Source organism: Olea europaea, unplaced genomic scaffold (assembly GCF_002742605.1).
Source record: "Olea europaea var. sylvestris unplaced genomic scaffold, O_europaea_v1 scaffold599, whole genome shotgun sequence".
NCBI lineage: Eukaryota > Viridiplantae > Streptophyta > Magnoliopsida > Lamiales > Oleaceae > Olea > Olea europaea.
Window position 1 is genome coordinate 273,322 of NW_019264334.1, and position 65,671 is coordinate 338,992.

The window sequence follows — 65,671 nt, forward strand, 5'->3', positions numbered from 1 at the left end:
AAACGTGCCAAAAGAGTTTTGATATGAAACTTTTTTGGACTAAACATTGTCTTCTAACTCCGAAAACCCACCTTGAATATGGTGTCACTGCTGGAAATATGGGTAACTGCCTTGGTAATAAGTTTTCCATTCCTCCCTGCAAACAACAAACTGGATAAAATGAGTACAATATTTTTCTTACTTCTTTCACAACAAAACCAGGCCTCCATAAGATCTTGACATGTTAGTTTTATCCACGGTCGAAAGCAATGACTGTATCCTTTGTAATTAAATTACCTGAACAATGCCTGATTTTGCAATGAAAAACCTCTCCAACACCACCATTAATTCTTCTTTCTGGAACACTTTCCTGTTGAATTGGACAAAAAGTTCGTTCAGATTAGACTTCACAAGAAGTACATAGAATTTCCTCATTTGGAAGTACTAAAATATACACCAAAAACAGCCTCTCTCTTTTGTCTACTTACAGGAATATCATTATTATTTCTAGCCGATACAGATTCTTTTGTCAAACGTAAGCCTTCATCAGAATAGGAAGATAATCAGTACATAGAAATTATACTGCTATAAATGAACAGGTTAAAGAGTTGTATTTGGTAATTTTGACAGACACCATTACTAATACATACTTTCAGCTCCATGAAGCATTAATATAAGCAGCAGCCAGGACCTCATTTGGAGAATTAAAGGATTTTGACAGAAGGGATAGAGTTTGAAAAGAGAGGAAAAATGGACAGATTTTGAATACTTAAGAGAATGGATTGTGGAAATGTTTCTTGAGTTTAATTATCCTTCCCTCTTGAACTTCTTATATACTATTATTTCTTGTGTTGGTAAATGCTATGCAACTTGTATATCCATATTAAGGGATAATATTATCTACTCTATCTTTTTAATAGAATATTTTGCATTTTAGAGAGTATTTTTAAAGTTAGAAAATAAAAATTAAGTACTCTAACATGTTCTTTATATTTAATAATTAATTTTATTACTTCCAAAAAATATTTATTATTTTTTCCTATTTTTTATTTTCACTAGTTTTCATCCAAATTATTGGATTATTTTTTCTCTATTAAAAATTGAAATACTTTAAATGCATTTAATTGTGAAGAGTGAGTTTGGCTCTCTATAATCGAAGAATCAAACTCATTCTCTATTTTAAAAATATTAATTTGAAAAATGATTTGAAATATAATTTTAAGAATTGACTCTTTAAAATGAAGAGTGTCTCATGTTCAAAGAGTTTTTTGAAGATACTTTAAATGAATTATTTTAAAGATTAAAACCACGAGAAGTCAACAAAGTACATAAGACTAGACGTATGGTGACACTCAAAATTAAGATGGCACACGGGATTTCTTACTTTCTGAATTACTCACTCTGTTTAATTTTTCACATTATACTTTCATAAGTTGAAGCTGAAGATCATGCTGTAAGCTCCGTGTGATTTTCAGAAATAAATAAAGTTGGAGTGATTTAAAAGGGGGGGAGACTTTAGTTCTTGAACATGAGATGATATTTGTTGCTATTTGAATATGCAACTTTTGAATTTTCTTTGTTTACCTTTTGATTTCTTCTTTTGAAAGAGAGAACACTGACAAGTTAAGGTGGTGAGATACAGAAGAAAAATATGCAGAATTATCAATAGGACGAATAATCAATTTTGTCAAAGTATGTTGTCAATTGCTTATGACTGATTATAGAGAGGTTCAAGTCTTTCTGAAACTGTAAAACACAAAAATAAAATCCCAACAAGACATGTTTTTGGAAATGACAAGAAAATGTGGAGAGGTGATCTGAATTTTCTATATTTCCAGCACCGTCCAACCCCACATGGGTAGTTTGTCTCCCTTAAATACAATGTTCCAAAAAATCAGTAGATCTCACTCGCTGTAAATAATTCCCGTCACATTTATATAGGTTTATTTTGTTTTTTCACATGGATTAAGAAATCTTATTTAATCTTGTTGACAACCGAAATCTGATCTAATAAAAACAATTCGCTAACTCTACCTTAGGCAGGTGTGAGTTCGGTCACTGCTCCCAGCTCGGACTCGCCCGCCGTTATTTCAAAAAAACATCATGATTACTTCCTATCACATCATCCTATCAATCATATACACTTGCCACAAGTGACGTCATCACCGCCCATAACCACCAATTTGAAGTCCTGATCCTCAAGCCTCTTGCAGGTCATCATTACTTGAGAAAAACATTGACACGTGACCACCGACCTCGTCGACCAATCACAGGAGAATTCGATGACCCAAGTTTCGAGCTCGATTTTGTAGCTGATTTGACTGATTTGATATAATTTCGGCTGAAACTATGTATAAATAATTGAGTAGAACTCTTGTGAAAGGCAAGCGAATTCATGTAAAAGCTTATAGTATCATTACACTTTTTAAACGTATTTTGTGGTCTTTTTCAACAATAAATTTCTCTTTTTCTTGAAGTTGGCTTAAGATTAGCCTTGTTAATTTTGACGTCAACAAATATTATTGATAAAAACAATTTTTGTCAATAACTTTCTTTGTTTAACTAGGCAAATTAAATAAGGATATATTAATAAACGTACAAAACAAAACAAGTACAATAAAGGAACAAGACTATATAAATTGGACGAGAAAATAAAGAAAGTAAGTTTATATAAATGGGACAGAGGGGGTAATAACTATGAAGTTTTACCATTACATGTAGCTTGTCTTCCACCTTTTTCTGTATAAAATAGTTTTTTTGTGTGTTTGTATATAATTTGTAATAACAATAAATACATTTATAGATCAATTTTCACAATATACAACTACAGAAACGGAGCTAGGATTCAAAACCAATGGAAGTAGGGCTGGACAAAACTCCCAAACGTAACCGACCGAACCGAATTGAGCTATTCTTTTTAAATTAAATACCCGAATAGATATCTAGATCGAAAACCAATAGGTTCAGTTCGGTTCGGTTCTCGGTTCTAAATCAAGAACCGAATAAGAATCGAATCTTCCTAAATTTTTAATTAATTTATTTTAAATAAATCAAATTATTTTATTTTTTAGAATAAATTTGCTAACTAGTTAATTTAGCTCAAACAAAAAAAATATTATTTTTCATGTTTCTAATTTTCAGTACAAAGTCAACTTAATCAAATTGATCTAAGTTTTATATAAATATGTTACTCTACCGTATTTTCGTTTCTACCGTTATGGAGAAATCGAAATAAAGCTCGACGACGCCTCTCCTAATTATTGTGAGCTCACTATCTTTTTCTTCCTGTGATTTTAACAATCAAATCAATGAAACTCAACAAAGAGTGACTCAAAAGACACATAAGATTGGACTATGTTATTTTGTAAGAGTTAAGATTGAACAGATCATTAGTTGAATTAATGTAATTTTGTAAACATTAAAAAATTTAATTATAATACGGAACCCGACGGTTGCACTCGTTAAATACCGAAAAATTTCGGGTCCGATTCGATTATCATTAGAGCCAAATAGAACCGGACCACATCCAACCCTAAATGGAAGCCTAATTTAACTATCAATTTCTTTCGTCAAACACAAAATATAATAATAGTAAAAATAATAAACAATAAATAAAAAATGGACAATGCTAAATGTACATAATTTTTTTTTATCTAATCCTTTACTACTAATCACAATAGGGGGATGGAAATCACATTTGAGGATTTTTATATTCATGTGGAGTCCGTATGCATTGTGAGAGGGGAGGCAACTTTCGATACAAATGGAATTATTGTAAAAAAATTCTCGAACTTCAATGAGATCCAAGGACCTACTAGCCCACCTCCCCCCACCATTGGACATATAAAAATTATCATTTGAAAAATAGTTGTTGTATATCATTATTTACAAATTATTTTACAGACTGGTGAGATGGCAAAAAGAAAGTGAGAGAATTTTATTTTTTGAATAATGTTACATTGCTAGAAAATATGAAAAAAAAAGCCTCAGGTACAGACTTTTGATAAGATGTTGTCGTGTCAACACCTGCACGCCTTTTTTTCTTTTATCTTCGCATGAAAACCCTCGAAATGGTATTTCTGTAAAATTGCTATTGATTTTTTTTTTCTACTTATAGCATTATTGAGAAAATTTTGTCTACTTTTTTTACACAGTGTAACATAGCATTCTATCATTGAATTATTTAAAAAAATAGTCAACTTTTACACCTAATCATCTACTGACAACACTGCATATGTCAAGCAGGTTGACAAGATTTTCCATTAAAATGGCTTAATCCTTATTTTTCAGTTGATTGGTAAAATTTCTCAATCATATCATTCTACATCATTTATTGTTAAATAAATCTATAAATTGTCACGAGCATGTAATGCAAATTTAATGGAAAACTTCAAATAAAGAACTTAAAAATTGCCAAAAAAATAAAAATTGAGAAACTGTTGAGGCAGTTGAATAGTAAATGCCGTGCGGTTGATAGGATGAATAAATTGAGAGCAAAGAAATTAAAGTGACTATGACAAACGGGCCCCATGGGTCACCTTCTCGCCCATACATGATGCGGTATTTCTAGAATCCACGTGGACGTCAACATCTAGGCCCCATGAAAAACTGACGTGGCAATGAGCCACGTGGACACCGACTGCTCTTTCTTTGTAATTTCAATTTCAAGGACAGGAAAACATCCGATATAGGTGACCGAGTCTGGCAGGCAGGGGCAACGGGCAGTGGCTCCTGAATCGTTTACCGTTTGCCTGATATATTTTTGAGAAATATATTTATTCCTCCTTAAAAATAGTCATGTAACAACTTGTCCACACAAATTTTGTAAATATTCATCCATCACTACCTAACATGCTATTAAAGCAAAGTATTAGTTGTTCAAGGCGAGCAGTTCAGAGATAGCGGGTTCAATTCATGAGATTCTTGGAAGACAGACTTTCTCCTGGAAGGCAGGAGTTCTCCTGGAAGGTAAAGCGCATACATGGATTTGACTAGCTCGACACTTTAACAGTTCAATTGGGAGGGCTCTTGGACTCTAGTCAGTTTCGGACACAACCCGTGGTTTACCTGGTCTGCATGAAGAGGGGTTAGATTGTAGGTCTCAGGATTAGTCGCTGTAAGGCGGACACCTGGGTATCAAAAAAAAAAGCGAAGTATTAGTTGTACTGAACAGTATGATTTTGATTAAACATTTATTTTAATTTTATTCATCATATTTTTCGATTTATCATATCTTCTTGTCCCTAGTTTTAAATATTGTTACACAAGTGTGTTGAAATTGATGAACAATATGGTTCATGTAGTGGTTAGATTGATTCGGTAATACGTCTTAAATCTATGTACATGGGTATCCTTTCAAACTCTTCGCAAATTTCATTGAAGGACTTTGTAAGATTCATCCTCTAAGTTTTTATCGAACTTTTTTCTATAAACACTCAAATAATGTTGCTTTTGGTGAAGAATGTTGGGTGATGATCTTTTACAAGAATCTATTAACGAACTAAGATTTTTTCGATATATTGGATAATTACATGAATTCGGAGCACGTTTGAGACCCATTTTTTTTATTCTTTTCTCAAAAATACATTTTTGGACAGTGATTTGATGGAGAATATATGGTTAAAAAATAATTTTTTTTTAATTTACGTATAATATTATTTTATTAAAAAATATAAGGTTGAAAATAAGACAGGGAGAAAAATGGAAACCAAACAAGGGCTCGGTTTCATTATTGCGCTTGATTCGTCGTTAAATTTATTGAAAAATCTATAATAAATGAATCTTCAATAACTATCACACGTCAACTTAATTTTGGTCCCTTCTAAGTTGCTCGACTAAATCGTGAATGGAAAATTAGGAAGTTGATAATAATTAATAACACATAGAATATTCCCTTCTTTCAATTGCCATTAGTTAGTGCAGATAAATGCTTCCAACCTCAAACTCATACCCAAAAATGCTTTTGTGGCTATGTATTTTCTCTGCATGTGTTTCGGTTTTATGAATGGCCACAAACTGAAAGACAGGATCAAGAAAATGGGGCGCCAAAACTTCAATATTTATTGAGTTTGTAACATGAAAAGTTATTGCATCAGACAGGCCAAAGACATCATGCACTAATAAATGCTGAGTCAGGCAGAAATTTAATTCAGTGGGCCTCCAGATGGATGGGCATTTATTAATAACAAGGTTTCAAAATTGAGGATGTTATATATCTAGATTGTAATTAAGTTGCAGTAATTAGTATGTCATCTTAAATTTAAGAATATGGTACTTTGATACTTTTCCAAATTGACAGAGTTTATTTTTTATTTTTTTTGCTACATGTACATAAGAAATTAAATAATGACACATGATAGTTTAAAATACAGTCAACTTTTTCAACCAATCTTTTTCCTCCACATCATGTTACAATTTTGATGTACAAGTGGCCTTTATTAAAAATCATTTCCTCATTCTATTATGAAACATCAATTTTATTTTTATTTTTATTTATTTATTTATTTATTTATTTGTTGAAATGTATATACATATAGTAAGTACAGGCTAATTCAATAAAGGAGACTTGAATTTTATTTTAAAATATTAATCTTGTTTAAATGAGTATTTCAAGCATTTATGTGTTATGTGATTGTTATTTTAATGTTTATATGATTATAAATTTTACCCTAACATGCTTTCTCTTCAAAGATGATGGCTCATTTAATACCACTAATATTAGAATTTAATAATTTATTTGAACTTTAAACGGATATAATTGATCATTTGAGCTTTCTCCCCTTCGATAACATAATACATTTTAGAGTTCTGTCTTAAACATCTATTCTTATTTAGAGGATTAGCCCAAACTTCAATAGTGTTTATTGTTGTCAGGTTTAATTAATGTTGGTTTTTACCCCTAAAAGTTGTGTGCATTTCATGCATAGATCCCCATGTAATTAACTCTGTAAATATTCAACTATAGTAATATATCAAAATTTAAGATGATGAGTTGTTTTATAGAACTATCATTATATTAGAAGTCCCAATATTATGACGAAATATTCTTGACATCAACGCTAACCTTGAAAATGCATAGTAAAAAAGTGACAAATCAAAGTAAATAATTTTATATCTCTAATTGATCGTCCAACGTGCGATGTTTCACGTATCTCGATTCACATAATAAAGCAGCTTACAAGGTCGGTCCATGAACCCGGCAAATGTAAGATATTTGAATATTTCTTCCATCTCATAAAGATAATTCTATTTCTTTTTTTTTTTACACAGATTAAGAAAATTTAGTTAATATAGTTGAAATAATAAATTTTACTGTCATTTTTCCTAATATACCCATACATTGATGCAATCAATATTCAATGTAATTAAATTATGCATGCAATATTCAAGATAATTAAATATTTTGAGATAATAAAGCACATCAAATTAGAAAATTAATTTATTAACTACACTCTCAAATAAAAAGCAAAATTATAATTTAGGACAGACAAAAGACGAAAGGAGTGCAGTATCTTTTCAATCACTAAAGAATATCAATTAATATTGGTTGCTTTATTATCATCGTAGATCTTCATACTGTGATCGAGAATGAATAATCATCAACTTCACAATTTAGAACAAAATTATGGACAAAAGTCGAACTTCCTTTTGACTTTTGTAGCGTTTGTATTAAACATAGTCCAACACAAGAAAATCGCTAATAAATAACATTGGCCTACATAAAAAATTTTCTCAATTTTTGCTCATTCCCATCTCTTTCTTTCTGTACCCTATTGTGGAAGTTTTGAAAGACATCACATGTTACTAATGCATTGTCACATGGGAACAAGTGATGTAATAACCCAGTCGAAGCACGTGGGGTCCATTTGTAAAGAACATGTCTTCTAGATTAAATTCTCGAGTCGACTTCTTACCGATTTACATTTACGCGTTCCTAAGAGCCACGAACATGTTGCTCGTCTGGTTATGATTATAGTGTCAAATGTGTTAGGAATGTGTTTTTGTAACTTGTCACTTAAAAAACCAACCTGCTTTAATGGGTATATGTGATAGTGTTGACCAACTAATAGTTGAACGAGAGTTGTAATGTTACTCTGTGCTAATAGTGTCAATTGCAAAGCACATTTTATTCATTGTATATAAAAGTCAATATGTGGATCTATGTAGTTCATACTTTCATTTGTTCAATGGATATATTTTTATTTTTCTCTCTCTCTTCAAATTCCTAGCTTCTCGCATCTTTTTAAAATTTTCTACAAATTTAAGTTGGTATCACAACTCCTGCCTTATAGCAATGGATTTTGGAGCGTGGATGTTAAATACTAAAATATAGATCAACATATAAAGGATCGTGTTACTTCTCTTAATAAAATTGATAATTTAAAATGAAATTTCAAATCTTAATATAGAATCAGAGTACATTAAATTTCAACGAACAATTTGATTCGATTAAGACTAAAAAAAAGGGAGTGCACGAATTTCAAAATTGATCTGCTCAAACAAAGCACAATCTTGCTAGAGGCATGTTAGGTGATAAATTTCAAATCAAATAAAGATAAAAATATAGATCAACATATAAGAATTTGTGCTATTCCTCTTAATAAGGTTAAACTTTTAAGATGCAATCACAAGTCTTAATATGTTAAGGGATAAATTTCACGTCGAATAAAGATAAAAATATAGACCAGCATATAAGAGTTTCAACTACTCCTTGTAATAAGGTTGAGCTTTTAAACCCTAAACCCTTAAATGTTGGTCTATATTTTGATATTTAACCAATATGAGATTTATTTGTTAACATATCCCGCAAGATGGTGATTTGTTTAAACATATCGATCTTGAAATTCGCGTGTTCATATTTTTTAGTCTTATTCAAATTAAATTGCTCGTTAGAGTTTAATGAATTATGATACCATATTAACTTTGTCACGTAGAACTGTTTCAAGTAATCCTCCGATTGTTGAAGGTGCTGTCATAACTTGTTTCCTAAGCACTGCTTTACCGATTTGAACATCGGCAAAAGCTAGAAATGAATTGGGCCTAAAAATTGGGCCAAGGACCGTAATGGAGAAAACATGAAGCGGTCACCTACAAAGAATAACAAAGGTTATATGAAAGGAAAGAATTAATTGTTTAAATGGTCACTGAATTTAGGTTCATGTTTTTTATTGGTCAATGAAATTTAAAATGTCAAGGTTTGGTCACTACACTTAGACCCATGTCTTCGATTTCTTACTAAGATTTAAAATGTAGAGTTTTGCCACTAAACTTTGAAAAATATTGTATACTACTCGTTGTATTTTGAAAAATGTTGTACATTACTCACAGTAAACTTGATATTTTTCAAAATTCAACAGTTCTGCTAGTGAGTAATGTATGACATATTCCTAAATTCAGTGGTCAAAACTCAACATTTTAAATTTCAGTGAGCAATCTAAGACATGGACTTAAGTTTAGTCAGTAATCGAAAACATTGACCTAAATTCAGTAATTAAAAACTCAATATTTTAAACTTCAATGATCAGTCAAACACATGGATCTAAGTTCAGTAACCATTAAAACAATTAACTTGAAAGGAAAAGGACATAAAAAAGATCTCTACGTTTTGCCCTTGTTTGTGCCATATTATATTTTTAAGAATGCATTTTTGAATAATATATTGATGGAAAATGTGTGGTTAAAAAATAAAGAAAATTTTTAAATTTGCGTGTAATATTATTTTATTGAAAAATATGTGGTTGAAATGATGTCAAATTACTGTTTAAAAATATATTTTTTTGAAAAATTGTGGCTTTTTTTATCTTACCCCTCGTACCCTGGACGGTCACCTCCCCATTCTATCGCCCTTTTTCTAGTCAATCCTCTACATCAATCAATAGTACCATCTCCAATGGTAAAATGTCAAATTTCAAATTGGCTTGCGGGGACTACCTTGGGGTTGGGTAGTAAAATAAAATATCACAATTTCCATAGTTGGAGGAAAATGTAAGCACTAAATAATTCTTTTTATGCAAAATTAAAATCTTAAAGTGCAACTTAATTTGTCACACAAAATAAACCTCAAAATAAGTCTAATTAAATATTTAAAAAAGATAAATGTCTGTGAAGTCAGTTTCCTCGTAACGGTCTCTAAAATCGTGTCTTTTCTTTTTTGTCAAAAAAGATTTTATTTTATTTTATTTTAATTATTTGCTTCAAATAGCATTGTGGAAGTATCATGTAGAGTCGTAGACTGTTGGGGCGGGGGGGCGGGGGGCTAAATAAAGCCAAATTAATTATTTTGTTATCTATGTATTAGACGGAATCAACTACAGAGTTTAATCATGTAGATGAGCGGAAGAGAAATTCCAAAAAACTTAGAAGAATTTGCCTGACAACGATGAGTAAATTTGGAAAAGCTAACTTGAGGGAAATGGACAAACATCATCATAACGAGGAGGGAAATGGAATAAGAATATCTAATACTAATTCATCGATAAGAGAGAAAATATTTTAACTTATGAAAATGAAAAATAATTTCCATAATAATTTTTTTAGAAGCTAATTTTTTAAATTGAAGAGCATGCGTGCAAGTTCAAGGCATTAGACAATTTGTTCACGTGCACATAAATATATTGAATTTTGCTACTTAAAAAAGAACCTTTGACAGTCCCTGTAACAGGGGCACCTCAGTCCTGTCACATGCCCCTATTTGTGTAGCAAGGTTGATATGTATTTGATAGTCAATCCATTGCATCCTTTGCACGTGAGATTCATTACTTTCAATAATAAAAATACCAACTCCGCCCCACATGTCACGTGGGGTTGGCAACTTACTCTTTTCACGAGAGTAACTTGAATTTTGGAATTATAAGAGCCAGATTGGTATACCAAACAAATATAATCAAATAATTTTTAAGAAAAGAGATGTATAACGAAATTGTAAATTAAATAATATTGTTTAAGTTAATGTATCAAGTGCTTATTCATAACTATTTGAACGATAATAACATTTAAACAAAATGCTATGAATTTATTAAGACTTTGAAAACCACAGTTTTGAACCATTTAAATATATCAATCCCTTATATTTTCTATAATAGGCTGAATATATTTCATTTGTTAGCAGAGGACAAAAAAAGAAAAAATGTGGCAAAGGATGCCCAAGACATTTTTCTACATCGAACTATATAATATTTTTAGGTAAATAATGCAATTTTAAAAATATAAATTTTAAAGGAAATGTTACATAGATTGTGAATGTTGAAACAAATAATGATATTACCTAGCTAAACCCGAGGCTTGAACTTGAGACTTTTATTTCTTCTAGTACTGTGCTGAATTATTTCTTCAAAAATTTAAGTTTGATCGAGTTGATAGATAACATGTAAAATTGATGGTAGATTGAGCCCTTGATTGATGCTTAAAGGTAAAGGAAAAAAGTGCCCTCAAAATTGGGAATGCGAATTAAAAATAAATCAACCCATTATGTCTCTAATTAGTAGTGCTTAATGACTTGCATTTGTCTATGAATTAAAGCTTAGAGCAAACAGTGTTCTATTATTTAAGCACAGTCTTCTAGTAGTGGAGTGGGTTTCGGATCGTTGTCATCTTTAATCTCCCATAAACCGAGTTTCTCCGTACATGTCTTGTCTATACTCGATATTTCTTATGTGTTAACTTGATCTCTCAAGATAAATTAATTCAATTTTTATGCACAACCAAATATATTTCTAGGATGTGAAAAACTAAAAAGCAATAAAAATCTAGAATATTGCAAAAGATTGCACTAAGAATACAAGTATATCTCCTATAGGAGTGTTACTTGTTAAATATGCTAATTTATATCAGACCTTATAAAAATAATATATATTATAAATATGTTCTGATGGTGATCAAGCATCAAAATTGAATAAGGAAATAACAAACAATCAACAATCACCAACTTGGCGCCTAAGCGCAAACGCATTCTGATTTGATGATCGACTTCTAGCATGCATAACATTTGATCTTGCAATCTTGTTGAACTTTGAAATTTAATTATCTTTCCTACAATATATCATTTGATGTGTGGAGATCTTTGTACCAACATTTATGCTCCAATATCTTCATAAACTCCACATGTGAACTCCTCGTTTCACTTCTTCGATCTTTCAATATATGATCCATCACTTCACTTCTTCATTATTAGGTCCAACCACCTTATTTCATCTAATTTTTCTCTTTGATGTCATAGCCACCTTTCCCCATCTCCAAGTCCCAATATTCGAATATTTCATCTCTTGGTCTTTTTCACATCCAAAATCACTTCATTTTGCTTCAATCATTCTTAAACCGATGATTTAACCTAGGAAGTCAAATACATCACAAAATGAGTAGAAATTCACTAAATTAATCAATTTTTATGCTAATTTAAAAGCATAATTAAGCGTGTAAAACACAATTATTAATCATCGAATATTATTTCTAAAATAAATCCAAGAGTTTAAAGTGTTATAAATTTGTTCTCTCACTCTCTCTCTCTCTAAACTTTTAATTTGTTCATAAAATCCCACACATTCATTTGTATATAGTATACATTATTTTTCCTAATCCGTCCATTCGTAGTTATACACATGTTACTTTTTTTTTTCTTTTTGAATTGGACGTTTGAACTTCGCTAGACTAATCTTGAGGAGTGACGTCCTTTCACCCGATTCGCCACCCAAATAAATTCGAATGCGGTCACAGCTTATGCACACTTGGACCGAACATTCGGGATATGGTTCTTCTCCTTGTGGAACTCCTTTTATGACGTGTGGACACGACTTTCGAAGGGATAACAAAGCTTACCATAACTTTGCCTCTATAAGACATCTGCCTTCCAACATAAATATTGTCCTCCAGTTGTTGCGAGGATTTGAACTTTCGATGTTTCGTAGACAACCCTCCTACTTTACCATTGCGCCATGTTCGTGAGGGCTCACATGTTATTTTACTTTTACGATACCGTTGTCAGCCCAAAAAAATGTTCATCGGAGCCTGTAAGTCAATCTTTAGAGTATCATATCTTTTATGAGTCAGATACGAAATTTTTGTTTCATCTTTTGTGTTGATTTTTATATATTTTTATTTATTATTATTAATTTATTTTATTATTATTATTATTTTATTTTTTATTTTTTTGAATCATTCAACTGTGCAGAGTTCTTGAATCTCTTTCAAGGGACAGTTACACCGTCTCATTTAATCTAATTGTTTAAATATTAATTTAGAATTTTGAAGTGGTTGTGGCAGCCATTTCAAGAAGAGGCAAAGTTTAGGTTTGAAGCTCTTAACACTAGGAGATAACAAAATTTAGTTTAAAAGGGTAATAGGCAGTGAGTTTATGGGAACAGCACCCACGTTCTCTCAATATCTTACTCCATTTTACTTGATGGTGAATACTCAGTTCCTCTCTCACCCATTTGCTTTCCTCTCAAGTGTTGTGAAATCGACTTACGTAAAAGTTTAAAATAATAAATATTTATTTAAATTCAATTTTAACAAGTCCTCGCTTTCATATTGAATTAAAACCTAACAAGTGCAGAATTTTCATAAACAAGTTACAACGATTCAAACATTTGTAAGTTCAAGTGTTTAACACCATGTCAAATAAGCGCATTTATTTGTTTACAGTAAGTCTTGTTTGTGCTTCATTTAAAAAAAAAAAAGTATTTTTCTTTCTTATTTTCAACCGCATATTTTTCAATAAAATAATATTACACGTAAATCTAAAATTTTTCTTTATTTTTAAATCATACATTTTCCAAAAAAAAAAATATTATTTTTTACTATATTTTCCCCCAAAATCTATTTATAATGGAGCCCAAATAGGCTCTCTTTCACATAGACAAGCAACCACACACCAAATAACAAGTATCCTCTTAACAAAAATGTTGTGGATGCACCCAAGATATAAATATATTCATTCCTCTCTATCTCTCTCTCTCTCACACACACATGCAGCCACACACCATATGACAAGTGACTCAATTGACTAAATGTTGTGTGTACCCAAGGAATAAATATATTTCCACACCTCTCTTGTGACACTCCATAAATGCCCTAATTCCTCTCTTTCTCGAGATATGGTCAACTAGGATAGAAATAAAGCATTCGACTAAACTATATTGCGGTCTTCATTTCATAACCATCGACCATTTCGTGAAGACAATCATGGTAAGTTTATACCATCAAATCTTAGTTTTTTTTCTTCATTTTATGATCTGAATTGGGCTTTATTAATATGCTGTGATCAGGGAAATCAAAAGCCTGCATGGTTGGAAGCTCTCTATGTGCAGAATTTTTTTGTGCCTTGCGAAATTCATGAAACTGCCAAGAAAAATGAGAAAAATATTTGCTGTTTGGATTGTTGCACAAGTATTTGCCCTCACTGTGTTCTTTCTCATCGCTTCCATAGACTTCTGCAAATTCGACGTTACGTGTATCACGAAGTCGTTCGATTAGAAGATCTTGAGAGGCTTATTGACTGCTCGAATATTCAGGTTATACAGTCGTTTCTGCTAGCACAAATTAACTTTTGGCTGCGTGTGCTTCAATTGATAAATAATTGATAATTCTTGTAACAGGCCTACACTATAAACGCTGCAAAAGTGGTGTTCATTAAAAAAAGACCTCAAAACAGGCAGTTTAAAGGGTCTGGAAATTATTGCACTTCCTGTGATAGAAGTCTCCAAGAACCCTATATCCATTGCTCTTTAGGCTGCAAGGTAACTAAAACTTCTTTGTTTTTTTCTCTTTCAAACCAAATATATGGCATTTCATCTAAATTTGATAGGTCTGCAGAATTTTATTAGCTAATTACGAGAGGGTGGATCAAACATAGTCCTTGGTATTAAGTCTATTGCTACTCATTTATGAAGACTGTGTACATGTCAATTAGTTTTTTTATGAAAGTATGAATCCTGCTTGCCTAAAATTGTGAAGACAAATGAATAACTTTATCCCGTCTCAAAAAGTTCAATTTTTGAATGAAATTGTGGAGCAAATAAACCTAGAACGATTCAAATTGTCCAAAGCCCTAAAGCAGCCAAAATTTTGTTCATTATATTCTACCATTAAATTTTCCAATATTGCGTACCACACTTGCACTAAAATTATACAATCCAGACAGCATGCATAACTCTACTAGTGATATATTTGCATTTCTTGACAGGTTGATTTTGTTCTTAAACACTACGAGGGCCTGTCTCCCTTCCTAAGAGTCTGCAGAACTTTGCAACTTAGTCCAGATTTCTTCATCCCCCAAGATATAGGAGATGATGAAATGACAAACGAAACCCAACATTCTACGGTTGTAGACTGCACTATCGATGATCATAATCAGACTTCTTCATCAGACGGCTCAGAGAACACCAGCTTCATTTGCACTGATTATGTCAAAAAGAAGAGAAGCACTGGATTATATGTCGGTGGAAGATTAGTCAATAAGATGATTACAGAAGAGGACATGGCTGCAACTATGATCAGTAAAAGAAAAGGAATTCCTCATAGATCACCTCTGTGTTAGGGCAAAATAATTAACAAAGTTTTTTACGAAAAATTTGAATTTCTTTAGACATTTTTAGTCAATTATTAATCACTAGGTCGGGTTGTAGAAAAGGAATTCCTCATAGATCACCTCTGTGTTTCCCAATTCCCAAGTTCACAGTTTTGTACAATTATCTGCCCTTTTTATTTTTTATTTATACTTTTTACTATTATAAATGGAGTGACTATATCAAAGAAGTATTATATATAATTTCTGGTCCAGAGTTCAATCCCAGAAAATAAAGAACGAAGAAAACACTTAAAAAAACGTCTCTTGGATACCCTATTTTATTATTTATATTGGAATCTTGAATTTTTTAATAGTTAAAAATCAATCTTGTCATGAAGAGAAATTTAAGTCCATGGAATTCTTTGAAACTAGTTTTGAAATTTGATCGCTTATTTGAGTTCAGACGGGTTCATATGATCGCTTAAACTATTTGAGCTTTTATACTGTATATATTTAGTCTTGAGTTTTCATCTTAAAAAGCTAAATTTATTTTAAAAAATACAGAGCCTGGACTCTTATATTAATTGGAAACAATGCAAGATTTTAATGTAAAAATAATAGATTATTATGATATGATCAAAGGGGATTTCTTCCTGGTTTTCATCATCACTGTCGATCGTGAAATTGGGGGAAATTTCTCTTTGGTCGCACTGAAGAATGGAGAGGTGACGGGGAGGTTGTGTATCAAATTTTAGATTTCCTTTTTCTTTTCTTTATTCCTAATATATATATACTGAATGATCTCCTAAACATCGATACTTAATTTATATTAAGCACTGGTGAAATAACACACTATTTAATTGGTGAATAAGTTAATGGTAGGTTCCATGTATTTAATGATTCACCAATTAAATGATGTGTCATGTCACCGGTGCTTAATATAAGCTAAGCACCGATGTTTAGGAGATCATTCCTATATATCGGAAATGATCTCCTAAGCATCGGTGCTTAATTTATGTTAAGTACTGATAACATGACACGTTATTTAATTGGTGAATAAGTTAATGGTAGGTCCTATGTATTTAATGATTCACCAATTAAATGATGTGTCATGTCACCGGTGCTTAATATAAACTAAGCACCGGTGTTTAGGTGATCATTCCTATATATCGAAAATAATATCCTAAGTATCGGTGCTCAATTTATATTAAATATCAGTGACATGACACGCTGTTTAATTGGTGAATAAGTTGATGTTATGTTTCATGTATTTAATGATTCACCAATTAAATGATGTGTCATGTCACCAATGCTTAATATAAGCTAAGCACCGGTGTCTAGAAAATCATTCTTGTATATCAAAAATGATCTCCTAAGTATCGGTGCTTAATTTATGTTAAATATCGGTGACATGACACGCTATTTATTTGGGGAATAAGTTAATGGTACGTCCCATGTATTTAATGATTCACTAAATAAATGATGTGTCATGTCACCGTTACTTAACATAAGCTAAGCACCTGTGTTTAGGAGATCATTCTTACATATCGGAAATGATCTCCTAAGTATCGTTGTTTAATTTATGTTAAGCACTGGTGATATGACACGCTATTTAATTGGTGAATAAGTTAATGATAGGTCCCATGCATTTAATGATTCACCAATTAAATAATATGCTATGTCACCGATACTTAACATAAGCTAAGCAAGGGGATTTCTTGAACGTTGTGACTATATATATATATATAATTTTTATTTTTTTTAAATTTGACCTTTCAACGGTCAAATTGACAATTTCTATTATAAAAGGACCAAACATAGAAGATTGAATGGCTTGACACCCCCATATGCTAGGAGTCAAAGTTTCAGACACATAGTCACAACGTTCAAGAGTTTGGGAACCCAGTTGCTACTTACACATATTTTTGTGTACGTCTATTATTAAACACTATTGCATAAGACAATGCCTGTCCAAGTATGAAATATTTTACACGGTTTTGCTATAGTGACAGGATCCAAAAAATAGGGGAACACGTGGTGCAATATCATTGAACAATTAAAAAACTCATATAGTTGTTTCCAGCACCTGCCAAAGCCCTTGTTTTTAAACCCAGTTTGAGTATCATTATTGATTTTACTCAGTAAAAAAATGTAATTTGAATGTTTGACCAGTCAAATTCAATAAGTTGATATATAACCATATTCTAAGAAAAGGGGATTGAATTTTGCAAAAGTAAAAAAGATAGGTTAAATTTGCACTACTGAAATTTGAAAATACGAATTGCTATAAAATGTAGTGGTCGCAAATACTGTAACAAAAGATTTTGTCCCTTGTTATATTTTTCATCACAATTTCTATCACTAACTTATTTTAGAAAATTAACAAATAATTTTAGTAGAAGTAAAATTCTATTGAGAAACTACTATTGTAATCAAATTGAGATCTAAACAATTAAAATTTTAAAATTTTCAATTATAAAATAATTATTAATCAAATATCTCTTGCATTAATTACTCCTCTTCGTTCCTCGTGTGAAATGTCGAATTGAAGTTATTCAAACTTTGATATCTGTACTTTTGAGTATGTGATATTACTATTTTTGCATCGAACAATGTTATTTAGCCATTTTGGGATTATAACCCCAGTTAAGATGGTGTTAATGTGACATTAAATTATAGGTGAAATTTATCATTTAATGTCACATACCTAAATTGGTGTTGCAATCTTAGTGGAACTACATAACATTACTCTTTTGTATTTCATACCGCATTAACTTTTTAGAGGAAATACATGAAATGTGTGCATAATAATGAGTAATAATTTTGAATGTATAATTGAATTAAATTTTAAGAACAATAAAAATAGCTTTGTATTTCTAACAAACATTTTCCATACCAAGATTTCATAATACAACAGAATACTATCTAGAATTTTTTATACAGCGTACGTTACAAAATATTGAGCTTTAGTATTTGATTTTATTTATTATTATTATTTTTTATTTATATCTAAGTTGGGACATATTCACATACATATACTCATAATCAATACATGAGATGAATAACATTATTGTTTTAATCAAAATATATTTTAATTTTATTGGACAATAAAACAATTAACTTCATTGTCACATGGACTGATGCTTAGCATCAACAGTACACATATCATTATATACATATATGAAATTTGTTTCCCGTAAAAAATTATATCTTCAATATGTTCATTCGCTCATATGGAATGTCTTTAAAATATCTCCTAAACAATTAAGGCAAAGTTGATGAGATTCTGAGTTTCAAAATATTGGTTATGTGCCTCATTTGTATATTTTAGCCTTAAGAGTATTATTTATGAAAATATTTTTTTTAATCTTTTAATGAAGTAACAATGTGCCCATAACCACGAGCCTACATCTAAAAAATTTCGGCCATAACAGTAATTTTATAGTCAATTCTAAAGGTTTACAATTAAAATATCAAGAATACAAAATCATTGATCACTAACAATAACTCAATCCCATGGAATTATTTCCAATCAATATTAAAGTACAACCAACATCAAGAGCACAGGTCTTGGCACCTAAAGTTATCTTTATTTAACAAGACGGATTAATACCCAAAAACAACAAAAGATCAAATGTAGAAAAAATAAGTTTTGGTGTACATAAAATATGTACATAAAGGTGTCCACACAACCGTGGACCCCATTCCTTGTGAGGGGTGTGGACACACTTATGTACCTAAATTATGTACAACAAGTACAACCAATGAAGAAAATGCTCCCCCCCCCCCCCCCCNCCCCCCCCCCCCCTCTTATGGGAACAAAACTATTGAGTTGTTAGATTACATACAAATGGGCTCTTGGGCTTGAGGATTCCATATTTAAAGTTGGCTTTTAATGGACTTCGATTCCCCTTTTATGGAGCTATGGTCTGGGCTCTTAAGGCCTTTCCTTGTGGGCCTGTTAATCCCTTGTTTTGTTTCCTTGGGAGGTTCGATTTGGCCCCCTTTTATGTTCCTTGTTCAGTTGTTCATGAATAAATTCAAGATCATTGAGTTAATATCACGTAAGAAAACTATCGAGAGTCAATTACCGTGTGGAAAATAAATTGTATGTCGGCAAACTACAAGTTATGTAAGAAAGACAAACCGTATGGCTAGTGTTATTAAGTTGTTTGCCACGAAAGTAGGGCTGGACAAAAATCAATCTGAACCTACCAAATCGAACGATCCAACCCAACCCAAACATTTGGGTTGATTTTTTAGTTCAATTGGATTGGGTTCGGGTTAGGAAATCAAATTTTTAAGTTGGGTTGGACTGAGTTTCGAATTATCCATTAAAATCCAATCAAATCCAACCTAACCACAACACTTGCCCATAGCTCTTGTTGCCCGCCAACCGGGCAGAGCACTTGAAGACAAGGGGGACACTTAAAAAAAATTAGTACTTAAAAACCAAAAACCAAAAATCTAATAATCAAAATTTTCATCTGCCTCTATTCTCTTCTGCCTCTCATTGCTGCTCATGTCTCGATCTCTCGACTCGATTTTTTGATGTAATTTTCGACTGAACACTTGGATTGAAGGAGGAGATTCTCAATTACAAGGTAGAGTTTGCTGAATTTATAATTTAAAGAATTGCTATTTAATTATCCAACTTAAAGAAGTTGTATACTGTGTATGCATATAGTATTTATTTATGTTGAGCAAACCCACCTACAAGTCAACAAAACAATTAATTAGTTTAGGATTTGCAAAGGATTAAAATCAAGAACCAAAAGCTGAAAAATTGAAGAACGATTTTCCCCTTCTAGATTAGGTTCAGAAATTTGATCCACATCACAAAGGTATCTCTAATTTGAAGGCCATAATTAGTCACAAAGACTGATTCACAAAGAAAGGCAGAGGAGGTTTTAATTTTGCACAAAGCAAAGAGTTTTTTCTCGTTCTTGGGTGGTGGTCAAAAGAAGAGAAGAGTCGTTAATTTATAGGCTTAAAAAAAAAAGGGTTTTCCACAAAATCTTACAAGATTAGATTAAATCAAAATTGCAAGATTATATCAAAACTGAAAGATAGAGCTCAACCAAAAAAAGGGATAAAATGATTGAAAAAAGATAACGATAATATTTATTTATCTTCCATGTCATTTTCAAATTACCTCCAAATTGGGTATTGAGCATCTAGCTTAATGGGCTGATCACCTCTAAATACCCAACATCATTGGGCTACTTCAATTGTGATGTGAATTTAATTCTTCAATCCTGAACTTATAGCCTATGAAGTTATACGGGCTTCGATTTTAGGAGATTTGGGCATCACTTACCAAACATGCCCAACAACCTCCACCTTGATGCCAAATCATTCTGCAAGTTAGATAAGATAACAAATAGCTTAAGGGAAGAGACTTAAAAGTTTATACCGATATTTAGAAGATCAAGGTAGCTTCTAAACTTTACCAATGGGAGCACCTTAGTTCCCATATCTACAGGATTATATTCTGAAATGACTTTATCAAGTTTTACCAGTTCTTGAGAAACCATATTTCTAATGAAATGCAATCTAACATCTATATGTTTAGTACGTTCATGAAAGACAAAATTTTTGCATAGATAAATAGCAGATTGACTATCATAATATATTATCACATTGTCTTTAAAAACACTAAGTTCATTTAATACACCTTTAAACCACAAAGATTCTTTAAAGGTTTCAGTAGCAGCAATGTATTTTGATTCAGTAGTGCATAATGCAACAACATGTTGAAGTTGTGATTTCCAACTAACGCATGAATTACACAAAGTAAACATGTAGGAAGATGTGGATTTCCTATTATCTCTATCTCCAGAATAATTAGCATCAGTAAAACCTTTCAATTTTATTCCTTCAGTACTAAACTTATATATTAAGCCAACATTGCACGTTCCTTTCAAATATCTAAACAACAATTTCAAAGCCTCCCAATGTTGGGGACCCGGGTTCGACATATACCTACTAAGTGTACTAACAGCAAATGCTAAGTCAAGTCTACTACACACCATTAGAAACATCACAGAACCAATGTCATTTGTATATGGAATTTGTTTCATATATTCTTCTTCTTCTTCATTAGCAGGTGATTGTTCTTTAGATAATACAAAGTGATTAGATAAAGGTAATGTAACAGGTTTACATTCATTCATACCAAATTTATTCAAAATTTTCATGATATATGGAGTCTGATGTAAAAATAAAATTGATTTAGACCTATCTATTTGAATTTCCATGCCTAAAATTCTTTTAGCATTATCTAGGTCTTTCATATCAAATTCATTACTTAAAGTAGTTTTTACATCATTTACAACTTCAAGTTGGGACCAATCAAAAGCATATCGTCCATGTATAGCAACAAAAATACACAGTCATTATTGTTTGAATTACCTTGATAGTACAAGCAATGATCAAATTCACTCATTTTAAAACCAATTGTTTTAACAAACGAATCAAAACGTTTATATCATTGTCTAGGAGATTGTTTTAAATCATATAAAGAGCGTTTAAGAATACACACATGATCAGGTTTTTGTTTATTTTCAAAACCTTTAGGTTGATCCATGAAAATCATTTCATCAAGTTCTCTATGCAAAAAAACAGTTTTAACATCAAGTTGTTCAAGTTCCCAATTGAAATGTGCAACTAATACAAGCATAGTCCTAATTGTGGTATACTTAACAATTGGAAAAAAGATCTCATTATAATCTACCCCTTCCTTTTGTGTGTAACCTTTGGCCACAAGTCTAGCCTTAAATCTCAAACCCTCTCCTTTGGTAATTCCCTCCTTAATTCTAAAAACCCATTTATATCCAATTATTGACTTGTCTTTAGGTCTTGGGACTAATTCCCATATTTAATTCTTATCGAGGGAATTTATCTCTTCTTTCATTGCTTTCACCCAATCCTCAGATTGTTCACTCCTTAAGGCTTCTTTATACGTGTTTGGTTCCCTATCAACTAGTTCTTCATAACGAGCATAAGCAAGCTCAAAATCAGAATCTAACCTTTGAGGCACTCTATGTGTTCTTCTAACTCTGTCTCTAGTTAATTGGTAATCAGACAAAGGGTTTTACTCTCCTTGATATTCCTCTATAACTCCATCTCTCTCAATATTTTCACTCTGATTTTCTTCTAGTTCAGGATTTTGATGCTCCACCTTGATTGAGGTGGTGGGGGTTTGAACACTTAAGGACCTTAAATTTACTTGAGATTCGTCACTAATATTTTCTTGTTGTTTTTCTCTCAAGGTGTCACTTTCTGATTTTAGACACGATATTTCAGACTCATCAAATGTAACATCACGACTTATGATGATCCTAACTCCATTTTGACTTCTATCCCAAAGCCTATACCCTTTAACTCCTTCAGGATATTCTAAGAAAACACATTTCCTAGCTCTATGTTCTAATTTTCCCTCATTTTTATGAGAGAAAGCAGCACAGCCAAAAGTTTTTAACATAGTATAGTCAGCACATTTACCATACCATTTTCGTGTGAAGTATCACCATTTAATGCAGTAGAAGGTGTCAAATTAATCAGATAACATGCAGTGATAACAGCTTCTCCCCAAAAAGATTTAGGAATTTCAGAACTCAACATCATACATCTAACTTTGTCAAGTAAAGTACGATTCATACGTTCAGCCACCCTATTTTGTTGAGATGTATAAGGAATAGTTTTATGTCTAGTAATTCCACATTTTTCACACAGATCATCAAAATCATTATTACAGAACTCTAGGCCGCTATCAGTTCTTAGATATTTTATCTTTTTGCCAGTTTGAGTTTCAACTTGCAATTTCCACATTTTGAAAATTTTAAAGGTTTTAGTTTTATCCTTTAACAGATAAACCCATACCCTACGAGAGCAATCATCAATTATGGATATAAAATATCTATTACCACCCATTGTAGGATTAGTAGCACGCCCCCATAAATCAGTATGAATATATTCTAAGACTTTAGTATTTTTATGCATACCAGATGAAAAATATGACCTATGATGTTTACCAAGTACACAGTGATCACAAAAAGGCATATTAGACACACAGTCTTTTCCAAATACACCTTTATTATTTAGCAGTTTAAGTCCTTTAATACTTATCTGAGCTAATCTATTGTGCCACTTGTGTGTGTCATCGGTGTTGGTCAAATTTATAGAAGAAGTTGAATTTTTAACAATTTCAACAGTGATCAGATAAATATCGTTTCTTTTAGTACCTTTACATGTGACAAGAGCACCCTTAATCATTTCAAGCATGTTATTTCCAATTTTACCAGTAAAATCATCAGTTTCTAATGCTCCTACTGGAATAAGATTTCTAGTCATTTCAAGAATATATCTAACTCCATGTAATTTAAGCACATAACTAGTGTCAAATTTAACGTGATATCACCAATGCCAGCAATTTTATATGCATGATTATTGCACAAAATAGCATGACCACTTTCAGATTTTTGCATATTTTCAAACCAGTCTTTATGTGATGAAACATGAAATGATGCACCAGAATCAAGTATCCATTCATTTAAATGGATTTCACAGTCAAATTTACTTTAGTAGGTTCAGAGTTCAATAACACATATACTTCACAAAATTCATCAGAGAAAGTAATAACATTTGCCTTATCATGAACCTTTTCCTTTTGTTTGTTTTTCTCAAGATAACAATATTTAATGAAGTGTCCAGTTTTACCGCAACCATAGCATTTTCTACCTTTAGTTTATTTTTTGACCTAGATAAACTTCTACTTTTCTTTTTACTACCAAACGCGTATCCACTTTGGTTTTCACGAGTTCTTGACTGAGACCTACCTCTCATAATATGAACCTCACTACTTCTTCTCTCGACTCTCTCAGCTCGCATTTCCATTTATTTACTTCTTAACGAGTCTATGACAATTTTAGATGTCAAAGTATCTCTCCCATATTTAATAGCCTTTTAAAATCTCAATATGTTTCAGGGATAGCATTTAACAAAATTATTGCTTGATACTCTTCAGATACTTTTCACCACAGTTAGTGATATCTTGCACAAGTTTATTAAAGATATCCAAATTATCATCCAAATCTTTTGAAGAATCGATTTTGAAGATAAAAAAGCTTTCAAGTAGAAAAAATTTGTTTGGAGTTGACTTAGACACATAAAGTTCCTCCAATTTTTCCCAAAGATCTTGAGCTGATTTTAATTTACCAACTTTTCTTAATACCACATCAGACATGTATAATATTATAGAAGTGTATGCCAATTCATCCATATTCTCTTTTTCTTCATTAGTCAAGTTTGCAGGAAAAAAGTCATCAATTGCTTACCCCAGGGTTTCGTGAGAATCGAGTTCTCAGATCAAGGGAAGAACTAGAATAGGACTCCAGGTACAAGTCTAAAATAATACGAGATAACACAACAACGTTCAACAAATTTTTCTAATGACGAATAAATAATTTCACTTAGAAAATTAAATAGATAATGACAAGTAATCCTAGGTTCTATCAACAAGCAATGGTTGCCAAACAATGACAACCCCCAATCTTAATGATCATCTCACAAGATGATCTGCTGGTGCGATAATGTAAAGTTTTAGTCAATTTACCAGAGCGGACTTGTCTGAGTTCGTAAATTACGAGTTATGCGAATTTACTGCTTTAGGGCCGCAATTTTGGCCTAAAGTAATTCAGTAAATATGTGGCAATTTCGACCGTTGATCCACCAAGGACAAAATCGTCCTACTTTTTCTGTGTAACTTGAAACAGAAAACTTCCAATACGAAAAATGTTAGAAATAATGTAAAGAACAAACTGCCTGAAGACAGCGTCCCCAAAATCAACCCGACGTGCGTCGCGACCGGAGATGCCACGCGCCGCCGCTAGGATCATGTGCCACAAACACAGCACCGCCTCCACCTGCACATCTCAACCCTGATCTCCATTTTACCAATGGACTTCTAGATTGACGGGAAATCGCGTTTGCAGGTACGATTTTGGTGCAAAAATCTGGGTATTTCGATTTTTTCTGTTTTCTGTCAATTTTTGGCCGGATTTTCACCACCACCAAGCTCTGATACTAATTGTTGAGCAAACCCACCTATAATTCAACAAAACATTTAATTATTTTAGGATTTGCAAATGATTAAAATCAGGAACCAAAAACTGAAAAATTGAAGAACGATTTCCCCCTTCTAGATTAGGCTCAGAAATTTGATCAACATCACAAAGGTATCTCCAATTTGAAGGCTATAATTAGTCACAAAGATAGGTTCACAAAGAAAGGCAGATGAGGTTTTAATTTTGCACAAAGCAAAGGATTTTTTCTCGTTCTTGGGTGGTGTTCAAATGAAAGGAAGAGTCTTCAATTTATAGGCTTCACAAAAAACGGGTTTTTCACAAAATCTTGCAAAATTAGGTTAATTCAAAATTGCAAGATTATATCAAAACTGAAAGATAGAGCTCAACCAAAAAAGGGGATAAAAATGGTTTAAAAAAAGATAACGATAATATTTATCTATCTTTCATGTGATTTTTAAATTACCTCCAAGTTGGGTATTGAGCATTTCATGTGATTTTCAAATTACCCCCAAATTGGGTATTGAGCATCTAACTCAATGGGCTGATTATCTCTAAATACCCAACATAATTTGACTACTTTAATTGTGATGTGGATTTAATTATTCATTATTGGGCTTATAGCCTATGAAGTTATAGGGGCCTCAGTTTTTTATCCTAGCCTAGGGAATTTGGGCATCACTTACCAAACATGCCAAACAATTTATTCCTGTATAATTGGCAATCCCATTGTCTAGAATACATCCCTTGAAATTTGAATTTAACATATATTCAGATTCATTTAAAGTGTATTTAATTTGATCATGGTATAATCTATTTAACAAGTTTTACAATATTTTTTATTTCATATTGTTCCATTGGAATGGAACTTAACCCCTCAGATCATTGATCCAACTTCAATCGACTTAAGGCCTTTCAAATCACCCTTTTTAAAGTAACTAAAATTGGTCCAAATGGTTTCAAACTTCAAAAAATTTGTTCAAATTCAACGAAAAAGGTCCCACGATTGGACCCCCCAAAAAAATTGTCCAATAGAAGAATAATTGAGTCCAACTTGAATTGGACTCAAACCAAACGATTTGGGTTGGGTTTCAATCATGAACAGGTTGGTTTTGGTTTGACTAATTGTCAAACAAAATATGTTGGGTTGGGTTTAGGCTGGACTCAAAACCAATCCAATCCAACATATGTCCAGCCCTACACAAATTTAGTAATTTCATATTTTTGGTCATTGTATACTCATATTTATTGTCGATATGACTTTTATATCTTCCTCATTTTATAATAATATAGAATAGGGTAGGAGATAATACTAAAGTCTTTGTGTAAGAAATTTAAAAACTTCTTCCTTATATAGGATTTTTCAAAAACCAATGGTCATGTAAACAAGTTTGCGATAATAGAATAAAATGAAATTTGAGTAATTTCACTTTGAGGAAAATTGTAAGAAAAATTAGCACCATGTTAAGCACTTGTAGTGTTACATAGTATTACTCAAATATAAAGTTTTTGGATCAATCACCTTCAATTGACTTGCGAGAGATCATTTAAAAATTAAAACAAGATGTTCAATACATCATGAGCTAAATAGCTTATGAACGTCTTCAACAAGAGAATTTAGTCTGACGAAAAAGCATATTTTAATTATATTTGAACATATGTAACTTTTAGACTCAATTTGAGAATTAAATACTAGATAACTAAGTAAATCAAATAATAGAATTTTATGACTATGACAACTCATTACATGAGTTCACAACATGGAAAACGATCGACTATCAAACTTGACTCGACTCAAACTTGAAAAAGGAGCGGGCATAACAACCCTCAATTATGAAACGATCAGCTCCAATTTGGGTGTTCCTCTGTCGCACTTCTCCAACTTCCAAAAAGATGGGGAAGAAAAAAATACAGTTGCTTTTTGTAACCATAAAATATGATTGGTCGTTTTCTTTTAAACGTGGAGGCATCCTACATCATCATCATCTATATTTTTAAGTGTCATACTTGAGATTTCAACTTTATTAATATTTGAGTTTGTATCCTTGTAGGATTGTGAAAATCTTCTTTGATCGCTTGAATAATGTGTTTGAGATTTACTTGCATGCTGCATTTCATTTTGTGATTTATTTCTCTGACAGAAATTAATATCAAGATTTTAATTCAAATTAAAATCAACAATTTATTTTAACCACATATTTAATGGGATCCACGACTTTCAGGTACACATTTCATCAATTTTTTTTATTATCAAAATTTGCTAAAAAACTAATTTTAATATTCACCAAATGGGGGAAATAAAAGTATATATTCATCGTAAATGTACAATGATGAAAATATTATTAATTCGTAAAATTCCTAATTAGTCAATTAGAGCTCAATTCATGTTCGGATTAGATTCGTAGAATATATTTTTTCACACTATCATTAGAGTACTCGTGTTTCTAGACTGCCATTCGAGCCCGATGCATCGTCTCACACGCCCATACCCAAGTGGTGAGTGCTTCCGTTGACCAACCACGCACCCCAATTCATGCAGTGTCTTGTAAAAAATAAAAAAGAAAAAAAGAAAGCAAATAATAATTAAAATAATTGGAAGCATTGAATCAGAGAGTTGCTTTACAGAGATGCAACTGTTAAGCTTTTTGGTCTTCGGTTGGTAGGCTCCAACCAAAGTATGCCACTTTCTTCACGTGCTTACCCTTTACCCTTACGCATCCTTTTTACTTGCTTTTGCTAAACAATATTTTAAAATATAGTTTTGAACTTGGAAGTCTCTTTCAATTTATTGATTTATTATCACTAGTCTATGCTACGTGCGATGCACGAGCTGTGCATAAATTATGATTTAGTTAGCGTATATATTGAATATGTTTGAAAATATATGGGAAGTTGGAATTATTAGTAAGGAACTAACCAGTTATACGAGTCGATCACTCGTCTTTCTTTCACAAAATGTCATTTTTCTACCAAAAGTTGCAGAATCAAGAAAATCCATTAATAATGAGAATTCAAATCATAGCTAGTCAAAGAAATACTCCACTGGACAGTAAAAGCATTCTAAGCAAAAAAAATTGGAAATAGGATATAGCAAAAAAAAATAAACTCAGCAATCAAACAGTTGCATCCCAAGTCAACTATCTAGTACCATAACCATTAAATAAATTGGAAACAAGATATAGACAAACAAATTCGAAGGAGAAAATTATGTAGTATCAACCGCTTACAATCATCCCTTTGCATCTTCCAAAACACATGCAAGTGAAAGCACACATAGAATACACTCATAATCTAGTTAGGAATTAAAATAAATTTTGTTCATGTATGATTTAAAAGTTTTTAACCAAATGATAATCCAATAAATTATAGTATAAGGACCTTTACAGTGTTCATCTTCCAATAGTCATTTTATACCAAAATTCAAATCTAAGTAGTGACATACAAATATAATGCCTCTCCACATCTGACAAGCCATGTAAAAAGTACAAGGAATAAGCTAATAGGCATCACTGAAGTGCATATTTCTAAAAATCCTAACAAAAAATTTCACAAGAATCGAATTCGTTAAGAAATTTCCCTGTTACCTCTACTCTTTCATAGTTTCTAGCAAAACCACTATTCTAATCTCGAAATGCCACAATTAACACCAAATGGAAAAAGAGGCACAAGAAAGTGTAATTTTCCATTAAGATAATTATATTTTTATAATAAAAACAGAGGATGAAAACCTTGATAGCAACGAACTTCATTCATATGCAAGATAGAATTAAAGAACAAAAACTTGTATCAAAATGATTGACAATGAAAATGTAGAGGGTAAAAGAAGAGTAAAAACAAACCATATTTGGTAGGACGCTTCACCACCACACTCTTGCAAATATACTATAAGTGTTCAAGTGGTGAGTGTTTTCTTGATGTTTGTATTTCATTGCCTAAAAATGTGAGGTGCTACATTCATCACTTACTAAATCCATATTTTTATCATCAAGTTATAATGAGGGTTTCTCATGATCTAAATTATCCTAACAATGAAATCCACCGGTGAATATATATTACTAATTGAATTTCAACACCATACACATTACACAATGAATGAAAGAAAACAATAGAATTAACGAAAATATATATATTAAAAACTGAAACTCAAAAGAAAATCGTTACATGCTCATATTCATAGAACACAAGAAAAGATAACTGTTAAAGGTAAAAATATTACATGTTTGAGGTCGCCTTTCCAAGCACAAATGTGAAGCAGAGTCCAACCTCGATCATCCCTGTCGCCTCACTCTTCTTGATTGGTCCGATCTCAAACTCACATGATTGAATATTCCTTTTTATTCTTTATATCATACCAGTCACCCAAAAGCATTTCTAGCCTAGTAGTCTTACAAATCTCAACCCACAAATACACCTTTATCTTCGATGGTCGGGCAAAAGGCTCAAATTCTTAACCTTTAACGTTGTATTCAAAGGGTCATACGAAGAAGACCCAGAGAGATTTTTCTCTATCCAAATTTGAAGAAAAACCAAGTAATTTTATAGTGATGGAGTTTTTTCACATAACATGAAGAGAAAGAATGGAACACACACAAACATTCAAGGCAAAAGTTTCAATTTATCAGTGAATTTGGTCTTATCTTCAAATCTCAACAGAAACCCAAAAAATATATGAATAGATAAGACCCAATTGAAAATACCTGAAATTCCAAAGCTCCCAAAATTCGTTGTATAAAAATCAGCCACGAGAGTCGGTCTTGAGGGAAAACAAAGGGAAAGAGCATAAAGGGTAGAAGAAGAGGACAGGGCAGCGAGAGATGGGGATGAATTGACGAGACCTAGCCTCCTAGGGCATGCAGAAGAGAATTAGGAGCAAATTGTAGATATCAAATGCAGAAGGAAAAAAAATACATATATAAATATATATACCCAACCTCTCCGTGTCACGGAGCTCCTCTCTCCGTGTTACGGAGATGTCATCTCTGTGACGCGGAGAGGAGCCTCTTCTCCGTAACACGAAGCAGAGAACTCCTCTCTGTGTCACGAAAAGGACTTTTTGGGCATATGTATTTTTGAAAAAATATCCGACAAGTTTGCAATGATGTACAAAATTAAATGGAAAAATTAATAAGAATTTAATTATTTTCTATTTTTTAGTACTATTACATTTCACCTTCCAAAAAAAAAATCATAAAAACATATTACTTTATAAAAATTAATTTTAAAAATTATATTTGTTAGATTATGTAATTTTGAAGCACAATCTAACATATTAAGATTAGAATCATTTCATGATAAAAATGAAATGGTAATAAAAACTCATTTCTCAAAAAATAAATGTATTCATTTGTTAACATGTTTGGTCTTCATTTTTTAAAATTTATTTTTCTTCAAACATATTTTCAATAATATATTTATGCAATTAACACTTTTTCTCTTGAATTAACCCCCTCAATAAATTATTATTTAAACGGTTCGTAAACAATTTGATTGATATTATTTTTTGGTCATCCAAATGGTTACTATATACCTTTTACGTACATATATAAAAATAATGTTTTATTTAAACTTACTTATGTGCTCAAAAATAAATTTTCTAAAAATACATGGTTGATAGCGTGAGCAAATGATAAAAGATATAGTGTGGAGAAATAGAAAGACATAATTATAGCGTGTAAAAATAGAGAAAGAGTAAGCCTTCATTATTATGGAGGCTTTTGCTTGAGCCTCCATTATAACGGAGGCATTATAGAGGCTACTCCATAATATCGGAGGCATTATAGAGGCTTCCATAATGCCTCCGTTATTATGGAGGCTCAAGCAAATGCCTCCATAGCCTCCATAATAACGGAGGCTCATGCTTGAGCCTCAATAGACGTGATTCCTTAAAAACATTAAAAGCAAAAATTCGAAATGAAACCAATTCACAAAAAAAGCAAGAAAAAAATCAATCAAGTTCCGTCAAATGAAATTGAGCTGTTGTCCACAAATTTCACTAAAAACAAGAATAAGAATTAAAATTCAGAACAACCAGAACTCAATCAATCCATACAAAATATACAATAAATAATTGGCGTGGTAAAATAGAGAGACACAGGCAGTAACGTCTGAAAATGGAGAAGAAGAAAGAAAGATCCATCTAAATTGAGGACAAGTGGGTGCATCGCTGTAGCCTGCACGTATTTTTTTGTTTGCAGACGGCATCGTTTTTGCTATAGAGATGAAAAAAAAATTTGCTGTGAAATAGAAGAATCTACTGTTCTTCTACAGTAGCGAAACATTGCTCTTTTTATATAGTAGTGATATTATTTTTTATTTAGTCCCAGTTTGATTATATTTGAACATCGACTAAAAAAAAAACAGTCGCACCGATAATTATATGGGTAAAAAATAAATTTTGGAATGCAATGGTCAATTTGATTGTGAACAAATAGCATTATTCTTTTAAAAATTTTATACGGGTTAGGTTAGTCCGAACTATCAAGTTTCTTTATATCATCAATTTAGAAATCATAAAATCAATCAAATTTGACAAGTTTAGGTGTCAATTCTTGAAGGTCAATTTCTATGATAAAATAATTTGAACGCTAAACTTAAATTTTATGCACCTAAATAACTTACTTAAAAGTAACTTACATATCTCAAAAATAAAATGACGTGTCACATGTATTTTGAAAAATAAATAACTTTAAAATATGTCCATATGTAACCATTAAGCCCCTGTTTGGAAGTTGAGATTTATTGTCCATTTATGTTATTTAATTTGCTATTCATCAAATTACAAATTAAAATATCGTGAAAAATGAAATTGATGTTGAGATTGGAAAATGAAAATTGATTACAACTTTAATTTTTTCACGATATGTCTATTTTTAATTAGGTGGACAACAGATTGGAAAGTATAAATGGACAGCAAATCTCAACTCACTCTCTGTTTGGTAATCATTTTTTCAAACACTTTTTTTTGTTTTATACTTATTTTCAATCACACATTCTTACAATAAAGTATTTTTCACATAAAACAAATTATTTTCCTACTTTTTAATTAACTATTCTCCAAAAATTTACTATTTAAAAACAAAATCTTTTGAATAATATTTTGTCAAACAAGGGCTAAATTTACAATAAAATATAGTAATTAGAATATGTATTGCTCTTATTTGCTCTAAATAAAATAAAAAAAATATTATTTTTTAACCACATATCCTTCCGAAAAAAAATTATTACAAAAGAAAAATGGGCCCAATAGGGAACCTTTGACCCACTTATCATGTGACCCCCATTTTTATAAAAAAAATATATTTTAAAATAGTAGATTGATGAAAAATATGTTGTTTAAAAATAAGGAAAGTTTTTTATTTACGTGTAATATTATTTTAATGGAGAATATGTGGTTAAAAAGAATAGAGAAAAAATGCATTTTGAAAAAAAATGAGAATAAAAAAAGCTTATGTAAATTTTCTTCAAACTAAACTTAATAAGGTGTTTGACACTCATTTTTATGGGAAAATGAATTTTAGAATAGTAAATTGATGAAGAATGTATGGATGAAAAATACAAAAAAGTTTTTATTTATGTGAAATATTATTTTAATGAAGAAATGGATGATAAAGAAAAGAGAAAAAAAATATATTTTAATAAAAATGATAATCAAATGGGGCCTAAATTAACTTTAGAAAATGTGTTAATTATAATCATTCATTACTTTAACGAGTTTAAATTTTACAAATTTAAAAATGATTGAAATGATTGAGAGCAAACCCTTTTTGTCAACTTATTTATAGCCTTATTTTTTTTCTGCAATTAATTCTTAGGACAAGAATTAAAATAAATATAGAACAAATTAATTCAAGACAAAAGTAGTTAAATAAATGAAACATGAGAAATGGCCGTTAACTTCACCCACAAACCTTGGAACACGGAAAGCGGGCCCCACGCTTCGTTGTTCCATGTCCGGATGGCGCATGATCTCCATAGTGTATTCTCAGAAAAATCCCACTTGAAAAAAATAATTAGTCTATTATTTTTCCTTTAATTATATTTAATTTTTTGTGGCTTTTACTGAAAAATTCTTGTTTGTTCTTGCAATAAACAAACATTTTCTGGTTCTCGTTCTCTCTTTCCGTATACGCAATAGATAATCCTATCAAATGGAAAACAACAAATTTTCTTGATTTTCCCGGAAAAATCACAAGAGACATTTTCAAGGTTCTTTAATAAAGACAGAATCTTTACAGGCAAGTAATCAATTCTTTTATCATTTTCTCATATTCCTGCTGTTCTTTGGGGGGAGAGAGAGAGAATCTGCAATCTTGGTTTGGTTTGGTTGCTTGTAGCCGAATAAAGGTATATTTTCGTCTTCATTTTCTAATCCTCTCTCTCTGAATTGGGATTTGGACGGGAAAAAAATCTTGGAATTTTCTGAGTCCTTCTTCCTTTCTTGTTGTTTTTGCATTGCTCCTATTTGACCTTTTAGGGTGAAGATTGTATTCTTTTTTTCCTCGGAGCTATTCTCATATAATTTTAATGTAAACCCATCGTTTAGAGCGATATTGGCATCTGAGTTTTGGTGGGTTGTTCTGTGTTTTGTTTGGTGATTTTTCTTGTTTATTTATTTGTTGATTGATTTGGTTCGTCAAGTGATTGCGAAAGCTCAAGTTTTTGGACCTGGGATTGGATTCAGTTAAAATTGTTGGTTATAAAAGGTTTATAAGCTTTTCTGTAGTTTGAAATCTTGGTTTAACATGGGGAAGAATAGTGGGAAGAACANAAATTGTTGGTTATAAAAGGTTTATAAGCTTTTCTGTAGTTTGAAATCTTGGTTTAACATGGGGAAGAATAGTGGGAAGAACAAGATGGAGTGGGGAAGTAAATCATTTGATTTGAGACAAAGTAGAGGTAATGAGAATAACCCAAGAGCGATGGACAAGGACACAGCAGTGTTCATTTTGCTGTCGAAGGAATTGAAGGATGAGGGGAATAGGTTGTTTCAAAGCAGGGATTATGAAGGTGCCATGTTAAAATATGAGAAAGCTATTAATTTGCTTCCAAGGAACCATATCAATGTCTCCCACCTTCGGAGTAATATGGCAGCGTGTTATATGCAGTTGGGCATTAGTGAATTTCCGAGGGCGATCCATGAGTGCAATTTGGCTCTTGAAGTTACACCGAAATATAGTAAAGCATTGTTGAAAAGAGCAAGATGTTATGAGGCTTTAAATCGGTTGGATTTGGCGCTCAGAGATGTTGGGATGGTTTTGAAGATGGAACCCAATAATTTCATGGCAGCTGAAATTGAAGGGAGGGTGAAAACAGCTATCGACAAAAGGGGCACGACAGATAATGACATTCCGCTGGATCCTGTTCCATTACCTGAATATTTTGAACCACCCTCGGTTTCAACACCAACCAAGGCGATCGAAGAGAAGATGAAGAAGAAGAAAAGTAATGTGGGGAAGAAGAAAATTGAGGAGAAAACCGAGGAAAAAGAGGCTGAGAACCTAAGTAATGAAAAGAAACAGAAGGAGAAAACTGAGGAAAGGAAGACTGAGGACGAAGTCGCGTTAAAGAACTCCCAAGATCGGTTTGAAGAAAAGAAGGCTGAAGACAAGGTGGTGGTGGAGGTAGAGAAAATAAGTAATACATTGGAGGTGGAGCCCAAAAGAACGGTGAAATTAGTATTTGGAGAAGATATAAGATGGGCTCAGATTCCTGTCAACTGCAGTATTTTGAAACTGAGGGAAATAATTTCTGATCGGTTCCCTAGCTCAAAAGCTGTTCTTGTTAAGTATAGGGATCAAGAAGGTGACTTGGTCACAATCACGACAACTGAAGAACTGAGATGGGCTGAAGCATCTGTAGAAAGTGGTTCTGTCAAGCTGTATATAGTTGAAGTTAATCCAGATCAAGATCCGTTCTTTGAAAAGGTTAAAACAGGACAAGTCGTACGCAAGCTAGACATAAAACAAGATAGCATTACAGAAAATGGGAATGTAAGAAAAATGAAGCAAATCGAGAAGGGGTCAGTTTGTATCAATGATTGGATCATCCAGTTCGCTCAACTATTCAAGAACTATGTTGGATTTGATACAGATGCTTATATTGATCTCCATGAGCTCGGTGTGAAGCTATATTCTGAAGCTATGGAAGAGACAGTCACTAGTGATGAGGCACAAGACCTTTTTGCGACAGCTGCAGAGAAGTTCCAGGAGATGGCAGCTTTGGCTCTATTCAATTGGGGAAATGTTCACATGTCCCGGGCAAGGAAGAGGGTATATTTTGTAGAAGATTCTTCCAGGGAATCTATACTTGCACAGATCAAATCTGCATATGATTGGGCTCAAAAGGAATACACGGAAGCAGGAAAAATATACGATGAAGCGCTGAAAATTAAACCAGACTTCTATGACGCTATTCTAGCTCTTGCGCAGAAACAGTTTGAGCAGGCAAAACTCTCTTGGTATTATGCTATTGCTACTAACGTTGATCTGGAATCATGGCCTGCAACAGAAGAAGTTCTTCAGCTTTACAATAATGCCGAGGAAAATATCGAAAAAGGTATGGAGATGTGGGAGGAAGCAGAGGAGCAGCGTCAATATACACTCTCCCACCCAAATAAAATTTCAGCTTTGTTGCAGAAAATGAATATGGGTAACATGTTTAAAGATATATCTGCAGAGGAAGCTGAAGAACAGGCTGAGAATATTACATCTCAAATATATGTTTTATGGGGTACCATGCTGTATGAAAGATCTATTATGGAATATAAAATAGGCATTCCTGTATGGCACGAATGTTTGGAGGTTGCTATTGAAAAATTTGAACAAGCAGGAGCTTCTTCAACGGATATTGCTGTTATGATAAAGAACCATTGTTCCAATGATACTGCACTGGAAGGTATAATACGAAATGGTATCTAAATTTGTTTGATATTTCATATTAGTACATAAACTATTAGGGCTAGTTTAGTCCAGTACTAGACACGATTATGTACAAAATTTTGACTTCATTTTCTTTTCACATTATTGAGTCATGTATTCTCCACCTCACCAAACAAGCCATTACAGCGTTGATGTATGTCTGACCTCATGATATGATTGCAGGCTTGGGGTTCAATATCAGTGAGATAGTACAGGCATGGAATGAGATGTATGAAGCAAAGAAGTGGCAGAACAGTGTTCCCGCTTTCAGGTTAGAGCCACTACTTCGGAGACGAGCTTCAAAAATCTATCATGCCCTGGAACATGCTTAAGTGCTGATGTTGTTCATTTCAAGGAGGGGAAAAACACACAGTGGAACTGCATTGGCCAGGATCTGTGCTTACTGCATACTTGGTAAATACTAGCTTGCCATATTGGTAGCAATTATCTTGCAACATGCACTTCATCTTACTTGTTTTAGTGCTAAAAGTAGATGATATCTACAAGTATATCATGCTTTGAAGGAAATAGAGTAATAAGACGCTTCTCAAAGTTTGAAGTGAGTTGAATGAATAATGTGGTAAAATGCTTTGTGCAGAAAAAGGATATATCGAATTCATGGTATCAATTTAAAGAGAAATACTAAAATTTAGTGTAGACTTGCGCTTTAAACACTTATTCCCAGAAACCCAATTCATACGAGTGTAAATTTATTTCAAGTACTGAATTTACCAGATTATTATAGAAGGGTTGAATCAATTTCAAGCATTTAAGAAAGTGCTTCTTGTGTGCCAGGTATAATAAGGTAGATTAGTATGGTAATTATGTTATATTAGAGGCCTCTCGAATAAAATAGCTGAAATAGGATATCGAGAAAATGAGTGAACCTGGATACAAAGCACCTTCAATCATAGAAAGGTAGGAAGACTCATTTATCTCAAGGAAAGCTCTGGCTCTTTTGACTGATGTAAACATATGAAGTTACGACAAATACATAGTGGAACTCCATGGCATTTGGTGCGGTCAGTTGTTTGACTTCAAAACATCAGTCAAACAAAATTAGTGCTGTTGTTTTTAATGTCAGGATATGTGCTTAATCAAGAAATATTGGAAAAGTGAATCAAATTATTGAAATACTTAACGCAAGCCCTCATGGGAGAGAAAAGTGATGTCAAAATTTGCTAATTATTGCTAGGCAAGGTCAATAAGAGGGATAGAGAGACACCATAGCGTTAAAATATGCATTCCAGCAGATCCCAGCAGCTTACCAGATTCCACAGATTCTTTCAACTTCCAACTGCTTCCAACGTGTATCCAGCTGTCTCCAGTTGTTATGTTAGTTAGTAGTTTAGGTAGTTAGTTAGTTAGTTGTTAGATGTTAGTTATTCTAGTTAGCCATCCACACTCGTGTCTATAAATACAAGACTTTGTATACCTTTTAGTTCATTGGATTGTATTCCAATCCCTCCTTTCATGGAGGTTTGTTTTCCTCCTTTCATGGAATGTATCATGCTACAATGATGAAGATTTCTCTCTTGCTTCAATGATGAAGCCTTTCTTTCATTTCATTCAATGAATTCTAACATGGTATCAGACCTTATTTGCTTCCTACTGCTGCCTTCATTTTTCAGCATTTTACTGGTATCAAAGCTGATGAATCTGAAGATAACTTTGGCTTCAGATCATCCACCAATTTGTCTGCATCTGAAGATAACTTTGGCTTCAGATCATTAGCTGATTTGATACAATCGGAATTTCAATCTTCAAGACTTCTTCTTCGGTTCAATACCGACAACATGGTTTCGTAGAGCTCCAGCAGCTGCTCTCTGCACCTTCCATCAAGGAATCAAGCAGTTCAATAAATCTTGTACCTCTTCCTCATCACGTTCTGCTTCCATTTCCTTGGCAATCTCTTTTACATTTGCACTTGGTTGTGGGGTTAGAGCATTATCATTTTGTTACGGACCACGAGGGCCTTTGGCAAAATATTTCCTATCTAACTTCTCAAGAGGTATATGGTTTTCAAGAAAAAGCCTCTCTGCATGCTGTTGAAGGGTACCACCTGTCTTCAAACCTAGTGCAGCCAATGCCTCTTTTAACCTCTCAGGCCCTACTTCCATCAGTTCTTCAACGATAGTATAAAAATCAAGATCAATAGCAGAATGCTCTGCTGGAATGTTACCATTTTCTTGACCCTCAAATTTTGTAACTACCTTTGAGAATATTCTGCCAAGATCTTGCAGAGGCTCTATCCCATTCCTATATCAGATACTCTAGTAATTTCTGCATATATTCCTGGTATTGCCTCGTTATTTCCTGCAGCTAGACTCATCTACCGAATCAGAATCGTCACTTGACTCTCTCCAATAACTTCACAACCTGTGCAGGATCTTTATCAGATGTGATTGGGTTTTCCCCTCCAGTACATCCAATGTTTTCTGTAATCTTCAAGATGGATCTCCAAAGTTCATCTTGAGGGGTGTGTGTTAGAGTATACATTCCAGCAGTTCAACAGATTCCACAAATTCCTTCAATTTCCAGTTGCTTCCAACGTATGTCCAACTGTCTCCTGTTGTTATATTAGTTAGTTAGTTAGTTGTTAGATGTTAGTTATTCTAGTTAGCCATTCACATTTGTGTCTATAAATACAAGACTTTGTATACCTTTTAGTTCATTGGATTGTATTCCAATCCCTCCTTTCATGGAGGTTTGTTTTCCTCCTTTAATGGAATGTATCTTGCTTCAATGATGAAGGCTTTCTTTCATCTCATTCAATGAATTCTAACACATAGAATATATGATAGTGAGTGAGATTATGATCGATAATGACACGGTTTCATATGACCGAAGAAAGAGGATTCGTGCTGCAGGTATGGGATGGTATGGAAAAAGAATTCAATAAAACATTCTTGTTTTCAACCCTAAAATCTCCTGATAATACAATTGATCGTATGAGAAGTACACTAATCCAAGTCTAATAGTAGCTGCTTTTAAGCAGACATGGCAAATATTGTTTCTGAGGAAGTGGGAATCCTCTGATAACTATCTGGGTTGTTAAATTCTTCCTACAGACTACTATTGCCTCTCCCTCTCCATCTCTCTCTCCCTGTGTGCATATGTGTAAGTATATGGTGAATATGCAGTGTCTTCTGTACATTAGAGTTCCTAAATGTTTTACTTCATTACCAAGTGATGCACATTTTTGCAAGCAATTTGTTTTCCTAGGGTGGTTTGCTTCTGTCGCAAAAGAAAAAATTCGAACGCTGTATCCAATTTTACAGCTTTTGGTGATGCATTCTTACTACAATGAACGCCAAGGTGTCATTAGTGGCGGAAAAATAAATTAGTAATTGCTCGTCATAGGTTGGTTAGCCACAGGACTATAGAAACATTAGCCATGAGAATATTTTGTTGCTTTATTGGAATTGTGACTGGTAGACAAAATCCAGTATGAATGAACCGAGGAACATTTGAGGCTTCACAGATTTTTTACTTCGAGTAGAAAGAAAATGTTGAGGACTCCTTGGTTTCTAACAAGTTAATGCGGACATGAAAAGCTGAGATTTTATCAGTTTGTTTTATGTTTGGATTAGCGCACACATGTTTCAGATTATATGTTTAACCAAGCGGCTGCATGTCCTGCTTCTATTGACTGCATAGCACTGGACAGTATTAAGAAAACAGAAAAGAAAACGTTGAAGTCTTGTTTATCATACTATCCAATCATATCCATATGAACACCCCCAAACATGCCATAAAATTATAAATGTAACTTAGTTGTACTATTCTATCACAACAAAAATATAAATTGTAAAATTTAGAAGTTTCATATGGGAAAATGAGGCTGTAATTAATAATAAACGGCATTTCCATTTCTTAATATCTTTTATGTTCTAATTATAACATCAATCTCTCTTTTTTTGCCATTACTGAATGAGTTAAGATGATGGTATATACCCTGTCTGCAGGTAACTATAGGAGCTCTGTTACACTGGTTTGGCAGCTTTTTATGTAACTATGGCATGACCACAATCACTACTAGTTTTCCAGTTTTCTGGGACAAGATGGCATGGCAGAAATCATTTTTGCATGTTTCTGTTTAATTCTCATCGCCTTCCAGTCACATTAATCTATGAAAGCATGGAGTCTTACTGTTTTTTTTTTTTTTTTTTTTTTTTGTTTTGAGGAGTGTTTTTTTTTTTTTTTTTTTTTTTTTTTTCGGTTGAGGAATTTCTCAATAACAGTGTTTTGTCTGTCAGTTCATTGATTTATATTCTTTATTTGGTTTTGGATGTCAGTTTTGTCTTTGTTGCTATGTAAAGGTCTCATAAGTTATTTTTTGACAAAAAAAAAACTTGTATTGAATTGACTAATATATAGATGTTTTACATTGTAACGGTGCTTATTTCCTTTTTGCAACAACTTGAGAATGACTTAATTAGGTTGTTTATCTATGGGAATCTGACGAGTCAACAATGAGCATGACTTTTATTTTCCTCGAGGTAGAAAAGGAATTAGAGGGGAAAGGGAAAAGAGATACTATATATGCTCTTCCTTCCATGTTAAATAGAAATGCACAAGGAGCGTTTGACTATCAGAAAATTGCACAAAACGATAAGAGGCAATAATTAGAGGATGAGAAATTGCATCATTTCAACTTTTTTTTTCTTAATATTATCATGTACTATCCAATCATATCTAGCTGACATGGCAACAATGAATTACATATGCTAAATGTCACGTTCACAAGGAGATCGTATCGAGTACGTAGTTCATGAAGCCTTTGCAAAAAGGATAGAATTCTGTCCTAAATCAATGCTCGAACTCTTAAGAAAAAGTAACAATTTTTCCACTATGATTATGGCTATGGCTATCAAGGGAAGAACGAATGGATTTAGAACCCCGGTTTTTGAAAATAGAGAATTGGTAATCATAATCATATCTTTAATTTTCCCTCGACCCTTACCAACGTAATATATGTCCGTAACTTTTTGCTCCATTAATTTAGCCTCTATTAAAATTAAATGTTTAGTAGCTTTTAATAAAAATTGATGAAATGTATTGTTAAAAAAAGTTTGTTTTCTTATTTTAATTAAAATTAGTTATTGATTTTAATTTTAATTAAAATTGTGTGCACCGTTGACCAACCATTCAACAGATTTCGTGAACACATGTTACAGACCAGTGCGGTGATTGTAAAATGATGAAAATACTCATAAGCAAAGACAAGAGCATCACGCGCATATACGAGTAAGCATCATAACGGCCAATCAGGAAGCAGATATCACGTGATCTCTATCTTCTAGCTTGCCACTCTCTGTCAAGCGCGTGAAGTAAACAAATTATATCTGTCACTGGATCCTAAGCAGTAAACACCCATAGATGCAAAAAGTTTTACACCTATCACATTTTAGTCCCTCTAAAATGTAGAAATACTATTTAACACCATCAAAACCCTAGAGTCTTACCGCAGTAGAAATTTCCTTTCCTTCACAGCACCCTTTTGGACACATGCTAAACGGCTAAATCAAACCTAGGCCCTTAGTTTCTCCGTGTAAAGTCCATTGTTTCGTTTCTTATAATTTTTGCTCTCTTTTTCTTGTTTGCTTTTTGGTGTTTTTAGGCAATCTTGTGTTTGGGAATAATGGACGTGGGTAAATTATGCTGTAGTACTTTGAGGAAGCAGCTAATGGCGTGTTCATTTGTGGAAGTTGCAGTCGTACACACCCTTTTGGCTGCTCAAAAGTCTCTTGCTTGCCTTCTTATGCTGGTATATAATTTCTCGAAACTTGAAATTCTTTTACTTTTTTAATTGCAGAGACTTGATTTTTATGCTGTGGGTTGTTTCAATTTTGCTCTAGTTTTGACTTTTGAGCAACTGGAGTGCTGTTTATGTTGTTTTTCTGGGTTGCTAAGAAATTTGCTTCTTGGCTTTCTATTGTACCTTCCTTTGTGAGTTTATTTGTCACACAGGGAGAAGGTATAAGATTTTCAAAAATTCGGTTTAGGCTTTTTCTTTTTTCATTCAATTTGACGGGGGTTTTTTTTAGTATTTTTAGTTTATGTATTGAAGATTTGATATAAGAATGAATTTTGAGTCTTGAGTATGTTCTGCTGTCTCTTTTATGGTTTGAACTAAAGTTTCAACAGTGCTGGAGAAAATAGATTGAAAGTAAATGAAAACTGAAATTAAATATTCGACCTTTTCACACAGTAATAATTTCTCCGCTAGTATGCTGTTTTATACTTAATTGTTTTCATAATCTCAGGTGATTGCATATTTATGGGCTTTTTTTTTTTTTTTTTTTTTTGGTTGGTTGAAAGGTATTGCATTTTTGTAGGCCTAAACGACAGAAGTATTTGCTGCCGTTGTAAAATTTCAATTTCATATCATTGTTCTGTTTTTCTGTAAATGGCGTTTCCCCGGGAAGTATATTTTATGTTGTGAACTGGCTGCTGTTAAAGTAAGTTTTGAAAACGTCAGAAAGCAAAAGGAAAAAGGAAAATCAATGATCAACAGAAGATGCTGAAACAAGAAAACATAGAAAGTTAGAAACTGGAAGTTTGAGGATCATGAATGGATGTAGCATATAGTTCCAACAGATATGGGGTTTCATAAGCAAATACTAAATATAGTAAATTTGGGAAGCCATTTTATTTTTTACAATTCTAGTGCGGTTTTATGTGAAGATATCCAAGTACTCTGTGCAATAACATTAAAAATCTGTTTTGCCAATTTTTTATCTTTGGCACCTTTTGTTTCAACCCAACAGCCTACTTTTTTCCATTCTAATTTTCTCTGTGGAAGAGTAGAAGTAAAAGGTTTGTATTGCTGATCTTAGGATAAAGACATGTCAATATGGTGGATTGCATCAGTTTTCACTCTAAAAAACTTATTTCGCCTTTTGGTACCATTATTTTGATATATATTGAGTATCACTTGTCTTGTCCCATGGCTCGCCGCAGTTGATATCAGGACTTTCTGTTTCTTGTCTTCTTTTCTGAATCTGAATTTGTCCCTGCTTTATTGTTATTAGATGACGATTCACGTGAATTTGAGCAACTCAGCGTGCACTGAATTTGTGAAATCCTAACTTCTGTTTTACTTTCTGGAAGTTTAGATTTATTTCCAACTAAGTTCAGAGCCCCCTATTCGCATCATTTGCTGGTCAAATAATAGCATACGGCACTGAGCAATTTCTGCTTGCACTACAATTGCTTCATCTAGTTCTTGATTTTAGCCTCCATTAGCAAATCTATAAATGGTTTATAAAGAGGATTAGTTGTGGATCTAATGAAACGTGTGGTTGAAATTGATGTTCGACTTTGACTGAACTTATAATTTCATTTATAAATTTGTTTGCCATACGGAGGCTTAATTCCATGTTTTGTATTCATTGTCATGTCAATCTGGTTCCATAGGACCTATGCTTACAGAAATATTTATAAGTGCTTTATTGAGCACATGTATTGCTTCTTAAAGTCCCTTAACAGTACAAATTGTGTTCACAGACAGGAACTCTGTTGAATGACATCGATGGGCTGCCAAACTTGGTGGAAAAAAGGTAATTACAATTTCTGGACAGGTCTCCAAATTTATTGGAAATGTTGCTTTGTTGTTGTCTAGTTTGAACAAGGGACTAACCAGCTAAGTCATATATCTAATAAACTTTGGGGGTGAGTTGCATGAATTATTTTTTCACTCATTCGATTCGGCTCTATATACTCACATTGCTTTTGTCAACGCTACTTTCTTTAAATCTTCACAAGACATGCAGTAGTTGAGTCATCCTTCTCTTGATGCATGCTCAATTGATTCATCTTTCTGATCCAAAAAATATTGAGAATAAGCCTTAGGCAGTTCTGTTACTGCATGGTGTGTACGAGGAAATTGCGGAATAAGTGAATGACAAACATCTACAGGTTTCTCATCAACAAGCTTCATAGATTGGAAAAGCCAGGACCTGAGAACAGTGATGCCGGTGATCCAGAGGACAATGATGATGAAGATGACAACAATGATCTGGATGATGATGACGATGCTGGTGATGAAGACTTTTCAGGTGGTGAAGAAGGGGGGGACGATGAAGAAGAAGCAGATCCAGTGGATGATCCTGAGGCTAATGGTAATGAAGGCAGTGATGACGACGATGATGATGACGACGATGGGGATGATGATGAGGATGGTGAGGATGAAGAGGAAGAAGAAGAGGACGAGGAAGAGGAAGAGGATCAACCACCAGCTAAGAAGAGGAAATGAAGTAGTAGATGTTAATTCTATGCCTTTTTCTTGGTTGGGAGTATGTACAATTATGAGGGAGGTTTAGCATGTTTGTCTTCATGAAGTAGGAAATCGGCAGCCCTGTTTAGATTGAACTCCTTATCATAATGTGACCGTATGTTTTATGTTCCCTTTTATGGATCTTTATCAGTTGTACTATTTTTACGTGATTTTGCATTTAAATAAGAAAGATGGCTTCTTTATCAGCTAACATTTCATTGCACGGCAAACTGACCAACCACCTCAGCTACCATGTTTACGAAATCTTTTGTCTTATAGGCTCCTCTTAGGTTACCGTAAATTGTCATTGACACATTGTCACCGTATTTTTCATTCTTTTCTAATGTGTATTGCCTTGTTTTGAAAATTTTGGAGTTTCGATCTAAGTATGATAAACAGCAGTATTTCAGTTTTCCTATCCTAACCTTTTTGTACCCCTTAATCTTCCTAAAAATTTCATTGGAATTTTTGTATCAAAGATTATGCCTAGTACATCGTTCAGCGCACAAATTTTTGCTTGTTCTCTAAATATCATTTCGGTGGGAGAGGAACAAAACGGTTTTGAGTAGATGTGTATGTTGACCAAATTGTAAAACAAGAAATGGCTGATCTGCAGAACTAGATATTGAACACGGAATGTCACAAATTTACCAGTAATCCGGTTGAATCTAGTCCACTCTCTCATTAGCTTTATATCTAACATGAGCCCTATTTTAGTAGTGAATTTCTTTTACATTACATTTTGGAACAGCCTGCCTCTTAGAAATTCCATTAGATTGGTCAAGTAGTGAAACCTACAAGATTATGACAAAAAGGGAACCTAATTCTTCCAATAAATTTCACATTGTGATCAAAGGCAGGCTACAAATTCCATCCCATCATTGAAAAACCAGAAGATATAAATCAGCAAAAGCACACCCGACAATGAGATCTTCATAAAAACTGCATTTATCGACGACAATAACAAATTGGAAAAGTTTATTTTCAAGAAAACCTTTGTTGAGTCCTATGGTAAGAAAAAGCTGATCAATTGTACAAGTAATTTCACAAAAGCAAAAGGAAAACATCACATTTAAATGGCCGGAGCCCAAAAAATAGGCAATTCGGATGGCCCTGCTGCCTTTTTGGTCTACGCAGAACAATTTCCATGGAGAATAAAATTCATTTGCACCAAATATCTAAATGCTGATGTTATCGCAAAGAGTTGAATCATATTTCACTAGAAATAATGCTAAACAAGGCCATCACTGTCAATCACAAGCTAAAAATAAATCAAAATTAAAAGTCATATTGATCACATTTTGTTTTGATGGTATTAAATCAACTCCAGTACATGAAACAAAAAGAGGAAAATATCAAATTTGCATTTAGAGACATTATCGGCAGTTCATCAGATGAAAAGGCCAAACAAAAGAACCAGAAAACACCAAGTTGTTAATCTTGGACTTCAAGTCCATATAGGTTCTAGAGAGCTTGTATATAAGGAAAATCCCTCCGTTTATTAATCCTCTTCCACCAGCTTCTGAAAAAACATCCAGCCAGATAACCTGAAGGAAGACGGCAAAGCTTCTTAAGCATGGAATTTACAACAGATCTAAAGAATCCAACTTGATAAAAATGAAATGAGCACGTTGTGCAATAAGTTTTAATCATTTAAGAATTTCCGGTAACGGAAACTTGACCCTCAAATTAGAACTTTGACTCGATCGTCAAAACTGTTACACCTTGGAGTTGTTTACACATTGATCTTTTTTCATCACCCGCATTTTTTTTTTATGACCATGGGTATCCGAGTCAACTTACGCGCATCTCGACTAATCCCACGGGACCCTGAAGTTTATGGTCGAATACTCACCTAAGTGGCCCTAAAGAACTCGAACTGGTGACAATTGGGGAGCAAATCCAGAGCCTGAGCTAACTCCCAGGGTTTCATCACCGCATTCAAATAAGAACCCTTTCCCTCCCAGGGTTTCATCACCGCATTCAAATAAGAACCCTTTCCCTCTTAACATTTTTAACATATTCTATGAGATTCGCCAATCTTGCACAATGAAAAGCTCTAACTATATAAAACATGCTAGAATATGTTAACATATTCTATGAGATTCGCCAATCTTGTACAATGAAAAGCTCTAACTATATAAAACATGCTAGAATCATCCAAGATGTCTTTTCCTCTGTAAGCGTATGGTCTCAATAATTATTCTATCTATTCTATTGCTATTCCACATCCGTCTTAACATCTTGAACCTTGCTGCATTCTTCAAATTATTTTGGTCCTGCATTAAACTCAGCAATATAAACTATAACATGTCTAATGGCCATTTTACTTAACTACGTTTTCAAGTTACAGTTCTCATGATTATATTAGGAAAAAAATAAATCAGTGCAAACATCAATCGAAGACCAGGAGAGTGAGCACAATACATAAATGAAATCCATATCATAAATCACGGTTAAATTGACTTACTAAGAAGGCAACTTTCCGGCCCGGAAAATTGCAAACTTTGACATGAGTGACTCTGAATACTCAATCCCATTTTCCTTGAAGAAAGTCTCAATCATCCCCTTGACCTTCTCAGGCTCCACATTCTCACACTCGACCTCATACAAATCCCCGAATTCATACTTGACCTCATCTACCTCCAATTTCACTCCGTTCCACTCATACACACTTCTCACAGTCCTGAAGCCCCCCAACCCCTTGAAACCATTTGCTCCAAATTCCTCTTTAACCCTCCCCAAAACCCTTGAATCGACGTTTATCAGCTTCCCCGGATCTTCCAAACAGGCATACCCAATAGACGGGTCCACCTCCTCCTCATCCTCCTCGACGCGGCTCACCCCGTTGGTAATCACCGCTTTGGCTTTGAGGCAAATAAAGCATTTGGGGATGTCAGTTTGCTCATAAAACCGGAGGCGCAACACGGCTCCGCGCGAGCTCAGCTGGGAACCCGTTCCATCGAAGAAGGTATTGTGCTGGTGGTGTGTAGTTATGTGAAATGGAGATAGTAATTGAAGAAGCTTCTGGTGGGAAGCTTTGTTTGGTAAACGGAGCTTCACTTCAATCTCCATCAGTCTAAAAAAGGATCGGCATGTACGTAACTTTTCTTACAGTTTTATGAGGGTTCTGATTTATGGGTTTTTAAGAGGAGAGGCCGATGCGATGGGATTTGGAGGAGGGATCAAGAGACGAACGATCGAAGCGGTGGAGAAGTGAAGATGCGGTTGTGGAACTGGTGCTGGCAGGGGCCCCGCGAAGACGGCGGGCTTCTTCGAGTTCTTCTTTGTCTTCAACTCTGACTTCGATTTTGCTCGGCTTTCTTCTCAGCATCTTCCACCCTCCTTCGGAATAGGCACATGGGGTTGAGGGTTCTCTATCCATTTGCAGTGTGTTAATTTCTTATTATTTTTGGCCAATTTTTCAAAATAGAGGGCATAGTAGAATTATTTACTTTTTGCTTCCCACCCGATTCTGTAGGATTATGATAGTTAGGAATGTCAATCGAACTCGTCGGCTAGGACCGCTCAAGGTTCAGTTCGATGCTCGAGAGTCCCAGTTTGGGGTGCCGGACAAAATCCAAGCCGACTCGTGTGGCTACCAGGCTCGTGTTCACAAGCCTATATTTAAAAAAAAAAAATACAACAAAATTGTTTTAAAGGCAACAAGTTGCTGCGATGTTTATAATAATAATAATAATAATAATAATAAAATTGAGCCGAAAACTCGGGTCGAACCTAATTTGGTTGAGCTTTACTCGGCCCGAAAAAAAAGCTCGATCATTTTACTTAAGCCTCGAATTTCGACTCACAAGTCAGCTCGACTTGACTCATCTCGTTGACATCTCTGAGGATAGCCGCAACTTTAAAGGTTTATTCCATTTGTACAGAAAATGGAATTATCATAAATCTCACATGTGATGATAACAAATGTTAAAAAATCCCCCACCCCATCCCCTATTATGAGTAATCTGTAGCAATTCTACAAAATGCCTTTCTGTTCATATCTTAAGGCTCAATTTTAAAATACTGTTTTGAACATTTGTCTAGATTCATGATTAATTGTCACATTTATTCATGATATGTCAGGTTAACTTCACCAACGATCGTTCAATTTTGTATTTAGTGTCATCATAGTCATACAATTTGATTTGATTTTATCATGGTCACCCTACTTTATATTTAGTATCACCATAACTATTCAATTTGATTTGATTTTATCAAGACCATCCAAGTTCATAAAATGTTTCATCATGGCCATTCAATTTCATATAACATTTCACTGTAGACACCCAATTTCTTTTCACATTGTTTTCACTCTTGCATTTTATATAAAATAAAATTTAAAAAATAATAATAAAATAAAAACTTATTTTACAAAAAAGGTTATTTACTTAAAAAAAATTTTGTTTTATTTTATTTTTTAAGTTACTTTTTTAATAATTTTTTATTTTATTATATTTTTGAAAAAATATTTTATATACAATGCAAAATTACCATTTTACCCCTTTAAAAATTAGTGAAAAGAAATTGGATGACCATAATAAAACATTTTTTGAAATTGAGTGGCATTGGTGAAATAAAATTAAATTGGGTGGTTACATTGACACTAAATATAAAATTTGATGACCACTGGTAGATTTAATCTTTTTGAAATTGAGTGGCATTGGTGAAATAAAATTAAATTGGGTGGTTACATTGACACTAAATATAAAATTTGATGACCACTGGTAGATTTAATCTTGATATGTCAAATATAAGAATGTGAGTTCGATTTGAAATTGCATTCTAAATATCATTAACGTGTCACATAAACTTGTGACTGCCATGAGTCTAAATAAAAAGTGTTATTCTGTTTTCTTTTATTTAATTATATAGCCCTAGCTCTTAAGTACCTTGATATGTCAAATATAAGAATGTGAGTTCCATTTGAAATTGCATTCTAAATATCATTAACGTGTCACATAAACTTGTGACTGCCATGAGTCTAAATAAAAAGTGTTATTCTGTTTTCTTTTATTTAATTATATAGCCCTAGCTCTTAAGTAAAATATGCCCCTTATTTGGTTTAGGTAAAAGTTTGGTTTTTAGTTATTTTGATAAAAATTGTAGATTTTATAAAAAATTATGAGTGAAAATGAGTTTGAAAAATTTTAAAATTGGAGCCAAATAGAGGCTTTATGAGTAACTAATTTTGAATATATTTTTTTGGACTAAGCATTTGTTTGAATTTTCCAAAAAAAATAAAAAATAAAAAAACACTCATAAGTTAATTATAAGTCAAGCTACAATACAAAATTTAGATAATTGTAACATTTAGCCCTGTTTAGATTAGATAAAAATTAGATTTTCATAAAAATGGAGATTCTATAAAAACATATAGTTAAAATTAATTATTAATTTTGACTTAAATTTTAATCCAATTTTTTAATCGAGCACATTTCCACGTAACTTAAAACATCACTTTTATATTTTGGGTATTACCAATTTTGCAATTCAAAATTCAAACAAATTTGCTTTAGTGTTTGAGTAGTTTTGTCATTTAGCTTTGAAAAACTCCATTTAGCAATTCAGGAATTGTCAAATATAATTAATATTTTGATGTTCCTAAAATGATAAGTCATTAAAATAATAAGAACGGAGTTTCGGGCTTGGGGAAGTTGTCCGAAATAATAAGAAAGGGGTTGGAATTTTTTATTTTTATTTTTTTTTTGGTTGGGGGTGGGGGTTGGAAATTTTTTCAGGGAAGAATTAGAATAGGAGAGAGGAGACAGAAGGGTAATATGAATGGGTGTTACCACTGTAGACATAAAAATAAAAATAAATAAATAAGTAAATAAAATAAAATGGATTTGGTCGATTTAAATCATTAGTCCAATTAAATCTTAAGTCTACTAAAGTTCATAAAAATCCAAAAGTCCATACCACATTTTAAATAAATAAACAAACAAATAAAATTATAATTATTCAATTATCTCTTTTAATTAAATATAATTGAGTAATTACCAAAATTAGCATGAATCCTCCCCTATAAATAAGACCAATGGTCCATAAAACGACACACAGAAAGCAAGCAAGAAAGAAAGTAAAGAACGCCACGAAGTACTTAAGAAATCCCAAAGCTGAAAGAAGGGAAGAAATTCTATCAAACCTAAGCTCTGTAAACCCTAAGAAGATTAAAATCTTCTTCAAATCAAATAGGTTCACGCCAAGTTCAAGAAGATCAAAGTTTTCTTCAAATCAATTCAAATTCAAATTCAAGTCCAAACCTCAAGATTCAAGTTCCAAACAAGTCAAATTTCGACAAATCAAATTTTCAACAAATTCTTGAAGATCAGGATTCAAGCCACGTGGCCTTTCGTCTTCAAATATTTAGATCATTAATAAGAGGATTTTGCAATTTTGCAACTACACGAAGGTCAACATCACTTGTATTTATCAAAATACAATATTTTAATATACGAGATTTCGTCGTACAAATTTCTTCGCACGTCCGGTGGGATCTTCTTGTCCTCTCATCTTTTGATCTCAAAATCTTCAAATTTCAACTACTACATTAGCAATGGCAGGCGAAAAGGCGAAACAAATTATGACTCATCTTGAAGAGACACTTGCCGAACTCTTCCATGCGACCAGGGCCCAAACAAACACCGGGAAAACTCAACAGGTCACACCGTTGAAGAAGTTCTCCAACAAAGGCAAAGTGAAAATTGCCTTCAAAAAGTCAAACTCTCATTCGATGGAAAAAATCATGAGTTCAGCGAAAAGTTCTCGTTCGAGCTCCATTTCCAGTGGTAGATCCTTGTCTGGATCCCCTCATGCCATTTCTTAGCAAAAGTGGGTAGATGATGTCTCATCTGAAGAATCACTTGAGCCAGTGATGGTCACAGAAGCGGCATCGGGCTCAAATGACCGAATTCAACAAATGGCTTTAGCCATTGAAAAATTAACAAAGTCATTGGAAGACAAAGATGCACAGATTGATGCACTCACACATAGGCTAGAGTCGCAAAATCCATTGACTAAAGAAGATCAGGAAAATTCAGGATCTTCCAAGGCCAAAGAGTTAGAAGCCCAAGAGCGCCAACAAAAGTAAGATATACATGATCGGACATTTGTTCAAAACGTGTTACATGACACCACTCAACTCTCCGTTGGCTCTCTGTCCGTCCAATAACTTCAACATATGATTGCAGACACCATTCGTGCCCAGTATGGTGGTTCATTACAATCTTCACTGGTGTATGCCAAGCCCTATAGTCATTGAATCGACGAAATAAAGATGCCACTCGGTTATCAACCTCCAAAATTTCAGTATTTTGATGGAAAAGACAATGCAAAGCAACATGTTGCCCATTTTATTGAGACTTGTAACAATGCATGTACTTACAATGACACTATGGTGAAGCAGTTCATACACTCCCTCAAAGGTTCTGCATTTGAATGGTACACGGACTTACCGGCGAGTCAATTAATAGTTGGGATCAGCTTGAGCGAGAGTTCCTAACACACTTCTACAGTACCCGATGCACTGTCAGCCTTCCAGAACTTGCTCGAACAAAACAAAGCAAGGAAGAGCCCGTTGTGGAGTACATTGAACGTTGGAGGAACCTCGAACTTAATTGCAAAAAATGAATAAGCGAAGCATCTTCCATCAACATGTGTGTACAAGGCATGCATTGGGGATTACTCTATAATCTCCAAGCAAACATGCCTCACTCATTCGAAGAATTGGCGACACGTGCTCATGACTTGGAGCTCCAAATTGCAAGGCATGAGAGATACTTACCAAGTGATCTACGTGACAAGAAAGATCCTAAGAAGGAGATAAGGAAAGACGCCAAGGCAAGTAAGTCTAAAGAAGCTATGGCGATTTCTACTGCTCTCGCAAAGATAGCCTTCCACAGGCCAAGCTCGAACCCAAAACCAAAGCCAGAATTCAGACCTAATAGAGGACAAGTCCAAAGTAGAGGTCATGTGACTCTAAAAGAATTTGAAGGAAAGGAGTACCCATTCTCAGATTTTGAAGTTTCTGGAATTCTGGATCAGCTCCTTGAACTGAAGATAATCAAACTTCCAGTACCAAAAAGACCCGAGGAAGCTGGTTAGATCGATCATCCTAAATACTGTAAATTTCACAGAATCATTAGCCACCCAGTGAAAAAATGCTTCGTCTTGAAAGATCTCATTGTTCGTCTGGACAAAGAAAATAAAATCAAACTTGAAATTGGTGAGAATCCAACAGCCGTCTGCTCGATGGTTTCGTTTGGATCATTTGATCCAATTTCCATTACAGAGAAGAAACAAACGTTTTCTGGTGTACGCGATGCCTGTAAATCCTCAGTTAAGGAGTTTGGACCTCAACTTCTGAAAGGAGCCATCCCATTGAAGTTTAAGATAGACGGAGAAATCACTATCAGTTACGTCTATCCAGGGATGGATAGACCAAATGCACCCAATCGTCCAACCTTTTATGAAATTATGACAGGTGACTAGAATATTTAGGATTCTGACTCAAAATCTGAAGACGAGATCGGTGACGGCTAGTGATGGCTCGACTCGACCCTTTAACACATGAGGTCGGCTCAGGCTTGGGGCGAGTCGAGCTCGTGGCTAGTGAAAGAGGACCTGAGCTTGAGCTAAGCTCGTTGCTTGGGGGCAGCTTGGCTCGACCCACGAGCTCGCGGGCTGAGCCGAGCCCACGAGCCGAGCTCGGCCCATGAGCTCGCGGGCTGCCGAGCTCACGAGCGTCTCGCGAGCTCGTGATTTTTTTAATTTTTTTTTGGTAAATTTGCACATTTTGAACATTTAAAAAAAATTAATATTTTCTCGTGGGCCGTGTGCCCACGAGCCGCTCGCGGGCTCAACGAGTCGAGCAGGCTCAGCTCGTGGGATTGAGCCCCTGCTCAGCTCGGGATCGGGCTCGTCGCCGTCCCACGAGCCGAGTTTTGACGAGCTGAGCGATCGAGCCGACGAGCCGCTCGGCCCGTTTGACATCCCTAGTGACAGCTGGTCCACCTTCATAAAGAAGAAAAGAAATACCGAATGCCAAACAAAATAGGTAAAATATTACATTCTGCATCTCTTGCATGAATAGAGCTGGAGGGATTGAGAACAAAAATTCAACCCAATAAAGAGGAAACATTAGAAGAAGATCAGGGGGCATGGACACTTGTGAAAAGACGTCATCGAAAGGCTCCACAACTCCCAAGTTCTAATGTTTATGACAAGAAATCAAGACCAAAGAACAATCGAGGAAAAAAGCCTGAAGCCAAGCTAAGAATACCTACTAAGTCAACTGGGAGGGAAGCAGCTCCACGCGTTCTTCCTAGACTACCAACCCTGAGTGATTATTTTCCCAAATGTTTCTTTGATAAAAAATATCTCACCTCTAATGTAATCATTGTAGAGGAGAAAAATGAAATGAAGAACACATCAAGGCAGACTTCAAAACGGAAGAAAACTATCTCACGGCTTAACGATATTACTGCTAATACGAGTCTAGCAGAGTCTCTCAGTCTTCTTTTCAATGATCGAATGGCTTTGATCACAACTTTAATCGATCCAGAAGAATACGAAGGCAAAGTTTTAAAACATATTGGATCCGCAACTCCTCAGGACTGTATAGCCGCCATAACATTCGACGATGAAGATTTACAATTGGGTTCTCGTTCACATAATAGGCCACTGTATGTCAGCGGTTATATTCGAGGATACAAGATAAATCGCATAATGATCGATTGTGGATCTGCTATGAATATTATGCCGGTCAAAACAATGAAGAAGGTTGGAATTAATGTTGGTGATCTATCCAGAAGCAAAATCATGATTCAAGTATTTAATCAGAAAGGTCAGCGAGCTATTGGCATGATTCGCTTGAAGCTACAAATAGGAGAGTTAATCTCCTCAGCTCTCTTCCATGTCATTGATGCTAAAACATCATATGAGTTACTCCTTGGAAGTGTTTGGCTACATGAAACTGGAGTGGTACCTTCCACCTGGCACCAATGCTTCAAATATAGCCAAGATGGAGAAGTTAAATGTGTGGTAGCTGAGTCTAAACCATTCCTTGAAGAAGAATCCTATTTTGCTGACGCTAAATTCTACATGGAAGATGGAGAGTGCAATTCTGCAAGGTTGACAATGTCTGGATTCAAAATCAAAGAAGATGCAAATGATCACGATACATCTAGTATTGTTCAATATCATCAATTTATCAAAGGCAAGTCAAAATTTACATTCAAAGGATTCTCAAAAGGCAAAAAACCTCAAATAGAATCAACCAATTTTGAGGTATTGAAAAAAGAGTTAACTCTTCCAATACCTAATATTCCAAATTTGCTTCTATCCCCATCAACTCATGGTGGTTCGAGAGGAACATAAACCTACATCAGAGGCTTCGACATCCGTTCTAGACATATCAAAGTTTTATATTTCTAGCTCATCCAAACAAGAAGGAGCTCTTGAATCAAAATAGACTTTCAAAGGATGTTACAATCATCGAGTCAAAAAGTTGTTTGAAAATGACGAGTTCGAAAAAGGAGAGCCTCATAAATTAGGTGATCTTGACACTGTCCTTTCAAATGGGCGTGTCCCTTCTAATTCTAATGGAGCCCTGATGTCTCGACCCAAGTATGGTTTGGGATATAATCCTAATCCACCAAGGAATATTAAGGTCAAGAAGGCTTCCTCAAACCCATCATGGTTCAAATTTATGAAGTTGCATAAGAAAATCCAGAACAACCGAGACCTTCAGTGTTCAATCGAATTGAAAATGAGAATGCTAGAGTTTCGGTGTTTACAAGGTTAAAAGGAGAGCCCTCTCCAGTGGTCGATGTAAAAGGTAAAGTTTTTGTCTTTCAAAGATTAAATGAAGATCCTTCTTCCTCTACCCAGATTGATAGGAATGTACAAGCTCCCCAAATGTCATTCCAAAGACAATCTGCATTTTCTCGACTTGGGATCAAAACTTCCAATCCGAGTCTGAAATCACAACGATCAAGAAGAAGACGGTGACATCAAAAACTTCACTCATCCCTAACCCTAAAGGGTAATGAAGACGAGGAAGAAGTTTCTACCAATCACATAGCCTTTGAAGAAGCTCCCAATTCAGACTTCGAGTCTAAAAGTTCTGTCACAATAGATGAACCTAAAATAGCCCCACCTACATTTGAAGAAGGTGGGCAAGCTACTATGGATGACTTGAAACAATTGAACTTGGGGATCAAAGAAGACCCGAGATCAGTATTTGTAAGTGCCCTCCTCAGTGAAAAAGAGGAATCTTAGTACATTAGTTTGCTTCAGGAATACAAAGACGTGTTTGCGTGGTTTTACAAGGAAATGCCGGGGTTAGACCCTAAGGTTACAGTACATCATCTCGCAGTAAGACATGGAGTTCGACCAGTCAAAAAACCTCAAAGAAGATTTCGACCAGAACTGATCCCTCAAATTGAAGTGGAAGTCAACAAACTTATTGAAACTGGATTCATACGTGAAGTGAAATACAAAACATGGATCGCGAATATTGTCCCTGTCAAAAAGAAGAACGGGCAATTAAGAATTTGCGTTAACTTTCAATATTTGAATCAAGTATGTCCAAAAGATGATTTTCCACTTCCGATAACAGAGTTGATGGTGGATGCAACTATCGGATATAAAGTCTTATCTTTCATGGACGGATTCTCCGGATACAACCAGATACGAATGAACCTGAAAGACGAGGAGCTCACATCATTTTGTACCCCTAAAGGGATATATTGTTACAAAGTTATGCCTTTTGGATTGAAAAATGCGGGGGCAACCTACTAGAGGGCAATGCAGAAGATTTTCGATGACATGCTGCATAAAAATATGGAATGTTATGTGGATGATTTTTTTGTCAAAACCAAAAGACGTGACGATCATTTACAAGATTTACGGGATGTTTTCAAAAGACTTCGAAGACATCAACTGAAGATGAATCCGTTGAAATGTGTATTTGGCGTCAGCTCTGGAAAATTTCTCGGCTTCGTCGTTCGACACTGGGGCATTGAAATAGATCAATCAAAAATTGATGTCATAATCAACATGCCAGAGCCAAGAAATATACACGAGTTGAAAAGTCTTCAAGGAAAACTTGCATACATTCGAAGATTTATCTCTAACTTGACTGGACGATTGATGCAGGAGGATCCGAGTCAAGTGATGCTGATTTGTCAGATTGCACGATGATGGCGCTGAGATACCATAAGCTGGCTGATCGGCGCAAAGATGGAAAGTAAATCACCATTATGTCCTTAATTGGGAGATTTTGACGTGTCTTTGGTAATTTGGCCATAACTTTGGCTACGGTTATCGGAATCGCTATTATGACCCCAATTCGGAAAGCTCTCTTCGGCGCGCACGTCGTGGCCATCCAGCTTTGCTCGGTGGACGTCAATTTCAAGCCCAAAATCCACTGTTTTCCTTTCCAAAATTCGATTTTAAGTTATTTTTTACTATTTATGGTAATATTTAGTTTCCTTGTTTTTATATGTTAGAGAACTCGAAATAAGCCAAATTTTTGGCAACTTACTTCTTTTACTTAATATTTTATTTTGGTATAATTTCGGGATTTTGCCATTTTTGTTAATTTTCCAATAATTTCGTATTTCACAGCTATTTAACTCGGCTTGTGGGTTAGTTTTCAGCATTCTGCATTAATAATAATATTGAGTTGAATTCAGAGTATTTTCTTTGTTTTTTTGGGCGTTTTCTATCGTTCTTTTCTTGCGAATCATCTGCTACAACCAGCCAATAGGATAATCACTATCCTACCCGGCGTCAACGATGTCATCCATTTAACAAATTGGTGAAGAAAGATGTACCATTTGAGTGGGACGACGCTTGTCAAAATGCTTTCCAAAGCATTAAGCAATATTTGTCATGTCCACCGGTACTCACAGCTCCAGTCCCAGAAAAGCCACTGACTCTTTATGTTGCAGCACAAGAATATTATCTAGGAGCACTTCTTATCCAAGTCAACGATGAAGGAAAAGAGAATGCACTCTATTACTTAAGCCGGACATTGGTAGGCACTGAAATGAAGTATTCACCTATTGAAAAAATGTGCCTTGCATTAATCTTTGTAGCTAAAAAGTTGAGACATTATATGATATCACACACGATCAATCTCATTTCGAAGATTGATCCATTGAAGTACATAATGTCTAAGCCAATTCTTTCTGGCAGGATCGAAAAATGGGCACTACTATTGTCTGAGTTCGATATCAAATTCATTCCACAAAAGGCCATTAAAGGACAAGTTTTGGCATATTTTCTAGCTGATCGCCCAATTCTAGCGGAATGGAAACTTCAAGAAGACCTTCCCGATGAAGAAGTTCTATTCACTGAAGCCACACCATCGTGGAAGCTATACATCGACGGGGCAGCCCGAAGTTATGGTGCCGGAGCAAGAGTAGTCTTAGTCACTCCCCATGATCTTGTCATTCCCAGCTCTTTTACCTTAGTAGAGAAATGTTCAAACAACGTGGCAGAATATCAAGCCCTTATCCTTGGGTTTAGAAACAGCGTTAGGTATGGATATCCACCAGCTGGAAGCCTTTGGAGATTCTAAATTGATAATCAACCAACTTTTAGCTAAGTATGAAGTCTGAAATTCAGACCTGAAACCATATTATGAATATGCATCAATGCTTATATGACGATTTAATTCAGTAAAAATTAAATTCGTCTCGAGAAGTGAAAACAGGGAAGTTGATACCTTAGTTAATTTGGCTGCTGTTTTAGCTAGGTCAAATGAAGATTTCTCACACTCCATATCAATTGCTCAAAGATGGGTGCTTCCGTCGTTGCTACCCAGTAATTTGGAAGAAAACAATAGTGTCGAAGTACTCGAAAATGAGGAAAGAGAAGATTGGAGACAGTCGATAATCGATTTCCTTCAACATCAAAAGCTACCAGATAATCCACGGCGAAAAATCGAAATCAAGAGGTGTGCCTCTTGCTTTATTTTTTATAAGGAAACACTTTATCGGCGATCATTTGATGGAGTTTTCCTTCGATGCCTAAGTGATGACGAAGTAACACAGGTCGTGGAAGAAGCCCACTCTAGAATTTGTGGTGCCCATCAGTCTGGACTTAAACTCCATTTTCAAATAAAAAGGATGGGATATTACTGGCCAACTATAGTACAAGACTCCATGGATTATGCAAGAAAATGTGAAGTTTGCCAAGTCCATGACAATTTCATCCATCAACCTCCGGAACCATTACATCCGACAATAGCTTCATGGCCATTTGATGTATGGGGTCTTGATGTAATTGAACCTATAATTTCAAAGTCTTCAGCAGGGCATGCATACATCCTCGTCGGGATCGACTACTTCTCCAAGTGGGCCGAAGTCGTACCATGGAAGGAAGTAAAGAAAGAAAATGTTGTAGATTTCATTCCTATCCAAATCATTTATCGATATGGTGTTCCTCGGCATATCAAAGCTGATAATGGAAAACCATTTTACAATAGCCACGAAAACAATTTATGTGCTAAGTTTAGGTTCAAACAGTATAACTCGTCCATGTACAATGCGGCAGCTAACGGATTAGCAGAGGCATTCAACAAAACACTATGCAGTCTGCTAAAAAAGGTTGGACAATCCAAGTGTTGCTTTCTTTCAGATAAGTAAGAGTCAACTTTTTCGAAAACACATCCATGCGCTTCATCAAAGGCGCTGGGTCTGTATGGAATGAGTTGGTAATCACGTTTTGAAGAATTAAGTTATTTTTATCCCACCAAGATTGAATATTGGAGAATTCTTGCTTCAAGACATCCTTAAAACACATTTGAAGGTAATTAGTCATGGCTTCTTCCAGAGCAGCCTTCAAATAAGGAGACTCTTGGGTAATTCCAGGCGGAGGACCAGACATGAAAGAACAGATTGGTGCAGCCCGATGATTATTTGTTTGTGAAGGCGGAATACTGACTAAAGCCAACGAAGATGGAACGACATGAACTCCTTGATTGATCTCTGAAATGTTAGCTCTCACAGTCCCTGAATTTACTTCATCTTTGACATTAAAATTGTCCATGATATACACCAAAGTACCTCTATTGATGATGCCTGGATATTTGCAAGGAGGGTCATGAAAATCATGAATACCATCTATTCCTTGAAGTGCATCGATTCACCCGTCATTCTCGCCAGTCTGATCTTACAAAAAATTTGGATTCATAGAGAAATTTAGTTCTTCAGGGATGCTCAAAAAACCTACAAAAAATGGATCATGATTTCAAAAAAAAAAAAAAAGGAGAGGAAAGTGCAGCAAACAACAACAGGGCACATACCTGCATTCCGTGTCCTAGGCGACATGTCTAAAAATTCACCGTCTGATGGTGTGTTCGAGAGGCTAATTTTAATGTGAGAAGCTCCAACTTCACCTTTTGAAATACTCATAATAGCTTGAAGCGGCCTCAGTTCTATTGGTCGTTTGATTTTGTATATTCGAGAAAGAGGAGCCTGAAATTGAAGATTGTGACGGAAAATCTGATACAAACAACACATAAAAAAGGGGAGAACTATACCTGTTCTCTAGAACTTTCATCTTCTGGAGTCAAAGTCTTTCCTGGTGCTTGTGATGCTCGATCTCCAGGACTACTGTGATCTGGAATCAAAATTGGTTTTGGCACCTTATCAGCAAGCTCAGAGGTGGCAGCAATCTTTTCCGAGGGAACTATAATTTTGATTCTCTTAATACCTCTTTCATCTTGCTAGTTTCTATCCCTCTTTTGAGAAGCCTCTTTAGGAGCAGCATTTGGAGGGTTTAACCCTCTAACTAAAACTTTGTTCGAAGTTGAGCCAAGAAAAAAGTTCGGCTCTCACTACAAAATAAGACTTGCACCTAGACCTTGGTCAAGAGTGGTAATACTTTGCTATTCCACCAAACTTGGTATTCAACATCAATGTTTTGATGTATGTCCCTCACATACTCTGGAATATGAAATATAGACCCACTTTTTGTCCGAGTTAAGGACAACCAAACCCAATACATGTCACCTACACTGGGGGCAATATTCAACTTTCTTGATGAACCGGGAAGTTTCTGTCTAAAGCCAAACTGTCTCGCAAACCTATGAGGATTATACGCCTCAAGAATGAAAGGTAAATTTCCTCGACGATAAGAAACAAATTCAGATCGAATACTCATCATGAATTTTGAAGTATCTGCAGACCTCGGTTGGTCATCCACACGTACATGAGGATGAGATGATAAGGGTAATGGATTCCAGCAAAAGTTATCGGTGTTCATCGCTCCACGGATAAATTCCCGACAATCAACAACATTTTTCTCCCAAGATTGAAAAGCATTCAGAGTTCCAGCATATCTTCGAATTATAGGGCAAGAATAACTCTTGTCTACATGAGCATAAACACCTTAGACAAAATAAGTTACTGCCCAAGCATAAAAAAAATGTCAAGGAAATGAATGTGAAATTGAGCCAAGGTCTGGATTTGCCTGATAGTTAGACGTTCGTGTAAGTCCACTATAAATGCTCGCTAATATGGGTGGAACCAAATTATAAGTGTGTCTGCCTGCCATCCTAGAAGATGTTTTAAAAGTCCTGACTCTTATACTTTCGTCCCCAGATGGAAGAATGAAGCGACAAAGCCAGAGGGAGAGATAGGCTGCTATCTCTAATTCCTCTTCTTCTTCCATAGACAGAGATACTGGAAAATTGCCCCAATGACGTCGATCCCTACGAGTAATGTCTCTTGACTTGTCTGCCACCATGGGCCTTTGTATTTCCTTCGATATTCTTTGATGGCGCCTATTGAATGGATTTAAATTCATAGCATTCTTATAATTTTTGTATTGTCGAGGGTTCGGGACACAACCATTCTCATGAAACCAAAAATTAATCCACTATTTGTGAGTAACTCTGTTAGATTCATTCCCATGGGCGATCAATGCAAAAACATTAAAGAGATACAAATAAGAGTTGGGAAGATGATCTGTCAACTCTGAAAGGCTTGGGACTACTTCCTCATAATAATGACCCGTGATCGAAAGTCCACTTATCTTGCGGATGTCCCAAAGAGAAATGCCAATTTCACCATTGACTGTTGGTCTCTGGACACCAAATCTCATAAAGAGCTCTGTAAATGGAGTTTCGGCGATGGTAATCTTTTGCAGCAGAACTGACTGCAAAAGCTAACTCGCGGAGATTCCTCTTGAGCAGAAGTTTCTGGACCCACAAAGACCACTCCCAAAATTTTGGAAGAAAAGAAATCTCTCCTCGATTGACCAGTGCGCTTCCCCATCGTATTTCTCTATTATCAATTCTCTCACAAATCACATCCCTTGGGATGTACTCTATGCTCTAGGAATGATGAGGCGGAAGACACAAAAAGGGACTGCTAGAGTGATTGGACTTGCCAGTATCCAAACTCTCGTGACATTCACTAATGGTGGACATATGCAACTCAGACAATGGCTCCAGAAGGTCGAGGGAAGGATCTGTCGTTGGCTTATGGACACTAAATTTAAGTTCACCTCGTACGCCGGTCTAGGCATGGTACTTCACATCAGTATCTTCGAAACGCAAATAACTTTTGCCTTGATTTTTAAGCTCAACAATTTCGTTCATGTTAGAGCACACTTTATCATCAGAACTTGTTCCAGTCATGCCTACAACAAAAAAATGTCAGCCAAAAAAAAGGGGGCAGTAAACCTCTCAAATTGGTTTATTGTCTAAAATCCCGAATCTCCCAAATATGTAAACAGCCTCTCTAAAAAATACCTTGGACGATGGAAGGAACCAATCCTTGGTCCTTAACATAAAGTGTCTTGGACGATGGAAGGAACAGGTCATTGGACCTCAACATAAAGTGTCTCGGACAGTTGAAGGAGCCAGTCCTTGATCCTTAACACAAAGTGCTTTGGACGATGGAAGGAACCAGTCCTTGGTCCTTAACACAAAATACCTTGGACGATGGAAGGAACCAGTCATTGGCCCTCAACACAAAGTGTCTTGGACAGTTGAAGGAGCCAGTCCTTGGTCTTCAATACAAAGTGTCTTGGACAGTTGAAGGAACTAGTCATTGGTCCTTAATACAAAGTGCGTTGAACGGTCGAAGGAGTCAGTCATTAGTCCTTAACATAAAGTGCCTTGGACGATGGAAGGAGCAGATCCTTGTTCCTCAATAAAAAGTGTATTGGATGGTGAAAAGTGGCGGTCCTTGGTCCTCAATGTGTATAAGGTTTGCAATTTTGAGTTTGTTCATCAGCATGTATTTTCTGAACTCATAGAATAATTGCAACATAAAAAATAAAAAATAAAAATTAACATTTCCACGAAGAAAAGTTTGAACCTTAAAATTCTTGATTCGTTCCAAAAAGGTTGAATCCCTGCAAAAAAAAAAAAAATATATTAGTTCCAATTTTGTTAAAACAAAAAAAAAATGATAACTAAAAAAAAACAGAAGAAACAAAAAAAAAACTGAAAAGAAAATAAAGAGAAGAGAAAGAAACTAAAACAAAAGAAGAGGAAAAGAAAAGTTACGTGTAAATAAAAAAAAAAAAGGGGAATAAAAAAAATGGTTTCTGCCAGCAAAAACCAGAAACCAATTGGAATTTGGCAATGGTTTTCCGCAGGTGAAACCACGTACTAAAATAATAATAATAATAATAAAAAACTCAAACAATTGATTGTTGTCAAATAATTATTTGGTTTCTGCCACCAAACAATTGTTTGATTTGGTTTCTATCGTAGAAACCGAGAGAAGCAATTCAATTGGAATTAATAACAATTCCACCAATTCCAATTGGATTATTGGAATAATGGAATCTATTGGAACCAATTCCAAGACGCATAAACCAAGAAGATTTTTTAATTAAAAAAAATTTGAAAAAGTTTTGCCTTTGTCAGATTCAATCTCAGTTTCTTGATTACCAGTGAAAACCAAAAAAGAAACAGATAAATAAAAAAAATTGAAAAGAGAAAAAAAAAACGAGGGAGAGAAAGATAATAAAAAAAAAAGAGAATTATTTACCTTTATTTGCAAGATTTAACAGACTTGTTCCAAAGTCTCATAATTCCTTTGTATAAATAGGCGGGTAACGAACTTCACTTAAACCCAATTTACCACGAAACGTAAAAACCTGCTTAAATCAAATTTGTTATGGGTTTATAAAATAAATAAATAATCAAAATTCTACAAAATAAACTCTTATTCTCAAATTTAAAGGATAAAATTTTTATCAAATTCATATCTTATTCTCAAAATTTCCATCTGTATTAATTTACTAACGAGAAATTTGAGTTCAAATTAAATCCTAAATTAAAAAATAAAATAAAATAAAACAAAATCAAGAAATTCAAAAAATCAAGATTTATTAATTTATTTATTTCATAACAAATAAATAAATCTTGAGGGGGCATTTGTAGACATAAAAATAAAAATAAATAAATAAGTAAATAAATTAAAATGAATTGGATCGATTTAAATCATTAGCCCAATTGAATCTTAAGTCAACTAAAGTTCGTAAAAACCCAAAAGCCCATACCACATTTTAAATAAATAAACAAACAAATAAATAAAATTATAATTACTCAATTATCTCTTTTAATTAAATATAATTGAATAATTACCAAAATTAGCCCGAATCCTCCCCTATAAATAAGACCAATGGTCCATAAGACGACACACAGAATGACAGAAAGCAAATAAGAAAGAAAGCAGAGAACGCCATGAAGTGTTGAAGAAATCTCAAGGTTGAAAGAAGGGAAGAAATTCTGTTAAACCTAAGTTCGGCGTACCCCAAGAAGATTAAAATCTTCTTTGAATCACACAGGTTCACGTCAAGTCCAAAAAGATCAAAGTCTTCTTCAAATCAAATCAAATTCAAGTCCAAGTCTCAAGATTAAGTTCCAAACAAGTCAAATCTCGACAAATCAAATTTTCAACAATTTCTTGAAAACCAGGATTCAAGCCACGTGACTCCTCGTTTTCAAATATTTAGATCATTAATAAGAGGATTTTGCAATTTTGTAGTTACAAGAAAGTCAACATCACTTGTATTTATCAAAATACAATTTGTAACGATTTCTGTATTTTAATACACGAGATTTCGTCGTACAACCACATCTTTTATTTTATTTTTTTATTATAATTGTAAAATTATTGTGCTATATGTAACGTCCTGATAAATTCATACCATTATAAAATTTATTTAAAGTCAAAAATAAAAAGAAAATCGAGATTCAAATAAATTAGTGCGGGATCCAATTAAAAAATTATGATTTATTTGAGGACTCAATTGAATAAGGTCAGAAAGTTGGGATTGGGGACCAAAAAGTTAGAAAATAGAGATTATGGACTCCTTTATCATGACCACTTTAAAACGTCAGTCTCAATCTTATCTCTATGATCAAATATTTTCCCTCTCCATCGAGTAGATTCTGATCCATGGCTGGAGTTGAACTAGAAATTGGAAAACCTGTGCAAGAGCTGGTAGAAAATGGAATTGAGTTTCCAAATAATTATATCTGGGAAAGTCCTAATTTTGGAACCATAGATGCTTCTGTTCCACTAGGAGACATTCCAGTAATTGATATTTCTCAATTGAAATATTCGGATCATCAACTTCGATCAGCTCTTAGCTCATGGGGATGCTTTCAGGTTAAGAATAATCTGCTTCTTTTATTATTATTATTACTGATTTTAGTTGAAACTTAAATGAGTTGCGTTTGGATGGAATTTCAGGCAGTCAATCATGGAATTGAAAATTCCTTTCTGGAAGAAGTGTGTGAAGTTGCCAAACAATTTTTTCAGCTTCCAATGATGGAGAAGGAAAAATATGCGAGACAGAAAGGTGAATTTGATGGGTACGGAAATGATATGATTCTTTTCCAGAATCAAACACTTGATTGGAA

The 65,671-nt window shown here is 34.1% G+C and overlaps 6 protein-coding genes across 13 annotated transcripts in view; 4 read left to right on the forward strand and 2 right to left on the reverse strand.

The window, feature by feature from the left end:
- Positions 1 to 787, reverse strand: part of LOC111389495 — a 1,326-nt gene extending 539 nt beyond the window's left edge. For 2 of the 3 annotated variants that reach the window (XR_002701744.1, XM_023014410.1), the window contains exons 1-4: positions 630 to 787; positions 468 to 520; positions 277 to 352; positions 72 to 136 (exon numbers count right to left, since the gene is read on the reverse strand). Coding sequence is in view for 2 of the 3 variants with exons in the window: in XM_023014410.1 (XP_022870178.1) it covers positions 72 to 136; positions 277 to 352; positions 468 to 520; positions 630 to 675 (240 nt within the window). In the remaining variant the exon portion in view is untranslated. The remainder of the gene's footprint in view (positions 1 to 71; positions 137 to 276; positions 353 to 467; positions 521 to 629) is intronic. The other variant, XM_023014411.1, reaches the window with a different exon arrangement.
- A 13,157-nt stretch (positions 788 to 13,944) lies between these two features.
- Positions 13,945 to 15,682, forward strand: LOC111389499. Its single transcript, XM_023014415.1, has 4 exons — positions 13,945 to 14,157; positions 14,238 to 14,483; positions 14,568 to 14,708; positions 15,155 to 15,682. The coding sequence occupies exons 1-4, from the start codon at positions 14,155 to 14,157 to the stop codon at positions 15,506 to 15,508; spliced, it is 744 nt and encodes a 247-aa protein (XP_022870183.1). The 5' UTR covers positions 13,945 to 14,154; the 3' UTR covers positions 15,509 to 15,682.
- A 17,879-nt stretch (positions 15,683 to 33,561) lies between these two features.
- Positions 33,562 to 40,669, forward strand: LOC111389513 (protein PHOX1-like). Of its 5 annotated transcripts, XM_023014443.1 has the most exons (5): positions 33,562 to 34,255; positions 34,340 to 36,456; positions 36,663 to 36,893; positions 38,111 to 38,777; positions 38,867 to 39,691. In XM_023014443.1, the coding sequence occupies exons 2-3, from the start codon at positions 34,389 to 34,391 to the stop codon at positions 36,809 to 36,811; spliced, it is 2,217 nt and encodes a 738-aa protein (XP_022870211.1). In that variant the 5' UTR covers positions 33,562 to 34,255; positions 34,340 to 34,388; the 3' UTR covers positions 36,812 to 36,893; positions 38,111 to 38,777; positions 38,867 to 39,691. The 5 variants fall into 5 exon arrangements, with proteins under 5 accessions (XP_022870211.1, XP_022870210.1, XP_022870206.1 ...); XM_023014442.1 differs by having other exon boundaries at positions 38,111 to 39,691; XM_023014438.1 differs by lacking the exons at positions 38,111 to 38,777; positions 38,867 to 39,691 and adding an exon at positions 40,448 to 40,669 and having other exon boundaries at positions 33,563 to 34,255.
- A 1,198-nt stretch (positions 40,670 to 41,867) lies between these two features.
- Positions 41,868 to 44,969, forward strand: LOC111389515 (phosphopantothenoylcysteine decarboxylase subunit VHS3-like). Its single transcript, XM_023014446.1, has 3 exons — positions 41,868 to 42,249; positions 43,992 to 44,044; positions 44,403 to 44,969. Exons 1-3 carry the CDS (start codon positions 42,124 to 42,126, stop codon positions 44,737 to 44,739), a joined length of 516 nt encoding a protein of 171 aa, XP_022870214.1. The 5' UTR covers positions 41,868 to 42,123; the 3' UTR covers positions 44,740 to 44,969.
- A 1,039-nt stretch (positions 44,970 to 46,008) lies between these two features.
- LOC111389514 (triphosphate tunel metalloenzyme 3-like) lies at positions 46,009 to 48,146 on the reverse strand. Of its 2 annotated transcripts, none has more exons than XM_023014445.1 (2): positions 47,188 to 48,146; positions 46,009 to 46,307 (listed from the first exon to the last, which is right to left on the reverse strand). In XM_023014445.1, exon 1 carries the CDS (start codon positions 47,833 to 47,835, stop codon positions 47,230 to 47,232), a length of 606 nt encoding a protein of 201 aa, XP_022870213.1. In that variant the 5' UTR covers positions 47,836 to 48,146; the 3' UTR covers positions 46,009 to 46,307; positions 47,188 to 47,229. The 2 variants fall into 2 exon arrangements, with proteins under 2 accessions (XP_022870213.1, XP_022870212.1); XM_023014444.1 differs by having other exon boundaries at positions 47,231 to 48,145.
- A 17,058-nt stretch (positions 48,147 to 65,204) lies between these two features.
- Positions 65,205 to 65,671, forward strand: part of LOC111389511 (probable 2-oxoglutarate-dependent dioxygenase ANS) — a 1,123-nt gene continuing 656 nt past the window's right edge. The window contains exons 1-2 of the mRNA XM_023014436.1: positions 65,205 to 65,417; positions 65,502 to 65,610. Of these exons, the coding sequence (XP_022870204.1) occupies positions 65,205 to 65,417; positions 65,502 to 65,610 (322 nt within the window). The remainder of the gene's footprint in view (positions 65,418 to 65,501; positions 65,611 to 65,671) is intronic.

What these genes read in the sequence shown, in the direction of transcription:
- LOC111389513 (XM_023014442.1), top strand. Translation starts at nt 34,389, where the DNA reads ATGGGGAAGAATAGTGGGAAGAACAAGATGGAGTGGGGAAGTAAATCA. An exon ending in CAATGATACTGCACTGGAAG is followed by an intron (nt 36,457 to 36,662) that starts GTATAATACGAA and finishes ATATGATTGCAG; the next exon opens with GCTTGGGGTTCAATATCAGT.
- LOC111389515 (XM_023014446.1), top strand. Translation starts at nt 42,124, where the DNA reads ATGGACGTGGGTAAATTATGCTGTAGTACTTTGAGGAAGCAGCTAATG. An exon ending in TTGCTTGCCTTCTTATGCTG is followed by an intron (nt 42,250 to 43,991) that starts GTATATAATTTC and finishes TTGTGTTCACAG; the next exon opens with ACAGGAACTCTGTTGAATGA. An exon ending in CCAAACTTGGTGGAAAAAAG is followed by an intron (nt 44,045 to 44,402) that starts GTAATTACAATT and finishes AAACATCTACAG; the next exon opens with GTTTCTCATCAACAAGCTTC.
- LOC111389499 (XM_023014415.1), top strand. An exon ending in TTGACTGCTCGAATATTCAG is followed by an intron (nt 14,484 to 14,567) that starts GTTATACAGTCG and finishes TTCTTGTAACAG; the next exon opens with GCCTACACTATAAACGCTGC. An exon ending in ATTGCTCTTTAGGCTGCAAG is followed by an intron (nt 14,709 to 15,154) that starts GTAACTAAAACT and finishes ATTTCTTGACAG; the next exon opens with GTTGATTTTGTTCTTAAACA.
- LOC111389514 (XM_023014445.1), bottom strand. Translation starts at nt 47,835, where the DNA reads ATGGAGATTGAAGTGAAGCTCCGTTTACCAAACAAAGCTTCCCACCAG.